The sequence below is a fragment of the Eupeodes corollae genome, chromosome 2, assembly GCF_945859685.1.
Source record: "Eupeodes corollae chromosome 2, idEupCoro1.1, whole genome shotgun sequence".
Classification (NCBI taxonomy): domain Eukaryota; kingdom Metazoa; phylum Arthropoda; class Insecta; order Diptera; family Syrphidae; genus Eupeodes; species Eupeodes corollae.
In genome coordinates, this window is record NC_079148.1 from 54,057,761 (window position 1) to 54,129,849 (window position 72,089).

Here is a 72,089-nt window from a genome sequence, read left to right on the forward strand (position 1 = left end):
GAAGTTTAAAAAAAGTTTGACATTTTGGTTAACACTAAATTTCTCACGAAAAAACGCTAGAGACTTGAATTAAATTGTATATTATATATTTTAAAGCGATACCAAACCAATATATTTTTGGAAAAAAAAAAAAAAATATTTGTCACCTCGAAAACACGATTTTCTCCAAAGTAAAATTTTGAAAAAAATCGAATTGACAGTTTTTTTTTATAATAATGAAAACCCAAAAAAAAATTACTAAACGTTGGTAAAAATTTAATTTCGACTCAAATATCTCTTCAAAAATTTGAGATTATGGCTTCTAACTAATTTTATATAACACGATTTTCTCCAAAGTAAAATTTTGAAAAAAATCGAATTGACAGTTTTTTTTTATAATAATGAAAACCCAAAAAAATGACTAAACGTTGGTAAAAATTTAATTTCGACTCAAATATCTCTTCAAAAATTTGAGATTATGGCTTCTAACTAATTTTATCTCATAGGAAATATTGTTTTCAACATTCTCAAATATTTTAAGAAAAATCAAATAGCAAGTTGTTTTACAACAAAAAAAACCTAAACAAAAATTAACAAAAGTTCGTAAAAATTGATTTTCGACTTAAATATCTTTTCATAAATTTGAAATATTGGCTTTAAGCTTATTTCTCACAAAAAATATTGTTTTCGACATTCAGTTCATTTTTATATAAATCCAACAGTATTTTTTTTCATAAAAAATTAAAATATACACAAAATAGTACGTAAATGATACTAAAATTGGTACAAATCTCGTTAGCAAAAATAGATGTTGAAGTCAAACTATTTCATCATATGCAAAATGTTGTTGGTTATTTTTAAATTTTATAGAATTATTTAACTGATAACTTTTTTAACAAAACACAAAAACCTACAAACCTTTTAAGCAAAACAAATCGACAGGCAGGGTGGGAAGTAATCATTGTTGGTCGCATCCCAACCTCTTTTATCTCTAAGATTTTGAATGACCTTGACTTTATATAGAATCAAAGCATGTTCCGTTGAATTTCCTTAAGAATCATTAAAATAATACTAATTTCTATAAAAGTTCATCTTCAGCGATAAGATAAATTTCGGTTTTTCTTGAGGCTAGACAAATCCAAGAATGATTATTGCAAGGACGCTTTATCCCTAATCCACTATTTCGTTGGCTTTATGGTTTTATCATCGCTGTGTGATTAGACCTTACTGATTTAAAAATGAGTCCGGTGCAAATATTACGGTGAAACGGTAAATTAATTGAAGATATTGATATGGACGATGTGTCCTGCTATTTCTCGAAGAAGGGTTTATGGTATTGTTGTTCAATAGATGTATATAATTTTTCTTTGAAGCCAGATAAGGTTAATTCTAACACGCCACAAAAAATTCAAAGCGTATAAAATTTAATTCCGCAAGTTATTGAGGACATACAATGACAGACGTGCGACTTGGTCATGGGATATTTCATAAAAACCCTATGGTGGTCGTTTCCCACTGATAATGGCACATCTTTCGTATTTATAATAGATTGATTTTTTTGTCTTCTTTGAAAACTCTGATATTTAAGTTAATTAAATGTTGATTATAGATTCACATAAGTAAGGCAGGCAATGCATTTCTAAATTTTGTATAATACCAATACGAATCCCTTTTTTCTGGGGGATAATTTTTGTTTTTGATACATTTGTTTTTATTTTTTGTCAAACAAAAGCCTTGGACCCGGTGTGGTTGGGTCAACGTTTTATTATCCATCCACCTTCAAGACTGACTACCATCTCAGCATCCTCATCAATATCACGAATGAAAAGCAACAGCAGCATCAGAAGCACCTCTCATGTGCAGCACCAGCAAAGTGCATGATGCCCCCATATCCAAAGAGGAGTAGTATAGTTACTTAATATGCAAGTAATGCAACCGCCATATAGGCCCTGACTAGATGTCTATCTGATGGGTCTTCGAGTTGGTTATAAAAGAAAAATTAAATTCAAAATCGTCTTAGCCCGGCCTTCCGATGCGATGGAATGATGGACCTACTATGGACCCGATGAATGGATGGACTGCAGGGGAACATGAAGGGAAAGACGATGGTCTGAGTCTTCTCTCAAATTGCTAAGATGTCTCTGTGATGATGCTCAGAATGAATAGTTGTGATGATGCCTTTTCATTGAGTATATAAAAATGTGTTGTTGGTTGAATGGTTGGACGGTTGTCGTCGTCCTGGTGTTCTAATTCAGTGAAGTGGCTTCATTTATTTAATCATACACCAGCGCGGCGACCATCAGCTCTCCGTCATGAATTTGGGATGATGAAGTGATGTGTGTGGTTTTTTCACTGGACTCTGCGGCTGTGATGCGCGTTGATCTTTCACCCAGTTAGAGTTGGTGATAAAGCGATAACGATGCGGACGTGCATTTCACCCCGGTCGTACTAAATTAAAGTTGAAGGCGGTTTTTATTCGGCCAGGTATACTATATCTCTGTAGTACCTATAAGAGAAGTTCATAAATTTCGAATGTGATGTTATGTGCGCGTTGGAATTTTATGAGAGCGGACATTTAAAAATTTGGTGAAATGATGATCTTTATCAGGAGACAAAGGGTCGTATAATTCGTAAACCCCCACAGCGTGAATCTAAGAAGAAATTATGAAGTTGATTGTAGCAATTCATATAATTGATTTATTATTTCCTTTAAATTAAGATTAACAGTAAGTAACAAATATTTACATAAATGTAGATGGTGTCACGTACGAAATAAATACAATTTGGAAACATATAGTTTAAGTTTCTATCAATTGTTTTGAAGTTAAAAATTTGTCAACATTAAAGGTACGTATGTTTAATGAGTGGTTCAATCCCACTTTCAATTTTTTTAAATTTTGTTGGTTTAAGAAAGTCTTCGAGACTTTGGGGTTGTCGACTAAATTGTTAAGGTCGAATCGTTGCAAATTTTGTGCACCAAATTCTGAACACAAAAAATACACTATAGATTTCCTTATCATTGATTTTGTTTTTTTATTTGAAACTTTAAACTTGGTGTTCTCTGCTTGTCTTTAAGCTTGGGAAAGTTTGAGCGGGAAAGTATTTGCAAGCTCAGTCAAGATTAGAGTACTTATTTATAAAAAAAACGTTGGTTTCTACATGAATAATTTTCACATTAAGATTGTAGTTTTTTACCCTTAAGAGACATACATTTTTTCCATTTTTTTAAAATTATTTCGAGTGATATTCGGTAAAAATCTTTCAAAAAATTGTATTTCTGTATGTTTCATGCTTTTTTGATAATTTCTCCAACTTATAAAGAAATATTTTCAATTTGTATGTGGACTGTCATGCATGGGGTCTTGGGTTCAATCCCTGCCTGTGCCACCTTAATTAAAAAAAAATAATTTTCGCGGGTACTGCCTCTTGCGAGGAATTGACAAATCCTTCAAGAGTAATTCTTGTCATGAAAAAGTGCTTTCTTAAACTAGCCGTTCGGATTCGGCCCAAAATTGTAGGTCCCTTCCATTCCTGACAACAGTACTCGCACACAGGAATGGTTGAAAGTTGTAAGTCACTAGGCCCTGGTTCACAACGGACTGTTGCGCCACCCCATTTGATTTTTGATTTTTTGAGACATACATTTCTTCCATTTTTTTAAAATTATTTCGAGTGATATTCGGTAAAAATCTTTCAAAAAATTGTATTTCTGTATGTTTCATGCTTTTTTGATAATTTCTCCAACTTATAAAGAAATATTTTCAATTTGTATGTATTATAAAGGGTGATTTTTTTTAGGTTAGGATTTTCATGCATTAGTATTTGACAGATCACGCGGGATTTCAGACATGGTGTCAAAGAGAAAGATGCTCAGTATGCTTTGACATTTCATCATGAATAGACTTACTAACGAGCAACGCTTGCAAATCATTGAATTTTATTACCAAAATCAGTGTTCGGTTCGAAATGTGTTTCGCGCTTTACGTCCGATTTATGGTCTACATAATCGACCAAGTGAGCAAACAATTAATGCGATTGTGACCAAGTTTCGCACTCAGTTTACTTTATTGGACATTAAACCAACCACACGAATGCGTACAGTGCGTACAGAAGAGAATATTGCTTCTGTTTCTGAGAGTGTTGCTGAAGACCGTGAAATGTCGATTCGTCGCCGTTCGCAGCAATTGGGTTTGTGTTATTCGACCACATGGAAGATTTTACGCAAAGATCTTGGTGTAAAACCGTATAAAATACAGCTCGTGCAAGAACTGAAGCCGAACGATCTGCCACAACGTCGAATTTTCAGTGAATGGGCCCTAGAAAAGTTGGCAAAAAATCCGCTTTTTTATCGACAAATTTTGTTCAGCGATGAGGCTCATTTCTGATTGAATGGCTACGTAAATAAGCAAAATTGCCGCATTTGGAGTGAAGAGCAACCAGAAGCCGTTCAAGAACTGCCCATGCATCCCGAAAAATGCACTGTTTGGTGTGGTTTGTAAGCTGGTGGAATCATTAGACCGTATTTTTTCAAAGATGCTGTTGGACGCAACGTTACGGTGAATGGCGATCGCTATCGTTCAATGCTAACAAACTTTTTGTTGCCAAAAATGGAAGAACTGAACTTGGTTGACATGTGGTTTCAACAAGATGGCGCTACATGCCACACAGCTCGCGATTCTATGGCCATTTTGAGGGAAAACTTCGGAGAACAATTCATCTCAAGGAATGGACCGGTAAGTTGGCCAACAAGATCATGCGATTTGACGCCTTTAGACTATTTTTTGTCGGGCTACGTCAAGTCTAAAGTCTACACAAATAAGCCAGCAACTATTCCAGCTTTGTAAAACAACATTTCCGAAGAAATCCGGGCTATTCCGGCCGAAATACTCGAAAAAGTTACTCAAAATTGGACTTTCCGAATGGACCACCTAAGACGCAGCCGCGGTCAACATTTAAATGAAATTATCTTCAAAAAGTAAATGTCATGGACCAATCTAACGTTTCAAATAAAGAATCGATGAGATTTTGCAAATTGTATGCGTTTTTTTTAAAGTTTTCAAGCTCTTAAAAAATCACCGTTTATAAACCAATAAATATACATTTGTTTATTTTATAAGTTTTAAAATGCAAGCTTGAACATCAAAGTACCAAAAATGTATTATATAGAAACGATTTGATGGTCTTAAAAAATTATACTCACTTAAGTTTTCTCCATTAGTAAATAAAATCTGTAGGTATTTAAACTTCCGGATGGTCTTTTTAAATCAATTGTATTCCTTTGAAAGAAAAAAATCATCTCAATTAACAATTTTTTCTATTATAAAGTGGTGCGTTTCCCACAAGGATTGTCACACACAGCAAGGTGTCCTATAACGGCTTTCAAGTCATTATTATAATTCATCCTGAAATCTCACAATGTTGTACCTATAATCAAGACCTCACAACTTCAGACATTTATAACTCTGTTTGACTATTTTTGTGTTGCCAAAATTCCAACAATCAATATTTTACAAACAAACCCTGTGTTTGTGCCGCCTTGATTTTTCCTTTTTTACCCATACACTTCGACATCAGCATCTGATGAACTTTCTTTTACATCGTTTTATCCTGTCAAAAAAGTCTATAACTATATAAAGAAGGATACAGAGCCGAGAGAAATTGCCGCACTGTCAATGAGAAAATTTATTGAGGGCGGACAATTTTCAAAGGCTTCGGATATTACCCGATAGTGGACTATTGCTCCGACTCCGACCACTGTGTGAAGCATTAGATTTTTAACTAAACAAAACAAACCCTCCGAGGCCCGCAAAAAAAGGTCTCAAAAGTGAGAGAAAAAAAATTATCTACAAATAATTTTATACACAAAAGCAGAGCCTGACAAAAGGGAAACACACAATAAAGGACATTCAGTTAGATATATATCTACATAATATAGAGACAGGACACGTTGCTATGTACCTTAGCTATACATTTTATAGGATACAGCAATTGCTGTGCGCTGATGATGGTAGGTAATTCGTAACGGCGGGTGTTCCCCAGATACCGAAAACCATTGTTTGGCATTTGAGGTGAGACCTCTTCACTTCACATTTATACAACATCATAGAGAAGGAAGGACGATTCTTCAATCTCTATAGGTGCTGTAAGTAAAATGTCAAAAACCCTAACTGAGTTTGAGAACATCTCTATCAGGATGCCGCCACAGCCGCCACCGAAGTCGTCAATGTACCCAACTCGATGCTTTAGCCCACGTGTACAATGCTTCCAAATTACATACCTGCTAACAACATAATCAGCACCCATAGTCAAAAAGTGACCAATTTTTTGCCATCTAACTTACAATCGATTTCTCCTGGGTATGTGTATGGGTATGCTCTGCTGACATTGCAAACATTTGAGTTTTTAAAAACCAAGCAAATGTACCACCAGCACACCACCGCTATGTTTTGAATTATTATTGTTTTCACTCTGAAAACACACAAACCCATCTCGCTTTGTTTTGCCATCGCCCTCGGACTTTGGGCTTGCTTTTGGGTTTGGTTTTCGGTTTTTGGTTTGGGTTTGGGTCCTGGATGTGGCCGTATCGAATTGGATGATTTCACGGACATCCTATGTTATTGAGCATGCAAAATCGGGCCTATCGTTCTACATGGGCATAACAAACCAGCAGCATGAAAATAGACAACAAAAACAAACAGAGATTAATATAAACATGTATACATAGGCAGAGGTCCTTTGGGAAAATCCTTGATCAGTTGGATGGGCGAGAAGTGTTAGTTTCATGGTTGTTATTCGCTCGTTACAACCGTAAACATAAAATAATTAATTAGGACTGTTCGAAGATGTAAATGATCCATAGAAGTGTGGAAATGGAAAGACCCTGACTTATATCTTGCGTATTTTAAAATGTATAAGCAATGTTGATTCAACATATAAGAGGCGTGAAAATCAATTTTCATATTATGTGTTTGAATGAGTTTTTCTTTTTATTGTAGGTGTGATTATATTTTAATTGTAAAACGTTATGGCTTATGAAATTCTTTTTCACGTAGCCTTGTTAAGTTTTTTTTTAAGCAAGACACAAATAATATTAAGATATTAAGGGAAGAACTGACCTTGACGTCAGCAGTGGCAAAAAATAGACATTAATTTGATTATATGTATATACATTTTATTTTTGGACTATGCCTTAAAGAATGTTTTCTATAAAAAAAATACGTTTCAGAGTATTACCAAAAATGAAATCCCAACATTTCGAGAACGATTTTCACAAAATAACTAAAGAGAAAATTGAAGGAACAAACTAATCTATCACCTTTCCATTAATAATAAAATAACAGACTGTTTGAAACCATTTCTTATGTTCAAATTTAATTTTGGATTATGCGTAATAATTCCTGTTTTCAAAAATGGAATCTTATGTAAGTAATGCATATCGGACAAAGTATCGCTTACTTTTTAAAAAATACTTAACCTCGAAAAAGTTTGGTGAAAGTAAGGAAATCTAGAACTTGTTTATATATTGTAAAACTACGTTCAAGGAACGCAAGATCGGCCAAGAACATTGCTGCTATCACTAAAAGTGTACAGCAGAATCCAAGGCAATCTATACCTCCCCGTGCACAAGAATTCGGTCTTTCATAGACTTTAACTTGGCGAATTTTGCGTCGGGACTTGGGCCTACACCCATACAAGATCCAACTGACCAAGGAGCTCAATTTCATGGCCATAGACAACGCCGTGCCGTTTGTTTGCTGACTGAGCTTCGTATCGTTTGGAAGAGGACAACAATTTTGGCCGAAAAATCATCTTTAGTTAAAAGAATCATTTTTTGTTTAATGGCTGTGTTAACAAGCGAAATTGACGTAAATGGGACGAAACCAACCCACACGTGGTTCACCAGGTGATAATTCATCCGTTTGGTGTTGATTTGGGCCGGTATAGCGTAATTGGTCCGTACTTTTTGGAAAACGACCAAGTTTTCGCAGTTAAAAACATTAAAAACTACAAGTTTGAATGGCAAAACTTATACATTTACGAATTACAAATTAGAATGTAACAACCTCGATTTTTTGAGATTCAACTTTTTAAATTCAGCAAAAAGTGTCTGGACGTTTTGAATTTCCTTTGTCATCATGGTCAGAACTAAGAATATTATTCTGACTTAAGACTCTAAAAATCGCATACAAATTTCAATATTTTAAAATATCGTTGAACATCTTTCAAAATGTACGCCCTAACTAAAAGTTAAACAATACACGCTTCAAAAATGCATTGAAATTGTTAAAACTCACTACAAAAATTATGAACATTTTACACTTACAGTGCACAGTTTATGGTTTTGTAGAAAAAGTATACTGGCCTTTTTTATTCTTGAAGGCGTGACACGATTGGTCACTAAAATATTGTTCTGTTATTGTTGATGTAATTCTTAAAGTTATAGAGGATATATAGGCGTAGAATAAGTCGGAGGTCTGAATTAGTCCGGTCACCTATCCAAACACCTAACAAAATTTGCAGAAAATCAAATCTTTTAAACTTCCTTGGAGAATTTGTCAATTCCTCGCAAGAGACAGTACCCGTGAAAAATATTTTGGATGGCATAAGCAGGATCAAACCCAAGACCTCTGGAATGACAGTCAAGCAAAATTGGAAAACGCTTTTCAACATTATCTACCTAAAATCTTTGGCTGATTCCATACGAAGTACATATTACAAAAATTAACGTTTATAATACGTTGAAAAAAAGTTCGAACCTATAAAAATTAAATTACTTTTCAGTTAAAGGAAACTTTGATTTGCAAACTTTAATCCCATCGGCAACGGTCAAAATATTCAAAGAACGTTCCCTACTTGCCTTAAATCCCTTGCCTAAGAATTTTGTGGAACAAAAATTAAACAACTTTCTGTACAAAAGATATAAAAATAATAACCGTTCACAAGGTCAATGTCGTTTGGTATAATAGTTTACACATTTTAAGATCCGCATTGTGTGTTCCAATCCGCATCTCAAGTTTGGAGCCTCACATCTTACAATAGCCGTGTACGATTTTTCTTGGTGATGAGGTGCAATGCGATATGTTTTTAACCACAAGCCTCTTATGGTTGACAAAAATGTATAAGAAACTTGCCGACTACATAAGACCTACCATACTTCATCAAGTCCTGCGAAAAGGTCCACAATTATAATTAGTTTCGCTTTGTTCCGCTTAACTGAACCGTGCGTTCGCATATCAATTATTACTCAAAAATCATTTCACACCTATGCTATACCTATGTATATCACATTTACTTCACAAATTTAAGTTTGCTTAAGTGCGCTCAAAAGATTGAAATACCAAAGCATCATACAGTTTAAAATTAAAAAACAAAATATTAAAAAAAAAAATCAACAACAAGTAAAGTAAATAAGTCAAATATAATTATTAACAACTTGTTGGACTTGAAGAACTGATTGTTGATGATGGTGCGATAACTGTCGGGGCTGATGGCACTGATATATTCTTGTTGTTTATCGACATCACAAGCCTCTACTCAAGCCTTACAAATCATAATAAATAAATAAATAACTTCTATAATAATAATAATTAGTTTGTTATGATAGTTCTTATGGGACAACAAGTGCAAATTAAAAGTAGGCAAGGAGGCTCGTACTCGTATTACCCTCGTTATGGGTTATAAATCGACAGTACGTGCCTCTCCGATGCAAGGCATTGTAAATCAAGTGGGCGCTTCGCTTCGTTGTTTTTTTTTTTTAATTTTTACTTAGTTCGTACACACTTACAGATGTGGAGGGTTAAAAATCTTTGCAGCTCGAATTACCCGGAGTGCTGCTCCAATTATTTATTTTTAATTGCACTTAGAAGAGCAATTGAACTCTATGCTTCGGTTCGGATCGGTAGTGTTTGTGATTGAAAAATTGTATATTTTTTTTATTTCAATAATGAATTGGCTCCTATATGATTAAAATCTTTATGGATGGCGTAGGCATCATGTTTTTTCCACATCACACAATTTTATTAACTCTTTTCACGGCATTAATAGCACCATTCAATTCGATATAGCTTTGACTTTAAATATTAAGTCAAAATAAAAAAAATACTAGGTAGTAACATAAAAATGGCGCACAGCTCTGCAGGATATATGGATTGGATCACCCACTGATTCAAAATGTTTGTTTAGCTCAAATACCACATGAGATACTATCCAAGTGATACCTTTCATCAGTTTAATAAAATAAAACATAAAACAAAAATAAACTCTCTTTCTCTATCGCTCTTCCTTTGATACCGCGACAGGAATGTATAAGAAAGGGAATCCATGTTCAAAAGCCCAATCCAAGATCCAACTTTTTTATTTTGTCAAACTCACAGGGAGAATCATGGTGCAAGAGAAATAATGACAAAATCACAAATCAGCATCTGAAAGCAAAAACTAAAGAGACACACAGTCAAAAGCGTGAAGAATTCTTTAGTGGGATGGAACCTCTACCTCTTCCAGATGATGATGATGACGATGATGATGGTGTTGCTGTTGGACCAACATTCAGATCTGGAAGATCCTCTAGCCGTGTCTGGTTGTATTCTGTAGGCAAATATATTTAATAACAGTGATGTGCAATTTTGTCGGTAAATCTATTTTTTTAAAGTTGACGTTTCAGGAAAACGGACCTGAAAATTTAACAAAAATTTTTGCTTAATTTCTTTTAAAAGTAGCCTTTTTTAAAGAATTCTCGAAGGACATTTTTATTCAACCATTGAATAAAGTTTTGTGATCTTGGAAGAACTTTTAAAATAAATATCTGTTAAACTTTAGCCATTTAAAAACGCTACATTTTTTGAATTTCTTGCACCCCTCTTTGCTTGTAAGTATTTCCCTTTTATTTTTATTTTATATATATTTTTTTTATTATTATTCAAATCAAGATTTGGAAATTCTTATGATGTGCGCACGTTGGCAAACTTCGAATACCCGCAGACATTTGGTGAGAGATGCATCTTCAAATAAAAAGACAAAAATATTCGATCTTTTGGCATTTTGAATTGTTTATTTTTATTTTATTTTTTTTTCGTTATGTTGTTTGTATATATGTGTATATACATAATCGCATGTCAATAGGTTTCAAAAAATATTTGTGTTTTCAAATTATTGTGATATAACAATAAGAGGATATGTAGAAACATTTGTAACTTTTATATGACATTTTTGAAATCCTTTATTATTGCATCTTATCCTTAACTTAACAATGTATGTATGTTTTGAAATTCAAAACACGATAGAAAGTAGCAGTAATTCTTCATTTTATTTACGAAAATATGAAAATATTATTTTTGGAATATAAAATATAAAACTGATGTAACTTGCCTTTTTTGAATGAGTTAATTTAAAAAATAGAAAAGACAAGAATACGCCCCAGAATCCTCCATTATTATTGTGCAGATTATCTAGATATATGTTCTGTCTCGTAGACTCTTTTTCATTTTACGAAACTTTTTCTTCATTACTTACTCATTTCGCTGACGAGAATAACATCTGCTGTCACATTTGTTTTTGAATTCAAAACCCTGCTTTTTGGATCTCGACCTAGAACCTAGATTAAATTCTAGACTTGACAGCATTTTTGATAATGGAATAAGAAATCTTGAAGATTTTAAGGAGCTACCCGATGTGATACTTTTAAAAAATTAATAATTTGTTGCGTTCATTCTACAGTTAATACTTTTAAAAGTGTATGTAGGGAATGAATCTTGAATTGTTTTCGAATGGCAGTGTTTTAAAACGCTTTAATAGAGGAAACAATTAAGCACTAAAAACATTTATTGATGTTTTTCTATAGAATTTTACGAATTATGAAAATAATGGTTGTGGGGAATGGGTAATAACCAAATCAAGCAAGTAGAGATATATCACGTTGCGTCCTGAAAAAAAGGATGACCAGCCCGAAGACAAGCATTAGTATTTCAGCAAGCCTTTTTTAGGGAAGAAGAAACAGTATATTTAATTGAAACTAAATATTTTTGAATATGTTTAGTAAACAATTATCCGCAATCTCTTTGGTTATTTCGAAATTGTCATTTTGGCATAAAAAAAAACGATCATTTTGTAATCCAAACACTACACTTTTTTTCATTGTAAATCAATCAATAATTGAATTGCTTGTTATGATTTATTTCTATAGAACTCTTTGCAAGGCATCAGCTAACAGTTTTAATTAAAATCAACTTGATTTTGAATAAATACACGAGGAACCAAAGTATTGGCATGTATTTATTTTAATCAATAAATCTCATAAATAAAATCAAAATCCAAAAATTAGGTGGCACAACAGTCCGTTGAGAACTACGGCCTAGTCACTTACAACTCTCAACCATTCCTATGTGCGAGTAATGTTGTCAGGGATGGAGGGGACCTACTGATTTAAGCCAAACCCAAACGGCTTATTTGAGAAAGCACTTTTTAACTTCCCATAGGAAGTTATTGTAATGGGTCCGATTTGTCAAATTGAAAATTTTGATATTTCTCGACGTTTCAAGGTCCCTAGAGTCGAAATAAAAGATTTTTAGAAAGATGTCTGTGCGTGCGTGTGTACGTAAGTTTGTACGTCCGTACGTCCGTACGTTCGCTACGTTTTTTCGTCCTCCATAGCTCAAGAACCAGAAGAGGTATCGACTTCAAATAAATTTTGTTATACAGATAATAAGGCAGAAAAATGCAGAAAGGGCTCTCAAGAAAATTGCGTGAGTGGTTTTTTTACAATAGCAGTTTGAAAAAAAGGTGAACATTTTGGTTAACCCTAAATATCTTACGAACCAAAAACGCTAGAGACTTGAATTAAATTTTATATAATATAATGTAACGTGATACCAAACAGGTACAGTTTTTGAAAAAAATCAATATAACGGTTTTTTTTATAAATGAATAAAACTGAGAAAAAAATTTGGCACCTCTAAAATTTTACGACTGAAATATGATTTCATCTCTAAAACAATTTTGTGCAACGAAGAATAATGTTTTTGACATCTGATAAAATTTTGAGAAAAATCTAATTGACAGTTTTTTTATAAAAAATAAAAATCTAAAAAAAACATTACTTAAAGTTCGTAAAAATTGAATATCGATTCAAATATCTTTTCAAAAACATGAAATGTGGGCTTCAATCTTATTTTATCTTATAAGAAATATTGTTTTCAACATTTTGAAAAATGTTGAGAAAAATCGAATTGATAGTTTTTTTACAAAAAATAAAAAACCTAAAAAAAATTAACAAAAGTTGCTAAAAATTGATTTTCGACTCAAATATCTTTTCAAAAATTTGAGATATTATCTTTAATTTACTTTTATCTTTCAAAAAATTTTGTTGTTAACAGACAGTTTTTTTATAAAAAATAAAAATCTAAAAAAAACATTGCTTAAAGTTCGTAAAAATTGAATATCGATTCAAATATCTTTTCAAAAACATGAAATGTGGGCTTCAATCTTATTTTATCTTATAAGAAATATTGTTTTCAACATTTTGAAAAATGTTGAAAAAAATCGAACTGACAGTTTTTTTTACAAAAAAAATAATAACCGAAAAAAAATTAACAAAAGTTGGTAAAAAATGATTTTCGACTCAAATATCTTTTAAAAACTTAGAGATAATAGCTTGTAATTAATTTTTTCTTATAAGAAATATTGTTTTCAACATAAGGACAAATTTTGAGAAACATCGAATTGACAGTTTTTTTTACAAAAAATAAAAACCTAAAAAAAAATTGGTAAAAATTGATTTTCGACTCAAATATCTCTTCAAAAATTTTAAATATTGGCTTCAAACTAATTTTATCTTATAAGAAATATTGTTTTCAACATTTGATAAAATTTTTAAAAAATTCGAATTGACAATTTTTTTACAAAAAATAAAACTCTAAAACAAAAGGGAATAAAACTTGGTAAAAATTTATTTTCGGCTCAAATAGCTTTTCAAAAATTAAAAATATTGTCTTCAAACTTTTTTTATTTCACAGAAAATATTGTTTCCGATATTCAGTAATTTTTATATAAAAATCCAACAGTCCGTTTTTTATAAAAAATAAAATCTACAAAAATAGTACGCAAATTTGGTAAAAATTGATAAGAGTACATATAGACAAACTTTTAAGCAAGACAAATCAACAGACGGGATGGGAAATTATCAGTGTGGGTCGCATCCCAGCCTCTTTTTATAATGAGAATTACCCTTGGAAAATTTGTCAATTCCTCGCAAGAGTTGGTACCCAAAGTGAACCCAAGACTTCTGGCATGACAGCCCGACGCAATTACCATCATGCTACGTGTCCTTCTTCTATTTTTCGCTTACTAATGAATACAATTCTTTAAAATATCTCCAAACAAACAGGTGTGAGAGACGCAACAAAAGAGCTTTTATTTCATTGTCCAAGTGGGAACATCCTGTTGGAATCCTCAATTTCTTTGCAAATAAAGTCTGTTATCATCTAGCGAACATTATTCAAGGTAACTTCTTGACTAAACTCATTTTTGAAAAAAAAAAATAAGGTTCAAAGACAACGCCAGCTATTAAACCGCACCAAAAAGGAATTCTGCAACTATGCTTTTTTACAAATCCTTCAAAATTTCCCATTTGCCTAAATGCAGTATTTCTGTTTGTTAACATATAAATATTAATAAATTGCACTTTATCGTTTAAAAAAATTTACTTTTTTAAATTTTAAATACCTTTTATAAAAAAATACTTAACTATAATGACTCTCTACTCAATTGTATAACTCTCCTTTGTTAAATTTGTCAAAGACTGTAACAAATAAATGTCAGAGAGGGTCCAAAAAACTTGACTTTAAGGTGTGCCGCTCACAGTTAACAAATAATAATTTGACTATTTCAAAGTAATTCAAAATATTGTATCTGCAAAATTCAATTCATAAAACAAATTATTATCAGTTCGTTGACTTTTATTATTAAAGAATTATTATATAAGATATAAATTGCAGTGTTCTTATTTAAATTTTTTTAGTTTTATTAAGTTCTTTTTAGGTTGAATAAATTCAATTTTATAGAATCTGGTACAGTTTAACCAAATGTTTATTTTCATTACTTAATGTCAAGATTCCTTTTAAATTGAGCTTGTCTTCTCTTTGTCAATTATTTTTATATCAAAATATTACACCTAAAATAACATGTTTGACAGCAAACGACTTCTTAAATGGCGTGCAAAACTCTAAGCATGTTTATTGTAAACAATTTCACGGCTAATGATGCATAAACTATATTTAGGGCGTGTTCCGATTTATTATCAAACAAAACACTAGAGACATGTTTATTGTTTAAAATAAATCATAACATCAATAAACACATGCGGGAGTGAAATCGAGAAATTGGTTGACTACGATCTTTTAATTTTATGTGAAGTTCTCAATCAAATGTCAGCACTTGCCATTCAAATTTCTGATAATCTAAGGCATTAACATCTCATTTATTTAATTACTGTTTTTTTTTTTTTCATTGAAACTTTAATAAGAAATTTATATTCCTAATGATCAGACCACACTTATCAATCATATTTTAAAAACAAATTTAAAAAACCATAAATAGCTTAGAATAAATTATCTTAAATAAAATTAAACTCAAAATTAAATCAAATTTAAATCGGATGGCAATGTTTCTTTTTTGTTTAGCTTTGGCGATCTCTGTTTGAGAAATATAAAACTTTATTTCGGCAAGTTTTTGAAACAAAGTGATGGCAAACCGCAAAATGAATAATCTAATTTATTCCATTCATAGTCATTCAATTGTGTGTTGGTGGCAACGACGCGACGTCCATCGGCGGCAGCGGTGGCGGCGCATATATTTTATTATTTATAGGTAGTCTCGCGATTAAAATCGATAATATTATTTAAGCTATCTCATGTCTTGTAGAATGTTTGTGGTCAAACCTGAGCAGAATTCTTTTGTTTCGAAGGCGTTTAGCCGACAATGTTTAGCGGGCAGAAGCAACACTCAGTGACAAGGCAGGAGCAGGAGCAGGAACAAGGAGAAATAATGAATAAACCAAAATATTCAACAAGAATCATAAATTTGTTTGCAAATCTAAATGACCGTGTTTCTGTTTCGCTTGATCGTAAAAAAATGTTAAGCGGTGCTACGCCAAAGATTATGAGATCTAATTTTTGGGTCGGTATTTTGTTTGGGTCGTAAAAAATATAATGAATGGCGATGTTGTTGGTGGTATAAGCTCCAATCGGATTATTGTTTGAGTTATAATATCTGATCTGATTAAGAAGACAAATTATATGATGCCCAAGAATGTCTAAAAGAGTTCGTGGAGATTCTTTAAGGCTATAAACTATCATATGAGAAAATGTAAAATATTTTTAGAAGGAACTGCACTATACTTTGATGTGTGAGTTGGATAAGTTCACGAAAATGTTCAATTACAGCTACTTTAAATAAGAATTTCAGAAATGTCTTTAAAAACAAAGTTAACAAAATTTCTTAAAAACTAAATGACTAAGAGTAAAACCCTGAGGTATTTTATTCGTATTGTTTTTTTTTTATTGATCAATTAAAAACTGTTTTGTTAACGATTGGCACTCCAAATCTTATAAAAACAAAAACTTAATTTTCAACTGGAGTACTAAAGAAAATGTTAATGTATTAAATATGATTATTAAAGTCAACACTAAGAACATGATTTTAAAACTTTTACAAACTTTATTGATTTCCAAATTTTGTTAATATGGTTTTCTAAATGTGCTATCGTCACTTTTGAATAATTACAAAAATTGCTCTACTTAGTGAAGAAAGATACAGGTCTTCAATTAAAAAAAAGTTTGTATCATATCTCTCTAAAAAAAGCAATTATCAATTTTTGTATAATGAGTTAACGTACTCGTGTCTTCAGATAGAATTCATTCAACTTCAAGCTTTCATTTGTTTAGTAATATTTATAAGCAATTTCATGTAATAATGCTAAATAGCCTTACATCTCGTTGAGTTTCATCTTAAATGTGTAAATGATAACTTACAATTTAAAAATAAGATAATTGTAGGAAATTTTAATGATAGTTTCGCTGCACGCCAGCCTCATCAATACATCATTAAAATTTAAAAATAAAAAGGTAAACAACTCTTGATTCAGTTAATTGCAATCAATATAAACTTTGGAAATTCCTACAACGGTATTCAATACAAATCAAATCAAGGTACATTGACGTTTTCATTATGAATAGGAATTTTATTGACATTTTTCACTGCATTACCTGTAGAACCCGTGGCGTGATGGTTAATGTGTAGGACTGTCATGCTAGAGGTCTTGGGTTCAATCGCTGCCGGTGCACCTAAAGTTTTTTTGGGTACTGTCTCTTGAGAGGAATTGACAAATTCTCCAAGAGTAATTCTTGTTATGAAAAGTGCTTTCTCAAATTAGCCGTTAGGATTTGGCTTAAAACAGTAGGTCCCCTCCATCAATGACAACATTACTCGCACACAGGAATGGTTGAGAGTTGTAAGCTACTGTTGCGACACCTAATTTATTTTTCTTAAGTGAAGAACAATTCAAGAATTTAGAAGGATGAGATAGTATGACATATTAACAAACCTAAACTTTCTGACCTAAATGTCAGCGCCATTGAAAAAATTTACATATATCGAAAAAAGGAATAATTTTAATTTACTTCTTGCCACCTTATACAAAAAACAGTTTTCAAAACAATTTACATCACGGCAGTAAAATCTTAAACCAGTACCCTCTTAGAGGATAGTTACTTAAAAATGTAGGTACTAACATTTTCAATCAGTCGTTTGTCGAATTAAAAATACCAATGTTTTAATGAAACGTAATCACCTCCATGTGTCTTAATTTTGCGATAACAAGCAAATGAGTTGAAATCAAACAAATTGTTTTTAAGAATGTGTGGCTCATTAATCATACAAAATGTATGTATATTTGATGATGCTAGCTAATAAAAATAATCAACAACTGAAAGTAATACCAACCGAATTGGTTAAACTTCTCAATTACCAATAAATTGTTTATAGATTGCATTTTGGCACGATCTACTTTTAGATGTAACATGTACATGTACATACATGTTAAATGAACATAAATATCAAAAATGAACCCTTCCTAATCATTCAAAACAAGCAGGATTGAAACTGTCAAAATTTATGAAAATTGTGTAGCGTAATTTAAAAAAAAAAACTAAAATGTAAACTTCAACCCGAATATCTGACAAACTTTAAATGGATATACTTCTTAGGAAATCGATTCATTATATGAGATCGATTCGACAAACTGTTCTCTTGGACAGAAACCAAAGTTCCGAAGACGTCAAAATAAAACAATTTCGCAGAATTCTAAAAACATTCTCCTCACTTAACCATTGAGTAAAACCCAAGAAAAAACCAAGCAATTTCTTGATCGGGTTTTTGCCTCATCACTCGTTACCAAATAAATTTCTTTTTGTTTACAAACACAATTCTTAAAAAGCCGAAAGCCCCAAAGTAAACAAACATTACCTACGCTTCTTTAAATTTAAAGACAAAAAACTAAATATTATTATGAAATAACCCAAGTCTAATAAAATCTAACATCTCGACTCATTCATCACTACTCGTATCAAACTAATTACAAACGACAATTTATTACATTATACACAATTATGACACATCCCATTTTGGCACCTCCAATAAAATGTTTACACACAAATCTATTGGCTTGTGGGCATTATTAATTAATAATAATTTATTATTAAAAAATCGTTATGATAATAATGTGAAATTGTTTGCTTATATACGATACGATACTCGAAGTGATGTGCCACTTTATTAATAGAAGTTTGTTAGCCAAACAAAAATTCTATACCCCCATCGCTGAAGCCCTGAATATTATGATGGCTGGTCGAAAAAAACCATTCAACTATTTTTCGATTCTGGGAAAAATAATTCCTAGCTATCAACGCTTGCGCGCTCTGAAAACCCATTGCGCCAAACTGACCAGTTTAATATCTAACTAAATGATTTGATTACCGATAAGCTCCATAAGTAGAGTAAGAAGGGTGTAGGGACTGCCCCAACGAGACGATGACGCTTATTAACGACGACGACGGCACGATATGATTTCTGGGAACTATTTGTCGTGTGCCGCCACACTAAGCTTATCAAACTGTGACGTGCTGTATGAGCGATGATTTTTTTGACAGCTCACTCGAGTCATGAGCTAAGCAGGCCTGCCACTTTTTTTTGTGTATTTCCCATATGTGAGCAAGCCTCCGGTTTGCAGAGGAAGTTCGCCCTAAAATTTTCGGAATACTGAATGAGTTGTTCAATTATGTTTGCCCCACGAGTATTAATTTCGAGGAAAAAGTCAAAATTTCTGACGTAGGTTAGATATGAGGTGTACCAAACTTTACTGGGTGTACTTGCTCTATTTTGAATCACACTTTATTGCTTTAATGGGGGGAATACATAAGTCAAGGAAGAAGAAGAACTGTGACGTGATCAGACTTTTTATGAATCAAATTTAACATTAATACGTCAGAGCACGTTTGAAAATAATTGATATAATTTGTATGAGCTGTGTGAGTAACGGCCTTTACACAAGAGTGTAAATAAGTTCACGCCATCAAAAATTGAAGAATCAACAAAAAAAGGCCTCCCGGCAAAATTATGAAAAACAAAAATAATTCTATTTTAGGAAATTAAATCAAAAAGTACGATCAATTTTTAAAGGTTTTTTAGCAGCACGAGACCCCGCTTTTTTCTGTCTCTCGGCTGTGGGAATTATTAAGCTGATAAGTTCAGCTGATCGGCTGGCTGGCTGGCTGGCAGGCAGCGTAATTGTTTATTCATATCATATAAATGAAATGCAAACGCGATCGTGTTTCACAGCCGATCGTCACGCTTATATCGTTTAATTAGCGAGTCTAATAAATTTATTGTAAGCATTAAATTACTGCGAGATAATTTCAAGTATGCGCTGTGCTGCGCGCGATATATTGAGATATGGAAGACGGTAAAGGGGAGCGAGTGTGTGCGGTGAAGAGGGCAATTGTGTGATTCCCGGCACTACTGGCGGCCAACATGTTTATCAGGGAATGTTATAGTAAAGTCATAAAAAATAAATATCAAACTTATTCTTGAAGTGAATTTTAATCTAAGCTGTGGTTATTTTTATTTTATCAGGTACTTTTAGGAGCGTACACTTTGCCGGTGGTTTATCAAGAAAATGTGAGGTGGGAAAATTTTATTAATAAGTATTTACATGTATATTTTTATTTTTGTTTTTATATCATTATTGTTTTTGAGTGACAGGCAGGGAAGACAGCCAAAGAAAGCTTTTCTTTGTTTTATCTTTTTTATTTATTAGTTGTAAGTACGTACTTATGTTACGTATGTATGAAGTAATTGCTCATTTAAATGGGGTTTTGTTTTTTTCGGAATACTTATAATTTGTATTTTAGTTGGACAAATTCTGATTGATGCTTCCTCAAACTCTGTTTTGATAGATTGTTGGGGAAATCCGGAATTAAAGTTCAAATTTTATTTGTACATCAAATTTGCTAAGAAATTTTATTTGAACACTCCGCTGCCATCAGCGCTGCCCTAGCTGGATGAATTTACATCAAGATATTGCTCATTTTTGTGTACAATTGAAAGCAATTAGTACGAGTAGAATTGAATTTAGTTAAAAATGTTGTGGTGATGTGCGGAATGTGTGCGTCATTTAACGTGTGCTTGCATCATTTTTTCAACAGATCCAATCGGATGTAGTTTATAATTTTTGAATTTAGTAAGTACTCAATTCTGGACTTTATATTGCGCGATGTAGACATGTGTGTCATCGTGTTTATAAATGATGATGAATTATGAGTTTAGTTAGGAATGAGTTTTTAAATAGTTGAGGTAGGAACGATGCATTGATTTTTAAGAATCTAAACAATTTGAAAAACCATAAATTCCATCGTGACTCGTAAATTCATAAGACAGCCGCAATAAGTGAGTATTTTGAAATTGTAGAAAATTCTTTAAATCTTTATCAAGTGTGGTCAGAATAATTTGGTGATGTTTTCTATTTTGGTTGGGTTTTACGGGTTTTAAAGTGTAAATGATATTCCTATGTTAAATTGTATTTGACACATGACTGTACATAAGTCATTTCTGTGCTTGATTGATTAATTACTGTTTTTTACCTGTACAAATTAATTATATATAGAAACATCTTAAGCAAGATCTTGTTTTGATTCGAAGTCTATCTGCAGTTGTCTGGAAATGTGTCTGTCTGGCTGATGTTAAGTGACGCAAATATAAATATTTACAATTGAATTTGTATATTTAAGATAATTCAGGTCAAATTAGTCTTTTTCGTGTAGGTACCAAAATGTAATTATTTTCTATAAAAATGATTTTGATACCACAAGAAAATATTAAAAATTTGACATAATCGGAAATGATTTTTCCACAAAATATGTCTTGCAAGTTTTTATTAAATTTTATTACGCAAATTGAATTTTTGACTTGTAAATAGAATTACTTACGTACTTACTTAGGTCCTCAGATCTGTTAAGTCCGGGCCTCTACTACTGCCACGCGCCATCGTGTATGGTTTCCGGAGATGTGTTTCAGCTTCCTCCAACTCTTGCCAAGTGACGCTGATTCCGCCTCGACGTCCTGTGCCATGCGCTTTTCGGTCGTCCAGCTCTTCTTCCTTCTTGTGTGAGCGGTATCCACTGCATTGCTTGGCATGCAATGCAGTCGCTACCTTTTTGAAGCAAAAGTCCAATCCATTGATATTAACGCCTTCGTATTATAGTTTCTATAGGTTCGTGACCTGCCCTTCTATGTAGAACCTCATTTGATATAAGGTTTGGCCAGAAAATCCTTAGGATGTTTCGAAGACATCTATTCACGAAGGCTTGCAGCTTTCTTGTTATGGCTGAAGTAACCTTCCAAGAGCTGCACCCATATAAAGAAGCACAGATTCTACATTTGTGCGAAACAGTCGTAGCTTTGTTCTTAAGCTGATAGAGTTATTCCTCCAAATTTTGACAGCATACCGAACGCTGCTTTTGATTTGCGGATGCAGATGACGACTTGTTCGATGGAAACGATACTTCCAAGGTATTGAAAGCTCTCCACTTATTCCACCATTTGCGAGAAAATATTTATTTGAGAGGATGTTCGGGTTCCAACGTTGATCATTTTTGTTTTGCCGGAATTAATTGTCAGCCCCACAACTTCTGCTTCTCAATCTACCCTTGTTGTCTTTTGATGGAGATCCATGATCATATGGAAGCGTAAGCAAACATCGGCCGCGTAGATCAAGTGCTTTAAATAGGATGTCAAAGTCCATTGAAGCGCTGCGCTACTTGACAGAGCTGAGTGCATTGCATCGCTTATCACCAACAAAAACAATATTGGTGACAAAATACAACCCTGTTTGACTCCGGTTAGGTTTTTAAAATCATCTGAAAACCTACCATCGTGCATAACGTGACACTTGGATCCTTCATATGTTGCTTTAATAATAGCAATTAGTTTTTCTGGGATGCCTCTCTTCCGCAAAGCTAACCAGATATTTTCCTTGTTAACGCTATCAAATACCTTCACCAAGTCGATGAACAGCAGGTGTATTTGTCATCGATATTCAACGCGCTGTTCAATAATGATCCGCAGGGTGGTGATATGATAAAAATAAAAATTTGCGGAATAATGTTGCCTTCATAACCCTTCATATTTAAGTTCTTAAATGCAATACAGTTTTAATTTCTTTCGAAACCAAGTATCTTAAGGTCTTAGGCTTTTCTCGTTTTAAAATTATATCATATGAGTTTTGATTCTGCTTTTTGTTCTGATTTTGGCTGTTACTTCCGATTGGAGTTACTTACGATTAATCACACAAATTATTGAAAAATTATTCGAAAGGGCCCAAATTTGGTTATGTTAATGTGTTCTTAAAGTATCGAAAAAGACATCTTTCAACTTACAACAGTGAACTTATGATCTTATGATGTATGAATCACCCACAACCTTAACGTCTCGGTATAATCATTTCGCGTGCTCTCAAAATACAATTTGAAGATCTCAAGTTTTGCTGAAGTTCCACTTTCATTCCATTCATCAAAGTAAACCGAAATCTCTACCAGCCAGCATATTTATCCGACTTAATAGCCTTCACAGCAGAAACATTCTCTCACAGCAAAAACTTCAAGACACAAAAAATAATAATAACAATAATAACAACAACAACAAAAAAATCTCTTCCCATTCCGTCACATGACCATCCAGTCCAATGAGAACTTGTCTCAAATTAAAGACTCAAAACATGAAATCCAAGTCAGACTAGCAAGCAGTAAGTAAGTAAGCAAGCAAACAAACAACAAAACACCTCGCAAAACCAAGAGTGCAACACCACACCACCGACACCGTCACCGTCACCGTCAACCATCACAAGAACCAGCACCAGAAACAGAAACAGCACCACCACCTTCTTGCCATCCCACTGGGAGGTAAGAATTACATTTCATAAACACCATGAACCCGCAACCTGAAGCCTCTTTGCCTCCATTCTGGCCCCTTCTCCAATTGCCCTCAGAGAAATATCAGAGCACAGAGCAATTGGACAGCAACGACATCGACAACGACAACGACCACGACATAGCAGCACAAGTGCAGGTGTTTATGGTGGCAATTATTAAATTATTGCCACATATGGCAGCAAGATCATGCATATGGACAAAGTGTCAATCATGCAGAAATTGCCATCGTCTCGTCCTGGATCTTGGGCGCTTTGAGATTGCGAGTGCTACAGTGCGACCAGAAGCCAGCAGCCAGTGGCCAGAGGCGTCGGCGGCGGCAGGGTAGTTCCCTTGCTAAACATAAGATTTCGTTGCTTTGTGCTTGTTTGCTATTTGCTAATGACACGAGGAGACTAATTATTATTATTGCTGCCTGGGTAGCAGATCTACCACACTCATGACGGATCGACCGACCAAACGACCATTCGACTGAGCGGTCCAGTTGCTAGCAATGGGAAACCTACAGGGTTGCAAGTCGTAAATAGTGCTTCGGTTCGTTGCTTCGCCTAGAATCCAACGGCAAATGGCGATTAATACAATAAATTCGCTGACCATTGCAACTTTAACCAGCCCAGCATCACCAGAAACGATGCAACGAGGCAACATCAATCTTGTATATAGTTGTGAAATAGTTCAATTTGCAAATTGTCATCAGTAAGTAGGTACCTACATTTTTATACCTTCTCCTCATGACGGGCTTAATGCTTTCTGCCGCCGCTGGAGAATCACCCACCCAGGAGCCACAAGAGTGTAGGTAGTTGGTAACAAGTAAAATCCTCGCCAAGTCGAAGAAAAACTTACAGATTGTCCAAACAGAGAAGGTATACTATTAAGTTTCATCTTCTTTTACAGTTGTGGACTAGGTGCGAAAAAAGTATGTAAGGCCCAGTTTTTGAGTGATGTAGGTACTATATATGTGCCGCAACTCAGGGTGATAAAAACTGCGCTTGGCCTTGAAATTGACATTTCTATTTCTTCTCATTAATTATAGAGGTAGAGTTAGTTTATAGCAACATTTATTCAAATTAGAATTAAAAGTAAGCTTAACCTAAGATAACTCATGGAATTTCCTCGAGAAGAATGAACATAGCGTCGAAATTTGATGTAACTCTAATTAAGATTATCTTTGTTTACATCTTATGTGGCTTTATATCTACATAACATCACTAAACAACTTGAAGGCTTTCAATCGATTGTGACAAAGACCTCATCTATTATTTTTAACGTAGCCTCCTTGGTAAAATTGGGCCTCATGAATGAAAATGATTTTGAAGAAAACCCACATGATTTTGATAAACCAAGGACCCAATCTTCAAACACAAACATTAGTAAGGTTAAAAAATTTAAGCGATTTTTTACGGTTTTAAATAAAACAATAATATTGAATATAAAAACACAACAATATGTCATTGATGGAAACCCCAGCCTCTAGTTGCAAAGATCAACAATCCAAGGCTTTCGTCAACATTTTAAGGGACTTTTTTATTGTCAAGTTGAGTTTGAAAGACCCAAATTCTCCAAATCACTAACTTGTCCAAATAGCTTCAATATTTCCACCTGTCTTACTATTTCCGGGCGTGAAGGTGCTTCACTTCAAAATTTTTACCATATTTGTAGTTAATTTTAACAATTTCAGTAAGTTGTTGAATAATCAATCATAACAATATCAGTTATATTGTAGTTTTAGCTCGTCAAAATAGCAAAAGGTTATATCTTCAAAAATGACAACTGACCAAAGCAGCCTTCTCAAATGTGAAGAAAATAGTGAATTTGTGAATAAGAACTCAAATTAGCTCATCCTTTTTGATAAATTTGAATCTATTTCTACAGAAAATATGTTTCAGAAAAAATGGAGTAGAAATAAAATAGAATTGATTTCCAAAAAAGCAACATCTCGTGGCGTTAGTTTTTTTTCGCCCAAAACCATAATGCCCAAATCATAAAATATCATAAGACTCAAAATTGGTCACAAAGTCCCAAAAATTAAAAAAAAAAGAGGCTGGGTATCAATTTTTACCAAATTTGCACACTAATTTTGTAGATTTTATTTTATTGAATATCGAAAATAATATTTTCTGTGAAATAAATAAGTTTAAAGCCAATATTTTTAAAAAGCTATTTGAGTCCAAAGTATTTTTTTAGGTTTTTCTCAAAGTTTTAACGAATGTTGACAACAATATTTCTTTAGCTTGAAACCAATGTCTCAAATTTTTGGAAAAATATTTGAGTCGAAAATCAATTTTTAATTACTTTTTTCAAATTTTTTTTAAGGTTTTTAATTTTTTGTAAGAAAATATATCAAAGTATTAAAAAGACAACTTTTACTCAACTTTTACCAAGTTTTATTAATATTTTGTTTAGGTTTTTATTTTTGTAAAAAACCTGTCTATTGAATTTTTCTCAAAATTGTTCAGAATGTTGAAAATACTATTTCTTATAAGATAAAATAAGTTTGAAGCCATAATCTAAAGTTTTTGAAAAGATATTTGAGTCGAAATTCAATTTTTACTAGCTTTGAGTAAGATTTTTTTAAGTTTTTATTTTTATAAGAAAACTATCAATTAGATTTTTCTCAAAATTTAATCAGATGGAAAAAGCATCATTCGTTGCACAAAATTTTAATGGAGATGAAATCATATTTTAGTTGTAAAATTTTCAAGGTGACACATTTTTTTCAGTGCTTTTGATTTAAAAAAAAAACGTTTTTGGATTTTTTTTTCCAAAAACGTACTTATTTTGTATCACGTTACAATATATAATATAAAATTTAATTCGGGTCTCTAGCGTCCTTGGTTCATAAGATATTCAGGGTTAACCAAAATATTCAGCTTTTTTTTTAAACTGCCATGTTAAATAAAACCACCCACGCAATTTTCTTGAGAGCCCTATCTGCATCTTTCTGCCTTATTTCTGTATAACAAAATGTATCTGAAGTCGATATCTTTACTGGTTCTTGAGCTATGGAATACGAAAAAAACGTCTCGAACGTACGGACGTATAGACATATGGACGTTCTTTCTATCTTTCTAAAATTCTTTTATTTCTACTCTAAGGACCTTGAAACGTCGAGAAATGTCAAAATTTTCAATTCGACAAGTCGGACCCATTACAATAACTTCCCATGGGAATTTAAAAATCGTCAGAAAACCCAAAGCCAAGGTCGTTCTTACTGTTTTAATCAGGAAAATTTTTAATTTTAAAAGATTGTTTCAGGACATAGAGGCTGGGCTTTGTCACAATTATTATAGGTATTACGACGATTATAATTTCTATAGCCTTATCATATCACCCAACGACATATAACCCAAATTATAAAATGGAATTAAACACAAAAATGATAAACGTCGTCAAAAATATGATTTAGAAAATGTCACAAAGCCCAAATTAAATGTCTTATCACTCAAACCAACTTTAAATGTCTTAACGCATGAATTTAAAATTGTCATAAAGCCCAAAAGATTTTGGGTAAACATGGCTCTGCGACGCGAATTGGTAGTGAGGTGCAGATGGAAGCACGCCCCCAGCTTGGACTCAGTAAAAGATTTTAAGAAATCTAGATTAAAGGAATCTTTGCAAACACACAACCTCGCACCTAACCCAAATGGACTTAAAATGGGGGGGGGGGGTTTCATACATTTTTCAAAGTTTATACGCTATAATGCTAGATTCTAACTCTGTGAGCAAGCGGAAATTTTGTTTAATTTCAATTTCAATAAAAATTTGCCTTATTTCGCTTTTTGAAAGTGAAATAAATCCATACGTATTTGTTGCGCTTATTTAACGTTCCAAGTTTTTGGGCGATCTCACTTTTTTTTTCGTTTAAGGTTTGAGTTTGGGCGATAAAATTTTAAAAGCAAAATGTTGTAGTGCCCATAATAAAAAAAAAACATTATGACAGAAGGCCCAGATGTTAAAACACATGACATCTTTTGGGTGATAAGTCAATGGGAAGTTTAGGCTTTATGATACTTTAAAAAGTATTTTTTCTTGTGGCATTTTCTTCTTCTTCATTTTTGGGAGACATTTCTTCTCGTTTTTTTGTGGGCAATAAGACCAAGTACTTTTTTTATTTGGAATTTCATAAAACCCATAAAAGTTTTAACGCTCAAAGGTTTGGTAACATTGCCCAAATTGTACAACAACGAAATTCTAGTAAAATGGTTTTAGGCGCTATGATATTTTAAATTTGTGCGATATGGTTTCAGGCGATAAGGCTTATTGCAACATCGCAAACTCAAAATTGAAAAGAAAGTTAATTTTTGACATCTTGAAGAAAAAGTTGATCAATATTAACAAAGAATTTTGTCTGAATGAATAATACATTAATGCTGATACTATTGTTTATTTACAGATCTGATCCAGCCCTGATAAATGAGATGCTGTGGGATTTAATTCAGGGTTCAGTGGCAGCACTGACCGCTGACGACGTCGACGTCGACGAAGACGAAAACGACGACGACGGACGATGCATGTTAGCTGGAGATTTAAGCTGCTGCTTTGAAAGCATCTTAATTCATTTCAAAATAACAACAACAACAAAAAGAAAAGAAGGAAGCATTCGCACGATGCACGATTGGATATTTGGTGTCAACGACTTGCATCTGCATGATTTATGTTCCGCTCAGGCATTAGCGGATTTTTTAACAAACCAAACCAAAAAAAAAACAACAACAAAAAATAAATGTATCCATATCCGCGGTGGGAATGGGAACCGTTTTATATATTTAACTGCTCTCGGCATTCTTTGTCTTTGGGTCAAATTACTCATTTTATGTGTCAATCAGAGCTTTTTGCCACCAACGACGCCCACCTTCATCAATATAAATTTATACTACATTTATATTATGTAATATGTAGGTAGTTATATGTCTCTTAGTTTTAATATTTTTAGTTATTTTGTTCTTTTTTTTATTATTCTTAAGGTGAGTGGAGTATATCTAAAAATAAAACATCTCTGGGGTATTTTTTTTTTGAGTGGGATTAATATTCATACTCGCTTATAACTTATAATGAGACACAAAAATACACCTGCTTTTATCTATAGATACTTTATTTGGTAACGCAATACAAATTTAGCATTGAATTTAATTGTGAAATAAATAATATACCTATAAAAATACCTGAAAGAGATAAGTTTGATAAAAGTGATATACATATTGCGATAGAAATAGGTAATTCACCTTGTTTCTTAGTAAGAAGATAGCACTTCAATTTCGATTAAATATTTAAATGTTCTCAATTGAAATAATGCTTTGGTTTGCATAATCGGAAATGCAAATGCAAATCTTTTAAGTTGAATTAATATTAATTTCTGTCAATGTTACAAGTTTATACCAACGATTCCCAAAAACCTTTACTTTTTCTTATACAATACTACTACTACTTTCTTTCTCCTTCTTAATCTTATTTTATAATATTTATTTGAGTTGGGGTCAAAATCATAATAACTGAGATCCGTAAAACCGCATATCCTAGACTTCCATAAAACCCAAAATCCCCCAAAAAAATTATAAAGAACGAAAAATTCCTCTCAGAAGGCTACATATATGTAAAAGAATTCAATCGTGTTTTGAGATAATCGAAACTCCAAAATAAAATTATTCATAAAAAAACAACAACAAATTGATATTGACTTATATTTTAAAAGTTATCAAGGTTTTCATGCAGATTGATAAGGAAATACAAATTGAATTATAAACGCACTCCAAAATATTCTCTAATAGTAAAATAATCTTCCGCCTTAATTAACTTCTTCTATTGGGTACTAAAAACTGTATCTACAATAAGTAAGTCTTCTAAAAATAAATAAATCAGGTGGCTCAACAGTCCGTTGAGAACAAGGGCCTAGTGACTTACAACTCTCAACCATTCGTGTTTGCGAGTAATGTTGTCAGGGATGGAGGGAGCCCTCATTTTTAAACTAAAGGATAGTCTAATTTGAGAAAGCACTTTTTATGACAAGAATTGCTCTTGGAGGATTTTTCAATTCTTCAAAAAGGAAATACCCGTGAGAATGGCACTGCAGCATTTTAACCTATGACAGTCCTACTCACTAACCATCACCCCACGAAGACTACGTGCTAGATTTCTATGTTGTAATATATTGAGTCGATAGTTCGGATGTAGATCGGGATAAATTAAGTTTTTCCGGATTTTGTATTTTCGGTGTAGAGGTTTTCCAGATTTTGGATTTTCGGGTTTTCTGAATGCCGAATTTTGAGATTCTCCTGAATTTTTTTACAACAAAATAATAACTGAGTCACTTCAAAACTAGTCTAACAGCAAAATAGCAGAAATAATGTTTAAATAATAATGACATTATTGCGGCATCCAAATGAATATGTTTAAAAACTTAAAAATCAAAACCGTTTAAGAAAAAATAGTTTTAATAGTGTAATTTGAAAGTTTTTTAAAAAATGGTTTTGAAATATATTTGTATTAGATTTAATACGTTATTTTGTGTATTTGTTAACTTCCCAAAGCAAGTTATTGTAATGGGTCCGATTTGTGCAATTGAAAATGTATACATTTCTCAACGTTTCAAAGTCCCTATAGTCGAAATAAAAGATTCTAACGTCCGTACGTTTGTACCTTCGCGACGTTTTTTCGTCGTCCATAGCTCAAGAACCAATAGAGATATCGACTTCAAATAAATTTTGTTACACAGATAATAGTGCAAAAAGATGCAGAAAGGGCTCTGAGGAAAATTGCGTAGTTAATTTTTTTTTTTACCGTAGTAGCTTTAAAAAAGGTGAACATTTTGATTAACCTTAAATATCTCATGAACTAATAATATTAGAGATTTGAATTACCAAACAAGTATATTTTTAGAAACAAAATCCAATTAACAGTTTTTATAAATCAAAAAATTTGTCACCTCAAAAATATTAAGAATAAAAAAGGGTTTTATCTTTAAAACAATTTTGTGCAACGAAGAATAACGTTGTTGGTAAAATTTTGAGAAAAATCGAATTGACAGTTTTTTTTTACAAAAAATTAAAAACATAAAAAAAATTACAAAAAATTTTAAAATTTATTTCGACTTAAGTATCTTTTCAAAAATTTGAGATATAAGCTTCAAATAAATATTATTTGACCATCGATTTTTTTTTGTTTATATTGGAAATAAAAACTTTTAAGAAATGCTACTGAAATTGGTAAATTTTGATTCTGAAATCAAATTCTTTCATCACATGCAAAATATTGTTGGTAATTTTTAAATTTTTTAGAATACTTTAACTCATAACTTTTTTAACAATAGACAAAAACCTACAAACTTTTAAAGCAAGACAAATCGACAGACGGGATGGGAAGTTATCAGTGTGGGTCGCATCCCAGCCTCTTTTTTATTTGAACTTAACTTTAACAAGAATCCGGCCAAATTATGGTTATGGAAAATTTTTGATGAGAAATTTCAGCAAGAAAATGCAGCCAAATAATAAGAATTCAGAAGCATAAATGAAGATTAAAAGTTCTATGATCAGGTGAAACAAAATTTAGAAGTGCATTAACCTCTAACCGTTATGGATGCAAAGACGAAAGTGCAAAATCGATAGTAAAACAACAGTCAATGCTTAGGGCATTAAAGAACCACTTCTGCAGATTGTAGTAACGTCGACGACAAACCGAATTTCCAAAACGGGTTTCAGGAAGTAAATATTGGTCTACGTAAGCTAAACTCTAAAAATTCGGCTTGAGCAGATGGTTTAAATCCTTTTTTAACAGCTGGATATAATTTTCTTTGTATTATGCTCCAACTTATCTGTAACATTGGTGAGAAGAAATCATGCTTACTGTTTGTTCGATACTATAAAAAAGAAGACCCTCTAAACTGCACCAACTCTAAAAATATGTGAACATCTAAAGCCCAGTCAACAACCTGATAGTTCCTTATCAGTGTAGATTCAGACCAGAAAAGTCCACAGACGATTAAATATTCACTTTACGGCAGATTCTGCAAAAAACCCAAGGACATCAAATTGACACCCACCATCTCTCCATCGACTTCAAAATCGCATATGACGGCTCTGCAGAAACGAACTGTATAAAGCTATGTCTAGTTTCGGCACCCTTGCCAAACATGTCAGTTTGTTCAGGGTGACCATACAAAATTTACACTGTTTTATAAAGGCTGGAAACAACTTAACTGAATCTTTCAATGTCAAAAAAGGCTTTAGACAATTGGATTAAATGTCATGTGATTTTAGAGCTCCCATGTCATAACGGCTCTATCTTTTAAAATTTTGTTCAATTACTGGCATATGCTGATGATATTTGACAAAACCGGAAGAACTCACAGTGATGCCAATGGGGCTTTTATGAGCTTTGAGGCATAGGTGGAAAAAAATGGTTAAACGGTTGATGAGGCCAAAACAAAGTATGTACATGCATAGAAAATGACCTACAATCGACGAACGTCTCAGTCAAAACGTCACCATCGACAGACGTAAATTTGAAGTAGTTATGGACTTTGGCTTCCTAGGATCCGCTATTAATGCAGACAATAATACCAGCACTGAGATGAAACCAAGAATTTCGCTCCCAATTCATTAGTATGGCCCTCTCTCGAACAACCAAAGTGTCGCTTTATGAGAACCACATTATTATCATTGATTATGACAAAGTGGATGAAATCACCTTTGGACATTTCTTCGCTTGGTCTATCGTATGGTATGCATATAAGTTGAGTGGAGGAGAAGATGGAATGACAAGCTGTACAGGTTAAACATTGACGCAGACTTAGCCATAAGGATAAAAGTTTAACGCCTGTGATGATTGGGTCACATAAAGCGCATGGAAACTTATGCTCCTATCAAAAATCTTCCAATCTACTCTCACATGACAGCGCATTAAAGGAAGGCCTCAGACCAGCTGGTGTATGCACAAGTGAAAAGTGACCTCTTCCAACATGAAGTGCGCAACTGGAGACATCTAGCAAGGAACAGAGCTGTTAAAGTTTGTTGGGTGATTCTAGTTCACAGGACTGTAGTACCACTTTAAGTAAGTAAAGTGATGTGTGTCATAACTTCAGACCATCTTTTTAGAAGACAGTATAACTTAACATATGTATAGGTAGAAGAAGCGAAAGTTTTTAATGAGACACCGTACAAATATTGACATTTTTAATTGTATATTATAGAAAATAAGAAAAACATACATATAATTATTGTCAACATATACTGATATAAAAAAAAGTCCAGGAGTTTTCTATGATTTAACAACGCGTCTCAAGACTTATTGCCCCGCAATTAGAGTTGGCGCGCGTGCGTGCCATGTGTATTTTAATATTGGGAATAATACCTACTTCTTATTCGATTGTGTATTTCTATATTATACGAGTATGACGGACTGTTGGTAGTTCGGTCGGTCTGTTGGCGGCGATATTGCTTTGGATTGCATCAATTATTTCATACTTGGCACTCTGATGGTAATTTTCGAGAGTCAATTGGCTCATGTAAACCATCAGTTGTTGGATTTTATACAACTTTGCTGCAACAGAACCACTCACTTAGTGCAACCAGTTCGTTGAGTTTTTGAGCGATTGAAATGGAAATGAATAATGAAAAATGAAAAAATTCCAGGCGCGTTGTAAATAATGAAGCTGTAATTACAGGCGGACAACATCGTCCAAGAAAATTGGATGATTAAGAGCTTCAATATTGTATATACATATACAAAATAGAGTTTATATATTTGAATAGTATATATTCAATTGTGGAACTGTAGTATTTATTATTTGAATTGTATCTGCAGTACTTCTGTTTTGGCTTATAATATGTGATACGACAGCGCAGCGATAGTAAGGCGCGAGGCTCTGAAATAGACTTATTTTGTACTTGTATTACAGCCGCACTAATAATTACCTATCTGTGTGGCACCCTGAGCTAGACTCAATTAGATAATGTTGTATTTTTTTTAATTTTGATTTTGTTTGAAGTGGAATAACCTCTCTGCCTGAAGTGTCTATAGAAATGTTGGTAATTATTTTATTTCTTACTGATTTGATTTGAGATACTTATAAAAACGCAAGATGTTTGTAAGTACGACCTATACTATACACCTCCAAGCTTACCTGATTGTTATCTACATATGTAACGAGTTACGATAGAAGATCGATAAACCTATTTTGCATTTTTTTTTTTCATTTTGGTAATTAACAATTTATTAATACCAATGATTTATTATCTTCACTTTTTTTTTAATTAGGAAAAGCTTTAGAATATTAAAAAATATTCGCCTTCTCGAAAAAGGATGAACATACAAAAGGTACACTCAGGCGTATAGCTACAGAATATTTTAGTTACTTAGTTACTTTTTAATATTTTTGTTATTTATATTGATACAAAATTAATGGAATGTGTTCCTTCTTATATCGCACTTATTGAAATTTTGATAAAGTTTTTTTTTTTAAACCACAAACCGCTTTTTTCAAGTTATTAGTTATTCGTGTGAGGTTTGTGTGCTTTTCCTTAAATAAAACAAAAACAAATTCTATTTACAGAAACAAAATTCACCGCACAAGATTTGTTTTTTCAAATGTGGTCAATTAGAACAAATCAAAGAATAAATCAATAAAATGATTTAATTTCCTGAAATAAAATTAGCTAATCAATTAATTGCGATCAAGATTTAAATATAAGTCTAATTTATTCCAAACAAATTTTATCAATATCAAAATTTATCAAAGTTTGTAATGAAGTCATTGTTTCTAAATGTGACGTGATTCACACAAGTAGGTTAAAATAAAATATAGTACTTTGATAAAGATAGATTATATTTAGACCACAAAATTGTTTAAAAAAAAATACAATCCATTGATAAAGTTACTATAATCCATCTTTCATTGGAATATCTTCAAAAAGTATAATTTGGACTTTGAAGCTTTTGAACAAATATTTAAAGAGGTCCTTACCCTTTGAATGAATTTATAAAATAATTTTAAAAATTAATTACATTATTTAGTTTAGGTATGTATGAAAACAAAACTCAACTCAATAATTTTGCAGCCCAAATACTTGATTATTAGACATCTGTCAATATGAAAGCGAAAACGGCCTTGAAGAATATGTTTACTATTTTTTCACATGGGGGCTAATCAGTAAATCAATGACACTAGAGACTTGAATTTAATTTTATACAATAAATTGTAGCGTGATACCAAACAAGTATATTTTTTGAAAAAAAAATCCAATTAACGGTTTTTTTTATAAACCAAAAAAGTGAAAACAAAAATTGTCACCTCGAAAATTTTACGAGTACAAAATGATTTTATCTCCAAAGCAAGTTTTTGCAATGAAATATAAAGTTTTTAACACCTAACAAATTTTGAGAAAAATCGAATTGACAGTTTTTCTTAAAAAATATAAAAACCTAAACAAAAAAATTAATAAAAGGTGGTAAAATTAATTTTCGACTCAAATATCTCTTCAAAACTTGAATATGGCTTTAAACTACTTTTATCCTTTAAAAAATATTGCTTTCAACATTTAGTGAAATTTTGAGGAAAATCTTTTTTTTCACAAAAAATAAAAACTTTTGTTAAGTTTTTATTTTTTGTGAAACAATAATAAATTAGGTGAAAATTTACTTAAAAATTAAAAATATTGTCTTCAAACATTTTTTATTTCGAAGAAAATATTGTTTTCGATATTTAGCAGTTTTTTTTCATAAAAATCCAACAGTCCGTTTTTTCATAAAAAAAATAAAATCTACAAAAATGGTACGCTAATTTGGTAAAAATGTATATTCTGTTTTTGATATCTCTCAACAACACTGCAACACTGTGATAGTTGGTGATAGTTGGCAAAGTTTGTGAGTGGTGGAAAAATAAAGAAATTAAAATACAAATAAAGTACGGAAATTCTTGAGAAGTGAATATTTTGAAGCATAAGAACTCTCTCCAATAGTGAGAATAAAAATATAAGAACTTCAGGTATTTATAAACCTAAAAAACCAAGTTTTTAGTGTGGAAAATTGCAAATGCAATAGAATTCTCAAAGTGAAACGTCAATAGAATAAAGAATAAAGCTTTCACTATACAAAATAAACATAAATATTGATAGATTACAAAACTTATAATATTATCCCCAGAAATATATAACGATATTTATTCAACCAATAAAACCACTAGCGACACCTCCATTTCAGTTTGGCCATAAATAAGCAAAGACACGAACCGCTAACACAAATAAAAATAAATATAAGGAAATATTAACGTTCATTAATAGTTCACATAATTTTCTTTTGAACTTGAACTGTATTAGATACAAAAATGTCTGCGCCGGAAAACAACACTCCAAAAGACGAAGTAAGCAATTCTGAGCTTAAGGACATGATAGCTCTCATCTATAGAAGTGTCGAAGATTCAAAGAAAGATATAAGATCTGAAATTAAAGAAGTGGGAACTAACGTCGCTGAAGTTGGATCAAAGATTGATAAAATTAATGAAAAAGTTTACGAAATAGAAGAAAAAGTTAGTAAACACGAAGAAAAAATTAGTATTTTAGAATGCCAACTACGAAGAAAGAACGTTATTCTTCTCAATTTTGAAGAAATTGAAAAATCAACAACTGAACTCGAGCAAATAGTGTTACAAATTTTAAGTGAAGTCTTCAAAATTGAAGTTTCATTGAAAGATCTTGACTTTGTCTATCGTCTTGGAGTTCAAAACAAAAATAAAACTCGACCTATCAAAATTGGATTCTTGGCATATAGAACAAAATGCCTGATCATGGATGATAAAATAAAACTAAAAGCATATAACACAAAAAATAATACAAACTTAATTCTTTATGATGACTTACCGAAAGATGTATTAGAAAAGCGGAAAAATTTACTTGAAAAAGCGAATACCTTAAGAAACATGAATGGCAACGCAGAAGTAAAAGTCAAAAACAACAGGCTGATTGTCGATGGTAAAACATTAACAGCAGAAGAAATTATCAATATAAAGACTCATCCTAAGCAAAACAAAAGAAAGCTTTCTGATGATGACTTTGAAAAAGATTCAGATATAGCGAGGAGCTCGTCCAAAAAGAACAGTAGACCACAAACAAAAAATAAAACTTTCTCATCGTCATCACCATCGTCGTCATCATCCCCCCTGATGAAATATGTCCTCAAGAAAACCGTCGCTATGGGTCAAAGTGCCGACGCTAAAAATGGCAACCAATTTGCTGTAGATAACTTCGAAAAAACAACAAATCAATAACAACTAACGAACAATCCACCACAACAAATGCTAAAAGTCAACCCCAGCGAGTCAATTATTAATAACGAAGACAATTTTATAATGGATAAACTGAAGAATAAACCTCCAACCCGGTCGGCCACCGTGGAGGATTTCGGCCAACACCCCCCCTTTTATAAATTTGCGGAAAGCATCTCACTAAACAAAAAACATACAAACAAAAACTACTATACTAATAAAAGCAATACAGGTACGAAACCCTTATACGTAGCAACTCTAAACACACTAACTCTCCAATCAAAAGAAAAATTTGTTGAACTAGAAAACGCGCTTAATAAGATACACTGGGATATAATCGGTTTAGCAGAAGTAAGACGACAAGGCGAAAGCATACAAGAACTCAACAACGGAAATATATTTGCTTACTTCGGAACTAAACAAGGCCTTTATGGCGTCGGTTTCCTTATAAACAAAGAGTTAAAAAAGAATATTCAAGAAATTAAAGGATTTAACGATAGGATAATAGGAATGAAAGTCAAAGTAGAGAATTGTAACATATCCATCATACAAGTCTATGCACCAACTGAGAAAGCAACTGATGACGAGATGAATCGCTTTTACAAGACACTGGAAATAGCAACAGCACACTTTAAAACAGAGATTTCACTGATAATCGGTGATTTCAATGCTAAATTAGGTTTCAGGAAAAATGGCGAAGAAACCATTATGGGAGAATATGGCTACGGTAATCGAAATGAAAGAGGTAGTCGTCTTATCCAATATATTTGGCAACAAAAACTTATAGTTGGAAACTCGTTATTTAAAAAGAAACCGCAAAATCAATGGACCTGGAATTCACCAGGCCAAAAGTACAAAAACCAAATAGATTTTATTCTTTGCAATAAAAGATCAATCCTTAAAGATGTGTCCGTACTTAATAACTTTCAATTCGAATCAGATCATCGGATAGTACGCGCGGAGTTGTTAATCAACCATAAAACTAGGCAACTACATAAAACTACAAGAAAAGTATTAACAAAATCGATAAATACAGATATAATCAAAAGTTATAATGCTGATCTTCAACAACGATATAACATCATATCAAGGTTAAATGAACCTACTCAAATAGCATATAACAAAATGGAAAAAACTATAAAAGAATCTGCAGACAGGTATATTCTCACTGCTGTATCTCAAAAACAGCAAAAACTATCGAGTGAAACTTTAAATATGATAACACTTCGTGATAGTATTAGAAAAAAGACTAATCTAAATGCCCAAGAAAAACAAGATTTGAAAAATATAAGGAAGCACATCAAAAAACGTTGTCAAGAAGACATCCAAAAATTCAATGACAACCTCTTAAAGACAGTAATCGAAGAAACGAGATCAATAAAAAAGGCAAAGTGTGCAATCCAAGATTATAAAGAGTGGATAACAGCAATGGCGGATAATAATAAAAGAATTCACGAAAGGAAGAATATTAACCAAATAGCTACAAACTTCTACATTGATCTATACAAAACACGCATAGCAGACACTGATGATATATTTCTAGAGCGACAAAACCAGGAAGAAGATTTTCCACTATTTCTTAAAAGTGAAATAGAGCGAGCAATAAATAGTTTAAAGAATGAAAAAAGCAAAGGAAACGATGGGATATTAGCTGAATACCTAAAGTTCGGCAACTTTTCACTGGCCAACTGGTTGACTACTATTTTCAATCAGGTTTTGGTCACCGAGGAAGTCCCAGAACAATGGACGAAATCGGAAATAATTCTCATACATAAAAAAGGGAACAGGGACGATATCAACAATTATCGCCCGATAAGCATAATATCATCGATATACAAGGTTTTTGCGAAGTGTTTATTTGAGAGAATGAAAACCACTCTTAATTTAAATCAACCTTTTGAACAAGCCGGTTTTAGATCAGGTTTTTCAACAATAGACCATCTACAAACCGTTAATCAAATAATAGAAAAATGCAAAGAGTATAACATCACAATATACTTTGCCTTCATCGATTTTGCAAAAGCGTTTGACACAGTAGAGCAAAGATTTATTTGGAAGGCGCTTCTCAATCAAGGTGTAGACGAAAAAATAGTTCGAATCCTAAAGAAAATGTATGACAGGAGCACATCCCACATAAAAACGGAATGCATCGGATCAGATTTTAAAATATCGCGAGGTGTTAGGCAAGGAGATCCAATTTCACCAGCACTGTTTTCCGCAGCCTTAGAAGGAGTATTTAGAAAGCTAGACTGGGAAAACAAAGGATTGAAGATAAATGGCAAATGTCTCTCAAACCTCCGATTTGCCGATGACATTATAATTATCGCAAACAGCAGTGAAGAACTTCAAACGATGCTAAACGAACTATGCTCGGAATGCGAAAATATTGGGTTGTTAACAAATCAACAGAAAACTAAAATTATGACAAATGGTGCTTATGATCCAGTTAGTTGTAATAACAATATACTAGAATACGTTGAAGACTACACATACCTTGGTCAGATTATCTCATTCAAAGATAAAGAAAAAAAGGATATAGAGCAGCGAATGACGAACGCTTGGAGGCAGTTCTGGAACGTTAAGCATCTTCTTACATTGAATATTTCTAATAAAACAAGGAAATATGTGTTTGACTCAACAGTTCTTCCAGTCCTCACCTATGGGTGCCAAACTTGGCAAGTCACGAAAAACACTGAAATGAAACTCCAATCATGTCAGAGAGCAATGGAGAGAGCTATTTTGAGCGTTCATATTGTCCAGCAAATTAACCATCAGAATATAAGAAGTCAAACTAATTTTGAAGACGTTAGACACAGGCTTAAGAAACTCAAATGGGAATGGGCAGGACATGTAATACGTACACCTGATAATCGATGGACAAAGTTAGTAACCGAATGGATACCCTTAGAAAGCAAAAGAAGCGTAGGTGGACAACATAAACGCTGGAAGGATGACATCCGAAAAATATGCCCACTTTATTGGAGAGAAGCACTAGATAGAAGAAGATGGAGAAGTCTGGGGGAGGCTTATGCTCAGATAACCTAAAATTATACCTCTCTTTTCAAATTATGTATATATTTAAATTAGTTTTAAACCTTCATTGAATTATTTCTTTCTTGTAATTTAATTAATTTTACGTACACATACTTGTTTAAATGTAATGTAAATATATTCAATCAAATGGTAATTATAAAATTATTGTAAATTTTAAAGTATTAATGAGTGAATAAAGCTTGGAATAATAATAATAATCTCTCAAATTAATTTCGTTCGTCCAATTTGTAAAAATCTAAGAAATTCTACTAAAATTGTTAAAAATTTGTTTTCGACCTATTTCTTTATATGGAACATATTGCTGGTAATTTTTAAAATTTGTAACAATAATTTAACTAACAACTTTCTTAGCCCAACACGGAAGCCTACAAACTTTTCAGCGAGACAAATAGACAGACGGGATGGGAAGTTATCAGTGTGGGTCGCATCTCAGCCTCTCTTCTTTTCACGAAATTTTCCATGACCAACTTGACCCTTTGCGATTTTATTTCGACCATAACTTCGCGAATTTAATCTTTAAGGTTTTTGAATGTAAACCATACACCTAATCACGACATCACGTCGAATATTTATGCAACAAAAAATCATTTAATATTCAGAATATTTTTATTCAAAGGCAAAAGTGGTTACATTTTTTAAAAATTTCAATTGGCATTATTTTTTTCAAAACTTAAGTTCATAACAAAAAAAATACAGTGTTCGAAGAATACCATGACAGAAAATAACTTAATCTTCAGTTTTCTTTGCATGGCGATTTGGCTTATTACAGAAAGAAACTTAACAGAAGAATAAAATTCACCTAAGCCATTGTACTTTATTAACAGTACATTGTATTTGTTAATTTAAAATTCATAACTCAGCTCTATCATAGTTGTCTGATATCATTAAAATCTTTAACCAAATCAACTGATCTCTTAATTGTTTCCATAAATTAACACTTTTTGCCACAAAAAATTATAATAGAATTTCACAAACCTTCAAAATAACTATATAAACATTATAATTCCTCATAGGTGTCTAAAGCTCAATTATTATTATGTTATCAGTCAATGAGTATCAACGTATTGCTATTTAAATGTTTAACAACCTATCAATGACTTAAGTGGTGTGTGGCACACTTGCTATAAATTCTACGTCATTGTCAACACATTGGGTCGTTCGGTCAATAAACAAAAAAATATAAAATGATTAAGCACAACAATTTGTTGCCTGAACGCGCTAACAGTGCTTTATATGTACATATTTGCTTTAATACAAGCTCGAGAGAAATTGAAAACGGAAGTGGTTGAATATAGCGGCAAGGCATGGAAGTGCCAGAAGGTATCTGTTGTGCAGGTCTTTACAGCTGAATCATCATCGCATTTGTCGGATACGGATGGTTGCTTGCGCTGTTCACAATTCCCACCTACCTACAACTACAAGTTACACCGCCAGCGACAGCGTTCCATCTGGTTGTGTCACCACGGATATTTCACCTTTCGATGACTTTAACTTTGATTAACAACACAAGTTGAGTCTCAAGTTTACAAATCAAAGTATTTTGAATTAAAATTTTAGATGATGTTTTACTAGACAAATATTACGTATGCCAATTTGGATTGAAATCGCCACCGACTTATGAGAAGGTCAATGTTTTAGATGAAGATGAGTACCACACGATCTTCCAGCAATGGCCAAGCTGCCGGCACCAAAATTATGAGTATGATTAGTCAACACCAACGAAGAAACATCTGACGTCAGACAACAATTTCAATTTCCGGCCTCGAAATTCAGATCATTTTTTAATTGTTTGTGGTTTTTGGTGATTTTGTGATTCATACAAAAAAAAAGTTTTTTTTTGGTAAATAGGGGGGCCCATTGATTTTTGGATAAAATTTAAATCTCTCTTTCGAAAAAATGCAAGATTCAATATCAAGATATTTAAGCCAACAAAGCAACTATCATATGATGGTGAATCCCATGCAAGACAACTATTTTAACAAGGCTTAATAAGAGGAGTAAAATATGAGGCAATATGCATTTTTGGATTTACGGAACTGGCACAATCATTCTAATATGTGAAATTGAGTTGTGAGAGGAATGTACTTAGGTAAATTTAACAAGCTTCTTAGCACCTTTTCAACACACAAAATTGCGACTTTTCTAGTAAATGGTCAAGATATCATTGGTTTTTTTATAGAACGCACGCCATAATAACATACGGATTTAAATACAAGACAGTTGCGTCATAAAAATGAATGTCTCACAGTTTGTCAACTTAATATAGAATATTCAATTGGCAGATGTTTATAAATAGAAACAAATATGTGAGATGCAATTTAAATAAACCTAAAATAACACAATTTTTAAATATAAATGTGATCTTAACATTTTATAAATTCAAGGGTAACCTTAGGAAGGTTTAAAAAAGACTTAAGTAGATGTATCTAGAACTATCTTTGGTAGTCTACACAATTAGTACAGATCTATACAAATAATATTTTGTTTGACGATCTGGAGATAAACATCAAGATCTGTGCAAATAATTTCATTAGTGTCGTATTAAAAGAATATAAATTTTAGTATTTAGTTGGAGTTAATAAAAATAGATTCAAACTTAAAACATAGTCAGACTTAATATTTCTATAACATATAGGGTTTTCCAATAAGAGTTTTCATTTTTATATTAAACAGTTGGTGTGTATTTAAATAAAAATGTACATATGTCATGAACAATGAAAAACAATTAAGAAAAATGGGCGCAAATATCTTTTCAGCCTCGATAACTTGACGATTTTATTTTCTTTAAAGTATTTAATTGATTGTAGAACTTGAACATAACTCATATCTTTCACGTGGATCTAAGAAAAAAGTCTAAAACTCTTAAATTACAAACTTAAAATGGCACGGTGCGAGCAATTAGTAAAGGGGGATAGGATAAGAATGGAGAAACCGATGTCCCTTGATTTCAAATGTCAAAACATTGTAAGGAGCGGGAAATATTGAGCCTGGTTAATCATTCCACATTCATGTAGTGCGGCTAAAGAAAGAATCCCTGAAATTAACAATACATCCGAAATAGGGCTCAAGGGTAAACTGATGGACATTCCTACAAGTATTACGGTATTACGGTAAATGCTGAGCATTTTTTTTAAAGATAACGATACAAAATTAAAGACATTTGTCCATGCTGCGGTATTCAAGATTAGCAATTGTCTCGGTAAGAGAACGGTCTCCTATCATTTTAAGAGCTCCGTATTCAATTTCATTCAGAAGACTTAAGTATGTTATTAAGGCACCAGACCAATTGAACGAATGTATAAAGATCAGAATTAAATGAGCTTATCATATCGTCTGCTTGGTGGTAAAAGACACTTATTGAAATTGTTTCCAAATTCGAGAAAAAGTCATTGTTTGGTGATATACCTAATCATTTCCCATAAGCATGAAAAGTCACTAGGTGAATATAACTGCTAAAAAGCAAATCAGAGAATGAGAAAATTCACTATTTAATTATTAACTATTGAGCGTATCCCCGTTTTTTTTGCTCTCCTGAAAAATTTTTGATTTTGTTCCTTAATGACTTTTACCTCTGAGCAGACGACTGCGTTGGTAGTCCACATCTGAAAAAGAATGATGGGAATCTACACACGAATTTGAAATGCTGAGAGGGTACTCTTATCCGCCGCGAAACAATTTATTGGGTTAGAAATTTCAGACAAAAGATCATTTATAATAAGGAAGAGCATCGGAGACAAAACGGAACTCTGGGGCACAACGTTTATTTTCTGGATATCAGATTTGAACCCGTCCAATACTACTTAAATTTAACGTTCCGAAAGGTAATTTCTAACCCAACAAAAAAGAGATTAATCAATACCAAATGCACGCATTTTTTAGAGCTGATTCCAAACTCTATCAAATTCCTTTGAAATATAAAGCGCAATAATCTTACTTTCTCCAAAACGATGTTGAGATTTGTTCTACATTGCAGTTGGTTTTTGATAAATAAAAATTAAATAAATCTAAACACATTCAGCTTTAAAAAGCAATAGAGTGCTTTCCATTCAAAATTGTTTAACACTTATAATGTTTCTTGCAGCGTCAGAGATTTTTTTCCCAAGGTTGCATTTCTGTAGGCACAAAAAACGGAACATATATTCACGAAGTGGAAGCAATCTTCTTTTGCTTTCAAATCACATAACGTAGTACCCGTGGCATGATGGTTAGTGCATTGGACTGTCATGCTAGAGGTCTGGGGTTCGATCCCTGCCTATGCCATCTCACGGGTACTGCCTCTTGCGAGGAATTGACAAATTCTCCAATAGTAACTCTTGTCATGAAAAAGTGCTTTCTCAAAAATTAGCCGTTCGGAGTCGGCATATAAACTGGAGGTCCCCTCCATTCCTGACAACATTACTCGCACACAGGAATGGTTGGTAGGCCTTGGTTCTCAACGGACTGTCGCGCCACCCAATTTATTTATTTTTTTAGCGTGCAAAACTGATTAAAACTATCGTTGGACTTTACATCTTGTTTGAATTATCAAGGATATTTTACTGTAATTCAGTGAATAATTCAAGTAGTTTGATTCCATAAGATTCAGTTTGGTCCTGCTTTGCGAATGTCAAGCTTCCTCCATAAGAGCATCGCGTTTCAAATTTACATAGCTTTGCATGATTCTGTAGGAAATCTCTTGAGCATGATTTATGTTGTTTTCATGTTAAAAATGTTACCGATTGACCCTACCTGTCTCCATAAAGACTAAAAAATTATTATTTAATTGGAACTCTTAAAACTGAAAATAATTGACAAGAAACAAAACATATAAGACAACATACAAATTAAAAACAAAATTCTCTGAATTGTTTATTCTACAACACTGAAGTAAAGAGGTTCGTTTTTAAGCCGTACTACGTGAATATGGGATATCTTACAACGCTCTGTCTTTCCCTTTCATTGCAATGTTTTAAGAATTTATTACCAATGTAAACCGATCCCTTCTTTCTAACTCCTCCTTTTCCAAAAGCTCTTACACTGTGTCTCCGTTATATTAAAGGTATTTAAACCCCCTCTGAGCGTGTTCTAGATAGAAAACTTCTCCGTTTTGAATATTTGGCATATAAATATTTTATTAGAAAAAAAACACTGTTTTACTAAAATGTACTGTAATTTTTAAATGATTGCAATGAGATAAAAAATGTTAAGAATTATTTTCTTCGCTTCATATATTCGTGAAGATTTTTAAAACGGGAATAATTGTAGATACTCCTTCTCGTAAAAAGAGTCTTATGAAATATTAGACAAAAAATTGGCAAATCAATCAAAAAGTAACCCTTTAGATCTTTTTCCTATTTAAAGGATTCTATATTTTTAAGTTTTTGTTTGTCATAAGTTTTTGAGTTGAAAAAAAGTTGTATTTCCAGATAATAATTTTTTAAATAAATGAAATATTTGTTGTACCTTACTATGTCAGAATTGGATTTATCGTAATATTATGACTATTAAATTTGAATTGTTAAAACTACTTTCCTTTATGACTATAATCGTTTATTGGTCTAATTCATATTCCTTCCACTGAAGAGCCCTTAATACCTAATTATGTTTGAGAAATTAACCTTATCAACTTATCAAACACTACCAATAAGATTAATTAATAAGTATGACAAAATACATTTTCATGAATTGTCATATAGGTTCTTATTAAAATCTTATCAATGACATATGACTAATGAATCTTTTGTGAACAATAAAAAGATACATTTGAAGTAAACGCAAAATTCAAGTAACACGGTCCATAAATGCATGCTTTAAGGAGCTGAGTTTTGAGAAGTAGATAAAAGTGCGAAATTATTTTTACCAAAAATTAATATGGAATTACAGAATTGTAAGAAGCCGCTAAGTTAATTATAATAGTTCTTAAAAATAAAATATCGCATAATGTACTTACATTATGTAAACAATTCTTAGGAATCAATTTCTTAATAAATAATTTGTTTAATACTAAAATAAATTAGTTTTCAATTGATGCATTGAATGTTCCATATTTATTTGCCATATTTTCTTTTGATTTGAGTATAATTTTTTGTTATTTTGTTTGGGAATGACTGACAAAATTGCAATAAGTTGTTTTAATTTTAAATTGGTTTGAGTATGAAGTCTCTTTTGGTTGGAAGAGTTTAAAAACTTAAAAAGTAAATTTCCAAGAGTCATCATTTTTAATTAAAATTTGGATTGATTATTTCTATCTTGATAAAATGATACTTTAAAAAGTTAATCTCAAAAAAAGTAATACAAAATAAAATTAAAACAGCCTCTTTTTAGTGACTCGTCAAATAAATTTAAAAAAAACTAGCTTTTCATGAATATGCGTATTTTTGCATTTACCATAAATGCAAAGAAATGCAAAATTCACTTAGCATAGTTTTGAGTTTTGCTTTGCATTTTTTTTCTTTCAAAATCTCTATTCTAGACACGAGATTAGTTAAAAAGTTAATTTGATAAAACTGAAGGAATTATTTTTAATCAAATAAGGTTTTATAATTGACACTTTCAGTTTTAACAAGTGAAAACTATAAACAATTGTTTTTTTCCAAATCATATCATATCGATTCCTAAATTTTATCATGTATGACATTACCGAATTACACTGGTTATAAAGTTTATAATTTCAAAATGGCAGGAAAAACATATTTGGGTACACTATTTCACATTCTTTATGTGCGGTTAAATAAAGAATCTTCAAACCTGACAATACATCCAAAAGTGAGCTCAAAGGCATTCTTAGAAGTTCCATTTCCGGTTGCAGTTCTATAAACTATGATTTTCAAAGCTGTTCTGTGGATTCTGTTCAAAAGACTTTAGTTTGTTATAGAAGCACCTTCGCACCTATAACAACCTTAAGTTGTACTCAATTTTAGGAATAATTCAAACCTTGTAGACAAATATTGTTCAGCATTTTTGACCAAATCAAATATGTTGTTATTCCCTTTGATACACATACGGAGTACTTCAAGCTTATGTGAAGCGCCATCGAGATTTAACATCAGAAAACAAAAATAAGTTCTTGAAGCTCCAAATCAAAAGCACTTAATATTTCCCCATACTATCAATCAGAATTTAATGACTTAATGAAGATTTGATTCTGAGAACAAATATGAAAATTTGAGCAAAACTTAATCAGCGAAACAATTCAATGGGTTAGAAGTTCCAGACAAGAAATCTTTTATAAGAATGAAGAAGATGGTCAGCATTTATTCTGTGAGTTTCAAACGTAAAACCATCCAATACGAATTGTTTTGCATATTTAAAAAGGTAAATTTTAGTCCAGCATTGTTGAAACCAAAAGTAAGCATTTTCGATAGTAAATTATAATGTCTAATTTTATCACAATTTTTAAACATCACACTTTATTGGTTTATTAATTTTTCTTTTTTATTTTACACTTTTTGTTTTATTCAAATAAAACCTTTGTTTAAGCAAAAAAAAATATCATTTTTGTTTCACGCCTTCTTGAATTTTTGTCTTAAGAAAATTGTATCGAGCCTTAAATTTCAGATACAGAACCTACCAAATTTTTATTTTAAAATACTGCATCAACCAATTGGAATAAATGTTGTACATCTGACATAATCAGTGGAGAAATAAATACTTTTGATCGATTTTCGACTCTGTAAAATTTATTGATTACTTTTAGAATCTTAAAAATAAAGTCAAATGAAAACAAAATACAATATTCCAAAGCAAAAGGTATAGGTAAAATATTTAAATTGAAGTTCAGCTTATACAAAAATTTCTTATTCTCACTTTGGTTACTTCCTTTAAATAAACCAAAGTCATACTTTTTTATTCAGAATTGTGAATTGTTCCTGAATACTATTGTCTTAACAACTTGATCCTATAATTAGAAAATATAGATACTCAATGATACGAAAATACACCCCATCTCCAAAAAAAAAAAAAAAAAAGAATTGTATTGATGTGATGTAACTAGGTATGAGCACAAATTTAACTTTATATAAATTTAGCCTTCAAATAAAGTTTAGGTTTATTTATTTTCCTGCAAAACAAATGAAAACTTCCGATTTTCATAGAAATTACTAAAAGTGTTAGTATCCCTCTGTTTCATAAATAAATAAATAAATAAGAAAAAAAAAAGACAATACTCTATTTTCAACCTACGTTAAATCCTATTTCGGGCACGCAAAAGAAAAAATTGACCTTCTACAAAAAGGTACACATATGATATGTTCGTACTTACGTACCTATACTTATAATTCGTTTATGTGCTTATATATACTATATTAATTAAACAAAATATCTAGCACGTGAATGACCACCATGCTCCCACTCTCTTTCCCATATTGATGCTTCTTGATGCTCCTGATACGGTTCCTAGCTCTTATAGCTCCTTAGAAAATAATGTTTATTGTTTTTCGCAGACTCCCACGCATTCCTCATTATTATCTGCCCACTATCCCAAGTGTAACTAGTACAAGGAGCAATTCAATCTTTTTGGTATGTAGGTTTCTATATCTACCTGTAATTATATTATTGACCTCATCATACAGTCCTTTTAGCCTATACCTTTACCTACCTTTGTCTTAAGATTCTACCTACGCGCGTTATTTACAAAATGATCTCCTTTCCTATATACAACGTTCATTGGGTGAAGACTCACAGTCCAGAAAAGGTATTATTGCCATATTTGGCAACAGCAAAAGAAAGAATATAGATATCAGGACATACGAGTATCTATACCTTTCCTGCTCAGAACACTATAGTTTCAAACACACCCGCCCTATTCTGCAATAGCCATCACACCATATCATCTCGATCGGCCTACGCAAATATTTAAATATTTTCAATATACAGTTAGGTATGGGTCTATAGGTATTTATTTATTAACAATAAACAGTGTGTATCTGTATCTTATGCTATGACACAATCATTTTTTCCCCTTTCAACCCATATCTAAGGTATGAGTACATATCCAAGTGAGTTCTTTATAATAAGGTATCCGTCATCGGCATTCACTGACTACGTCACTAATTGGGAAAAGTAAAATTTCTTATCTGTATATTTCGATAAAAAAAAACAAGTAACACAAAAAAGATACACGCTGAAAGTGTGAAAAAATCGGCCAAGAAAAAATATATAAAATTCTGCAATCATTAAGCACCGTATACAGTCTGAATCGATCCGCGGATCAAATAACACTTAAACCGTGTGAACTACATCAGATCACATAACGTCACATCAATATTCAATATTATCTGTCTGGTGTATTTTTAATTATTAGATGCAACTCAAAAGATACAGAAAAAAAAGTGAATTCAACATATTTTTCTATATTTTGTCTAAGTGAATTCCTCGATTCGGAATTAGTGAAAAATTCAAACAGAGTTGCACAATTTATAAAAGTGAAAAAGTGAGAATAGAAAAATTCTTGGTTAGCCCAAAAGAAGCTGTAATAAAAATCCTCATCAAAATGTCTCAAAGATTTGAAATAAGTGAAAAATGTAAGTGTAGCCCATAGCATCCAAAAAAAATATTCATTTCAAAATTTTATAAAATCAAAAAATTGTGAAATTAATAAAAATATGTACATCTCTACTTTTGTTCATAAATTAACTTTATATCGCCAATGATTCTTAACCTACCTCAAATAAAACCTCGATAAGATTTCACACGCTTAAATACCGATCTTGATAATTGTTTATTTATAATTGAAAAATCGTCTATTGACCCGCATATAGAGTGTGCCATAAGTCTGACAACGGCAAAGTGTTTATAAATTATTGCGAAATACCTCTTCTTCGCAGCTCGTTCTACTTTGTCTATAAAATGTCCAAATGATATTTATGAATCGATAATCAATTCAAATTTATTTTTGTTAATGAATTTATATTGTGAAAACAAAAACAAGAAAAAATAGTAAAAACAGTGCCAGGTTTGAAGAAACCTTATCGTGTTTTATAAGTGTGTTAATTTGTTAAGATATCACTGCATCGTCGTCGGTCGTTATCTTTACATCAAAAGTGTAAAGTTTTAGTTTTTTTTGTTTTAAAGTTTAGCAAATTTTAAAATATAAAGACAAAGTTTATCTTGTACCTTTAATTGTTAGTTAAATAAAACTATATGGATAATTGAATATGGCTGCATGGATTTAAATTGGACTTTAGATTTTGATATAGTATTTATTTCATCAGATAGGTATAAGCTTAATTTTAGAAAAACCCAGTCTGTTCTAAATATACATTTTGAACGTGTACATAGGTCAGTTACTCCAATCTTTTCACATTTATCATCATTTCACGTCGCTTGATATTTGATGATACTTATAATCAAATCTTGATAGATAGATAGTATTAATAGACCTTATTATTAAAGTCGACTTTTAGTAATAAACCATTTATTTGAAATCAAAAAAATTGGACTCAACATTTATGGTTTATTATTTCTGATCATTACAATATATGGTAATTTTTACCAAATTTTAAAGTCCATTCTATGTTTGATTATTGGTAAGGTCTAAAAAGTATATATTAAATCAAGAAAATACTAAAAGAACGGCTCAAAAGATAGTTACATTTTAAAATCATTTAAAATGGTCCCTACATAATTCTCTTATTCTGCGGTAAAGGATTACATACATACATAAGACTTTTGGTACTCTTGTCAAATGGCAAAGATGCTAGCAAAAAATAAATCTGTACTAATAACGAAATATGAACATCTTATGGGAGACATAACGTCGATTTTTGAAAAAAATTAGTCAAGCTTAGAAACTGATGTTTCCAATAATTTCAGAGAATTTCTTAGACCATAGACAAATAATTTGGTGCACAAAACTGCAGTCGTAGGAATATTCCATCACAAATTTGGACTTGTCAGCTACCTCAGAAAATGTCTCCGTCGGGAACTGCGAAAAAGCCGAGTTTTTGTCACCTAAAACCTAAAGTGTATTAAAAAATACTACCTACTGTCTATTGTCTTAAGTGTTTTGAGAGTAATGCTTCATTGAAATATTAACAAGAGTTTTGTAAATACGTTAATTTAAAGCCATTTGACGGCCTAAGAGGTTTGTTAAAAATAGTGTGTTTTTGTTTATATAAACTATGAAAGGATATTCCTTGAATACAGACACATTATCCTTGTCATAATTTTTTACACAAAAGCAAGATTGTATATGTATTGCTTAGTTTATTGTTTAACTTTAAGCTTAAACAATAACTTTTCATGACTTTGGTTTTTTCATCAATACTTTTTCCCAATTTTGGAAGTACTCTCAACTATAGAGATTATTTTTTTAATCGTACATCAAGAATGCCAAAAACCAGGAATGCTCTTTCTAATTCCGTTTCTATTCCCACTTTAATATTCATAACATTAATTTAAATAAGCATTTGTATCTTCTCGTAAATCCTTCACCTAAGACATTTTAAGGGTTGTAAAAACCCGTATTGAGTGTGCAAATTAAAATCAAACAAATATTGAAGATGATGTTGCAATATACATTCGAAAAACCTGCCGTTTTAATTCTTCCAATGAAAATTACTACCGACGGACTGTTTCAAAAACTCATAACTAACCTACGACAAAATATTCAAAACAATTTCGAATGATTCCTCTCTCATTTCCATATATGGATCTAATCGACAACCTAATCAACAAAAAAGTAGATAATTTTTATTCTCATTCATGCACACATTAAAAGATTTAGATACAAATAAAACAAACTAAACAACATCATCATCATTACCATCAATAAATTTCAGTTATATTACGATATTTGATATGACAATAATGCGTCATCTTATCAAATTGTATAATTCACCAATACTTCCTCCATATACATTTCCCAACCTATACTCTCTGTCTGTGTGTCTAAAAGTAATCTACGTCATAAAATGAAGACGAAAGGCATATCAAGACTTTACCCTCAAAACCAACAACTGCTTCAAAAACATGAATGAATCGCAACCGCAGCAATATTCACGATTACTCATATCTCTTTTTCCATAGAAATTCATGCGAAAAAATTGTTCCTCTATACAACAGACTTTGACTAATATCATTCCGTTTTGGTCGGTATTCAGTCCGTTCGATGTGAACGAGTTTAACTCTCTCTCTAAAGTCTACAACGCTAATGTTTAGAGAACAGCGCTTCACACCACACACAGTGTATTCATGAAAAACGTGCGTCGACATAATGAAAAAAAGCAAGCTTTTCTTTACAAAGCCAAAGCCCATTCATCGAACAAAAAAAAAAACGAAAAACAGACCAGACCTTCCAAGTCCAAGTCTCCAGACATACCATAACCATTAAAGCACCTCTCTTGAAGGCGATTATAGGGTACCTTGCTTACTATACCTACGACTTGTATACCTATATAAGAAACCACAGACAGACTATACGTACCTATATATTTCTCAATGAACTTGACATTCTTCTATCCGCACTCAGCTCACACTCCAAAAATCTCTCGCTCTCTAGATATGCGATTTGGTTTAACACCAAGCTGTGAGATACAAGTATATAAAACATATATGCGTGACCCTAAAATTCCTCTAAGCTATCTCTCTTTAAAACTCTATGTAGACCAAAAATCCATCCAATCCCATCATGAAGGATTCCTCATGAAAATTTCAAATGAGTCAATCTTCAAAAAAAGGGGTTCGGGTTCTATCTAACTTCAATTCTTAGCCTCCTCGCGCTCGCAATGAATTAAAAGCCCATAAAGAAGGGCAGGGCTATCATCAATGAACATCAAGTATAAAAATAAACGTAGCTACCTATGCCCAATCTATAGGAAGCCGGCATTTAGTCCACCGAATAGATAGATAGATATACAACAACAACACAAATATAAGTTTCGAAATTCCCATGCCGCATTGCCACCATCATCATTTCATATGTCTGGTCTGGTTGAGTCTTCAGTCTGCTGATGAAAAATTGTATAAGTTGAAAATATTAGTCATGGAGTTTCATACTCAGTCAGAGATTTTTAGAAACCTCTCTGAGAGGATTTTAAGGTTGTTCCTCTTCGGAATTTTCATTTGTAGTGGTATCTTAGTCCGTCGGTTTTTATTGGACAGACTTACAACTACCATTGTGTTTTTAATACGTCATAACCTATGAACATTCACACAGATACATTATTCAATCTCACAGATACACAATGGTTGATTTGCTCAGATACTTTACCTACCTACAACTCGCAATTCCAGTTTTAATCATCTACAAAACATAAAGATAAAACCATGAACGTATTAAATGGTTAGTTCAGTTCAGAACGTCGAATTGTTAACACGTCTTCCATAAAGCGAACAAGAAAAAAAATAATTTTTTAAGAAAGTATCTCAAAGATCGAAGACAGTTTTTGTAACGCATTTTCAATTAACACTAAGTGAAGAAAAAAATATTTCATCCTTTTTAATACAATTATCGCCTTGAAGTTTTAATAAGTGATAAGATATAATTCAAAAAATAAAGGATAAGACTTTTAACGAATAAAGTGTAATATTTAAATAAAATTTCATGACCACCGATCGTGCTTCAAACGAATATCTCTTCAACGAACAGCGACGGCAAATAGTGATCGATTTTGATCCTTTCGGAAGTTTTTATGACCGGCCTGCAGATTTGTTAAGAATTTTCTTAACCTTATTATGTGGTGTGTGTAACTATTTGATTTATTCCTAGAAAATAATTATATATAAAATAGTTATGATTGAACAAGTGTTTTTGGATGGAATTAAGCAGAATTGACTAAAAAGGATATTTGAATTTCGGATAAATTTTCTGCTTATCCGAGCCAGCCGGATATTGACTTTGATGTTGAAAAATATTTTAAGGATTGTATATTGTTACAAAATTAATTTAATTCTTCTCATTTAAGTCCTGGAGTATGATTTTTTCAATCTTACAACTGTTTAACCGCAAATTGATTTCAATTTAGTTATTAAGCGGATTATTCCATTGATTATTTGTAAGGACGAGCAATTTGTATACCTGAGACAATTTAAGGATTCAATTCAGTTTGTCACTTAGTGACCATATAGCACAACAACAATTTGCGTCAAGTGATATATTTTTTTTAAATTAAAGTTTGCCTTTTTGTAAGCCCATCGTCAAACCCGCGTTGGTTTTATTATACATTTCTCAATTACTTACTTTTTTGTTGCTGTTGTAATCCTGGTTAAACATTTTAGTCGTTTTTATTGTTTTATGACTAGTCCTGGTGTGCACGCAAAATATATGCATAAAATGTACTGGTTTATTATACTCAAACTCAAAAACAAGGTTCACAAGAATCAAAGAACAAAATAAAAACTGCAACACTAACAAGAGGTGTAAAAGTTATAAAATGTATCCCATCCGAGAGGATTACAACAATGATGGGTATCATTAAAATAAAATTTAAATTACTTTACCTGTCCTTAAGTTTATAGTGTGATTTATGAGCATTTAAATAAAATTTATTTATCCGTGCCTTTTGGGGTAAATAATTTTTAAAGTTCACTCAAAGATTGTAAATTTGTTCTAATTTTGTTGTTACTTTTTTGTTGTTGTTTAAACTTAGTATGGTATTTCCGCAACGTAAAGAATATCTATTATTATCAAATTTTAAATTGATAAGAAAATTATTTAAACTTTTACGTGCAATCAAATCGGTTTTGATATGATTTTTATTTTTTATTCAGACAGATTGTACTTAAAAGTGTATTTTTAAAGTTTAATATTTTAGATAATTATAAGATTGCATTCTAATTAAGATTTTTGTTTTTTTATTTCAGGTGGTTGCAATAACACAGCAACCAAACCAATTAGCAAAACGGCATCCACAACAAAAATTACCAAATTCCAAAGACCCACTCCGTTTAACGTGCGGTCCAAAATTAACCTAATAGCTATAGTATTAATAATGACACAATTATTATTGTCAATTGGTCAAGTCGATGCTATGAGCATGCGACCTAGACAATTAAGAAAACGACATAGTAATATGAATGCAAATTTAGACTGGGAAAATCCATGCGGTGGTGTACATATGGGAACACATTCGGGCGAGCTTAAACAACGACAAGCTGTAAGTTTAAAAATATTTACATTTATTAAGAAAATCTAAACATAAAACATATTTAGTTTTATCCGAAAGAATTGTAAATCGGATAGAATTGAATTTGACCACCAACAGATACAATTGTTAATAATTGAAATCTAATTTGAATTTGTTTTCTTTATGTTTTTATTTATAGTCACTTGAATTGGTGAAAACGCTTACTACAGATATTTACAACACAATAAAAGCAAATAACAAGCAATTGATTCAAACTGATGATATTGGTCAGTGGTCAGCATACAATAAATCCTATAAATTCTTGCCAAAGTTACGCAGAAATTCCAGCGTAAGTAATTTTGATTTCTTAATATTTAACTTATTATTTTCTGCAAAGTTTCTTCATTTAGCGAGTTATACTAGTTTTCGACAATACGGACAGAATTTCTTTTAACTAAAATTTTGAAAGCTTAACAATTTTTGTGATTAATAGTTTTTATTTAGCCTTTTTTCATCGTCTTTAAAGTTCTGATAAACTATACCTCGTTGTAATTTCATATTTTTTGAGGATTTAAATGCTGTATAATTCATTTGGATAAAAGTTATTGATACATGGATGAAAATTTACAAACAAATGTATAACAATAAATAAGTAGATATAATTTAAATACATTGAATATCTTAAATTTATAGATGTCGGATAATAGATTTTCGTGCTTAAAGCGAAAGTTGTATGTTTAAAAATAGTTTTCAATAACTGCTTTCAATTATAAATACCTGGATAAACACTTCAAGACAAAATAAACATTTGTTTAAGTATTTTCTTAGGTCTTCCTTTTGATTAAATACTTAAATACTATTGATTAAAATTCTACAAATTCTAGCAACAGTTTTAATAAAAAGGTTAAATTTTCGACAAAAAACTGTTTTTCAACAACTATGTCTCCAAAAATTGATGATTTTATAAATTTCGGTAAACTATATTTCATGTGTTACACAAGTGGATAATAGATTTTAAAGGTCAAACATTATTTTTTTCATTCTAAATTACTTTCTTTCTTCGGATAAATATCATTGCAATTAGTGTTTACTTAAAATTTGACCAGTTGAAAATGCAGTGTACACTTTCCGCAATCGAAACAAATCTATAAAATCCTTCGAAGTAGCGACTGAAATAAGATATTTCGAGTACAATTGAACTTATTACCCTCACATATACCGTTCCTTTTCCCTCATTATAGCAAAAAAAAAAAAAATATAAAATTGTAGGTACCTAAAAAATGCCCCCATAAACGTCCATCATACTTGATGGCTCGTCTTTTCAGGTCTTTCTTGAACTATAATTCCGGTCACAACATTTAAAAAATAAAAGATGAGATGTTAATTTTGTGTGTGCTGTTAACTTGTTGTGATGTTGTGAAGCTATAAACGCATATTATGGCACAAATTATCGCATCGTTAAAACAAGTGGACAAAAAGGGAAACCTCTCTTCTGACTGAATTTTTTTTCCTTTCTGTTATGAATCACACAAAAACTGAAAGATTTTAATGGCTCATCGAATATGAATGTCAAAATATGTTGACTTAAAATTGTCTCAAGTTGTTGATGTAGCCTTACTTTTAAGTTTGTTAAAAAAAAAATTGAATCCTTTTGCCGGTTCAAAATCCCGAAACAAATCGAAGAAGGGAAAGAAGCCGAGGCACAAAAATAATTTTCTAACGCTTGTTTTAACACTATAAACACCACCATCAGAAGCAGTGAATGGTTTGTGCGTATCATATCGTAATCGTGCAATCTCTTTAGCAAAAACAAAACAAAAAAATCAGTGCTTTCCCTTAGGTGCAGACAGACATCCTACCACCTCTATAATATTCCTTGTGTGCTCCCGTGTGTCTCTCTGTGGCCTAAGAGTAGGAATGGTATAGGCTATAGGTATACACATTCGATGATGGTGATGATGATCATTAAAAATGCACATTCGCCTTGTGTCTGATGATGCTTGCTTGCACCATCACACGCTGCTGCATCCATGAAAGAGTGGGCTGCTAAGTTGTATCGCCCATAAAATCATCATCCGATTGGCGGCGTTAAGAGGCTGTGAAAAAATAAAAACAAAAAAATCAAAAAAACAAAAAAAAAAGAATATAAAATCGCGCTCCTGGGGCTCTTCTTTACTTTGGCCCTGGTTGCATGTTGTGCTGTGCATACATAAAACAATGGCCATGATAATCGTTGATGATCCATCAGCGGCAAAGGAGCCCCCATATATACTATACCTATCTGCCTACCTACATTCAAGCATCCAAGAGGAGTGATGGCGAAGAGAAATTCTCATTGTGGCGGGCAAGCAGTCATAATGACAGGAATCTCTCAACTCAGACGCCTGAGGGCGGTGATTGAGAAGTCAGGTAAAACGGAATCAAAAAAAACTTCAAAAGTTCTTGTTTTCTTTTGGCATTTTCTTTCTCCAGCCGCATTCGTAAAAAATGCTTAAAAAAACAAAAACTAAACTAAAACTGTCTTCCTACGTCATAATATATGATCTCTATTTATCTGCACTCTCATCGATCAGTCATCATATAGCCATCAGAAAACAGTGTGAAACTATGACCTAACTTTCAAACCATCAAACGGTATATGAATCACCCAGCCAGCCAAATGCCAACACTCGGTGAATTCCCCCAACGAAGCGCCTTGATCTATAGATATTTACAAACCATTACACTGTTTCTCGTACGCTGCCCCCACTCGATCTTGTCACGTTCCACCTAATTATACGATCAACTTAATATAAAAAAAAAAGCTCAGCTCAGTTCATTCAAAAAGCTTTCGCTTTCAAGATAAATAGATAGGTAGGTAAGGCACAGACGGTATAGAGTTTTGTAGATATACCTTCTTATGGCACTTTCGTTCAAGTTTTATTGACTCGAGTGACAAGTTGTTAACGATTGTTATGAAATTCATTGAGAGGAGGAATGTAGGTCATTGACATGACAAAACGGTTAATATACTATAGTATAACTCCCAGCTGATGAAGTAGCTTTTTTTTGCTGAAAAGCTTCCCACTCGATAAAAACAATAACAATATACGATCGGTTTCAGTGAATTAATTTTGCTCTTTTTTCTTTTGATTACAGGTCGCTCTTAAACGCTGGCACAGAAATATGCAAACTTTTGTTGCGTCATTCTCATATCTGCACAACAAGAGCCGAAAATTCGATGAGGCTAGACGCAACAACCAAGAAAGTCCCTTCTCAAAGGAACTCAAAGAACTGCTCCTAGATGCTCGCCATGTCCTCTGCGAAATCGAATCATCCATCAACCGTACAACTCCATACAATTCCGGCATGAACCTCACCTCACACATTTCTCCAGATGCAATGAACAAGCGCTTGAAATTCCGCACCAAGACACTCGACAGTGAGAACCGCTTCCAAGTCGATACGATCGACTTGAAGTTCGTTAAATTCTACTTCACCCAGTTCCTCAAGAAGATGATGTACATCCTGAACCACAACAAAAACCGTCTACACAACAGCAGCAGCAGCAAAAGTGTCAGTGCCAGTGAGTACGGCAGTGTAAGTGGGATAAGTTCGCCGGAAAACAGCAACGAAATCAATGCCTCCATATCTGGTCGAAGGCAAAACCGACGTGGCAGGAAACGTAACCAGCCAAAAAAGCTCCGTCATGCCCTTCAAAAGAGCAATTCAACCCCCTCAATTGCCCTGGCGTAAATCAACCACCATCAAAAGCACAGACACCATTTCCAATGGAGAAACCTAAATGCATACCCAAAACATTTCTCGTTAAAAAACATTAAACAAAACAAAAACAGTATTACCTCTAAGTTCATCCTCAGAGCATGTCCTTAAATTATACCAGTAAGAGAGGTTTAAGCACACTCAAAACATCCATTCATTCTACATAAAATGACTGATGCATTCCATTTTTGTACTTATTTAATTTAATTTTAATTTTTTTCTTACCGCATCCTCGTATTTATTTAATTTATAAAAACAAAAACAAACATAATCTGCATCTTGTTCCTATTAGTATTATTAGGCTTAAAGAATAATAAGAAATAAAACTTTGTAATATCGGGCTTAAAAACAAAAATATTTCTAGACGGGATTTCTGATCGAAAAGAAATCTCCATCTTTAGAAAAACCGTATCCAGATATACAAAAAAACACAAACATACATTATAAATAATTATTATTGTTGAATTAATTAATATTTATATTTATTAATCTCAGAACAAAAACAAAAAACAAAAGACATGTTTTAAAATTATAAAAAAGAACAAAAAAATCTTAATAACATTATGTACGTACTTAAAATATTTAAATTAGTTATTAATATATTTCTGTGATGTAATTTAAGAATTAAAAAACAAAAAATTACAATGTGTATGTGTGTAATTATAATGAAATATAAATTTGTATATAAAATCATAATCTCTCTTCATTTTATTGTAAATTAAAATTTAAACAAACAAAAAAAAAAAAACAAAAAACTCCGATCCCATATTTCAAAAGTATTTAAAAACACATCTTAAAAAAACAAAAACCAATTGTATTGTACAATAAAACCGATATATTATACATACATAATAACAATTTACGAATAAATCAAAATAACATTATTGTAAATTAAAATTATAAGATTTAAATTATTTGCTTAGTTTGTAAGAAGAAGAACAACAACAACTCTACCAAGTGTGTATATTATATACATTCCAAGATAAAACAAAATGTTTTTGATGGTAATAAACTTTTAAGAAAAACCGATAAATTTGTTCGTTTTCATTTTTTAACTTTTGGTCCATCAATTAAAAAGGTCCCGAAAGGATCGATTTATTTGTCCTAATGGTTGAACTTTCCACTATTTTTTAGCTTTTTCGAATTCTATCGGAAGTTTAAGTTTGACTTACAACTGACAAAGTTTGATATTTAGACGGGAAAACAATGAGGACGATTCTGAACATTTTTGACGTTGACAAAATTTCACTTTAACATGAAGAAGATTTCAGTTATTACACATTATAGAGTGTCTTTCTATTTCGAGTAATAGGATCCTAATAGCAAGTTTTGCATTCGTCAAATATTCCGAACTCAAGATTTTAATCAAGCAGAATTCGTAAAAAATGGCTCCTACAGCTTAAACTATTTGTTCGATTGAGTTCAAACTTGAAAACTGAGGTTTTAAGCAGATTCAAGTTAGGAGGTTTTAAACTTCTTTTTTTTTCAGACAAAAAATAACAGTAGGCCTCAAACATATTGTATTAGTTAATATTCTGTAAATTTTGTTGTCTTAACTTGTCTTCTCAATATAAAAAAGAAGCTAGGATGTAATCTACACTGATAACTTCCCATTCGTGCTTGTCTCCCTGATATTTATTAAAGTTTAACAACATTTTGTGTACGATACAAAAAAGTTTCTTTTTCTTCTTCATAACACTTGAGTTAAAAACCAAACCATTAATCTTTTTGTAGGTCCTAGCGATTAGTAAGAAAAATTTGTCGATGGATTTTCCTAAAAACTGAACCAAAAGCTTACAGCATTATTTTGTATTTGAGAAAACAAGTTTTATTTTAATATATTTTCTTATTAACTAAATTTTTAGTTAAAAAAATGTTGTTTACCAATTTTAGTACCATTTTTTGAAAGCTTTTATTTCTTTAAAATACTGGATATATTTTTAAAAGAAAATTAGTTTGTGCTAACAACAATATTTTACATAAAATAAAATAATTTTGAAGTCAATACCTTAATTTTTTCTCTAGATAATCGAGTCGAACATTTTGATACAAATAAATGAAATTATACCCGACAAATCTACAATAAGAAAAAACTATGTTTATAAATTGGTTATTCGTGTTTTCGATGGGATTAAAATACGAGTATATTTAAAAGATGATTTGTTGTGGGTTCTTCCATTGCTGGATCCATTGATATACATCAAGAGGATATAAGCAAACAAAATATTTAGCCAATGTTATTGAGGTACAGAAAACAAACCCCGCACGAATCTGTTAACCTTTTTGGAGAACATATCGACAAAAATAAAATCCTTCTGTTTTTAAGAGATGCAGCTCCTTATAAGGTGACAACAGCTCACACACTGAAAATATTTTATATACAAATCATTCATGACACCTGCCTGGTTCATGGGCCTTGTTAATAGCTCGACCTATGGGTTCGTCTCTGAGACTTTAGTTGGAACTTACTAAAAAAAAAAAACAAATAAATTTAATGGACGACACGATTTCAAAAATACATGCTGTAGAATCGTCAATGGTTCAATCAATTTGCAAACAAAATCTAAACAATGATGAATGATATACACAAGTAAAAAAAATCACATCCTTTAATTGGGATGCAGAACAGTGTTTCAATCGTCAATTTTCAGTCAATGAGATTGTTTCCTTTAAAAATGCTCCACTAACGTCTGTTCACTTGGAAAGGTCGTTTTTTAAACTAAAAAGATTTTTGAGACCAAATCGCAGAGCTTTAATTTTTGCAAGTTTTAGAAAAAAAACTTCATGATCCATGCTAACAAAACATTCTTACAAAAATAATGTACCGACATATATATTATTTAAAACACAATTTATTTTAATATTAGAAATACTATTTATTTTTTTGTTAAACCTAAACTAATTTTATGTTTTATGTTAAGACTGTATTTTTTTTATCATTATTATTATTTCAAGGTATTTTCATTTCCTTTTTGAAAAGTTCAGCAGAGCATTTTGCATTTCTATTAAATATTTTTATTTTCTTATGGGATACTTAGTAATGTTAAAGACATATTTTAGGCGCATATTTCTTGCATGAGAATCCGGGCCCTAGTTATTACAAATTTTGTGTAGATTTGTATTTCTTTTTTTAAAGAAAATGGTAATTAGATTTCATTTTTAATTTTACTTATTGTTGAAGCCTATATTTGTTCAGAGACAAATTAAATTTTAAGTCCACATATTTTGTTGTCAGGAGTCGAAAATTGATTTTTACCAATTTTAAGTAACATTTTTGTAAAGATTTTTGTAAAAAAAAGCAATCAATTCTATTTTTCTTATAATTTTACCAGATGTCAAAAACGTTATCCAAATCCAAATTATGAAAAAATAATACCCGATTTATTTAAAGCAATTTCAGGATATATTGTTTCTAAATATTAAAGTGGGTTCAACAAACAAATCAGAAATATGTAATTATGTACTTTCATTTCCAATTATATTCAACACCAAAAGCTAAAAATAACCATAGTGAAATAGTTAAAAACTGTGCCTTGTTTCATAGGGTAAAAATATTTAGATATCTATGTCCAATCTATTCTTCCCTTTTAAACAGATTGTGTATTTTAATTATTAATTAATTTAAAAGATCGCTTTAACGCCCAAGTTACCACTATTTTCTCATCCTTTTTAAAAGGCAGAATAAAACAAGTGCATAGTTTTTGGCTTGAATTTAAAATTGTTTTTTTCGAAAACATCATTTAAAAAATTTGATTTCTTAATAAAGACTACAAATTGTGAAGATGGGGTTTGCACCAGTTTCAAATTTAAAACTTACCTACTCCTTTGTAGGTAATACTATCAACTTCCTTGTATAGTATTTCCAAATGCAAAGCTCTTTGAATTCTTTTTATCCAATGGCTCCAATAAACGTGGCTTCAATGGTAACAATTATGTGAAAATCATTTAAAACTTAAGATTTAAAATTTAAAAAAAAAGCCGTTAGAAATGAATTCAAAGAAACAAAATGTTTGTCTAAACCTTTGTATATGAAAACATATACAAAGTCTAAACACAAAAATAAATATAATAAAATTTCAAAACACAAAAATAAATATAATAAACTTTCAAAATAAGTTCATCGAACTGAGCTACAGAAAGCTTTTCGAAAATCTGTGCCAAAAGTAAAAAAGGTGTTCACATCAGCTAAGCAAATTTCAAAAGAGCTTCCATTAAATAACCGACATCAAATGGTTTGTGTATGTACTTAACTTAAATAACTGTAAATTTTAAAGAGATCATCTAAATGGGTTCGGAGATTAACTTAACTTTTTGTATAACAGTTATGTAAATGAATTCCTTAAATTTCTGCAATTAGTGATTAACATTGGAGTTATTTTTATTTTGAAAAATACAACAATTGGAATTGGTGTTGTTTTTCTAAAAAAAAGTTTGCTGTTACCAATTTTGAAAATAAACTAAAGATTTAAATACGTTATGAGGAGTTTATTTAATAATAAAAACAAAAAACAAAGTAAAAATGCTCAACTAGGGTCCACACTGATCCTAGTCCACTCTAAAATGATATCTTAAATGTAATAAGTCAAATTATCATTTAAAGTGCTTCAAAAACTATAAACAAATTTAATTAGGTGGCGCAACAGTCCTTTGAGAACCAGGGCCTAGTGAATTATAACTCTCAATTGTTCCTGCGTGCCAATTATGTTGTCAAGGAAAGAGGAGACCTACGGTGTTAAGCCGATTCCAAAAGGCTAATTTGAGAAAGCAGTTTTCATGACAAGAATTAGTCTTGGAGAATTTGCAAATTCCTCCCAACAGGCAGTACCCGTAAAAAAAACTTTGTCATCAAGCTAAAGCCGTTTTTTCCTGATGATTTCGGCATAACAATGTGTGCTTCAATGTTGTTGCCCAAAAGGATCTAATCAGGAAACTTACAGAATTGCTCCATGGAAATGAACGAACCTTAACAAATTTTAAAAAAGGATGAGTAAAATCCAAATCCGTCACAATTCAAACAAAATTCAAATACTAAAAATTGAAACAGTTAGTTTCGAAAATGTATTGTTAATTATGCTACCTCATCTTTGCATATATACATGAAAGTCTTTTAATAATGAGTATTTCTTTTAGAGTTAAACTTAAATCTTACACACTTTTGGATATGCATGCATGCTTACTTATTGAAAAATATTTAAATTCTGATCTAGGAAGCCTTTCCATTCTTAGCTCTGTTTCCAAACCCGCCATACTAAAATTTATTCGTAAAACGGGCCTACAAATATACGTATTCTATCAAAACAAACATTTAAATTTTTCATCCAAATGTATCCATTAAATTATATTTTACAGACATTTTCTTGAAGCACTATTAAAACAAATCTACCATCAAGCTGCTCATTGAACTCAATTTCAAAAAATTAACTAATAAAATAGCTTTAAAAAAAAAACATTAAATGAACTCGCAATCGCTTCAAATTAAACCCGGTTAGTGCTGTTTGCTTTGGCAACTAACACTTCCTGCATCCCATTCATCAAGTTTGTTTTTGTGCGTTTCATATAAAACAAAAAACCGCCCGACTAAGGCACATTTAACGCACCGGACTCCAGACAATTGCAATGGTCCAAACCGCAATGCTTGCTTAAAGTAATTTGTTTAAGATACATTTTAGCCGGCACGGTGCGAGCAGCAACGTCGGCGTCTTAAGTTTTATTGCATCTACCGCCCAACCACCCGCCTGCCCGCTCCAAACACATTTTCAAATGAGCGATGGACGCAAGCACAGTCTTCCTGTATAACAAGTGCGGATTTGTTCCGTGAGATAGAGGAAGTGATGCGAAACGAAGCCCCGGTCGGACAACTTTTGCGGTCTTACTTTTTGAGCTGACAACTGACATGTTATGTGTTTTGAACTAGTGTGCCTATATGTATGGCAGGCGCTAAGTAGAAGAGCGTTGCCAGTTTAAGATATCCGTGTCAGTCGTGTGCCGCTAACGCTGCCACAGCTAAGTATTGATATTGCCCTCCGTAATCGGATAATGTCTTCTTTAAAACCCCTCGCTCTTCAAATTGGCAGAGTGAGTTATGCTGGTGGGCCGACTATAGAGCTACTTATTCATACATAACATCGATTGGACGGCGCATATTTATCAAACTTTGGCCACACATTATGGAACTCGTTTAGTGGATCAGCATCAAGTTGCGTAGATTTTTAAGATATCTGTCAAAGATTGGTCTGAATTCATTAGATTAAGTGACTGAATGCACGCATGCCTGCACCTAATCGAATCGTTTGCTAATTAAGTTGTTTTGAGCGTTTTAATAGTGGGATAATAAGCGTCAGTTAGTAATTGCCATCTTCCCGATGTGTCTATTAGTCAGACTTAGTGCCTTTTGAATGAAGACATTTAGTACTTACATATCGATATCGATTAATTATATTAATCATTGATCAAAAGACTTTGTGCCGCTTACAGGTAGCGTATTTTTAAATATGAATTTGTCAAAAAAAAAAAAACACTAAAAAGTGTGTTTTTAATCATGTTTAAGTCTTCGAAAGTTTATGATTATTCAATCAATTTCTACAAACAGTCTACATTTAAATTTTATTTCAATGGAATCCAAATGCTTTGCAAGAGTCGATAGTAATATTGATCATTGTTATGATGGAAACACTGATATATCAACAGTGCTTCGAAAGTTGGCTCCTAAATGATAATTCGTATCTGGTGTATAAGCATAGATTTGATGTACATCAACAAAATATAATTATTTTAAAAGTGTCAAATAAAACGAACGAAGTAGCCAACACACAGATCCATTTATTGAAATGTTTCGGTCATCATACATTTGGCTTGACAATTTTAATCAAACATTACATATCATGATGGTAGAGAAGTCTGTCTGTCCTCGCCTCTACAGCTTGAACTGTTGGGTTGGTGGAGTTGAAACTTGCAAATTGAAGTTGCAAGCTGATTTTCGTTAGGCGTTGTTTTAATTTTTTTTAAAGACCAAAATAGTCCTCAAAAAAGTTGTTTGATCAAAAATCGAAAATTCTAGTTTGCTCAAAAATTACCCTAAAGATTTGTATGAAATTATCTGTAAAATTTGTTTTCATAACTTGGCTTCTTTCAATACACAAAAACATATTTTTGTATTGCTTCAGAAGGTTACCATAGAAAGATTATTTTGTTTCCAAATTTTTTCACGGACTAATGAACTGATTTGATTTTTTTTCTGAATCAGCTCTTATTTAATTTAAACAATATTCAATGAATATCAATTTTATTTTGGATTTTTTAAAAATAATAAATGTTTCTTTTTCAACATTCCTTTTAACCAAATCATAATGTGGGACACACAATTTTACAAGAACTCAATAACTACGTACAAAAAAATACTTCAAATATAATTTAAACATTTTATATGTAAAACATTAATTAAATTTTTTTTTGAGAAATTAAATGGATATAAATTTTTGAAGATACGTTTATTTTGCATGAATGTTTTTAAACCTTAAAATTGAGTCATCATTTTGAAACGGCAAATCTGTTCGAATTATCGAATTGCGGGGAATTAAAACATTATTTCCTTTTGTTATTATATCAGTCATGATTTTAGCTTTTATAAAATTTCGCCCTAGGTGAGTGATCTATAGCCGTGTACCATTACAAAAATTTGGTTTGTCAAGATTTCTCATTCACAGGACTGGAACACCAACCTTTAATCTTAACTTATGAAAAGGCACCCCTAATAATTCCAAAGAAATAAGAAACTCTATGGGGTATGATGTTACTTGCTCCGTGTCCATAACGTTGTTTACTGAGAGGTACAAGACGATATCTCTCTCCACGTCCGACATAATTTGTTCAATTATCTGGCTAACTATCTCATTGGTTGGAGCTAACATTGCCCACTCAAACAACCACTCCCAGTTGCCCATATTTATATGCAGGTTTATATATAAATTACTTTTTAATTCATCTGTGCTACAGACAATTTGACAGAACTCATGATTCAACGAAATCGAGCCATTACCGTCTGTTGGCATAAAATTTTCTCCGATTTTTAGAAGAGCAGCGGCATATTGTCCTGCTTGAGAATCATTGTGTAGCTGTAATCGCATATTTGTAGTCAGACAAAACTTTTTTACATGTACCCATAACATAGATGCTTTCAAACATGCGTTTATTTCATCTGCCGGTGTACCTCCAGTAATTACAGGCAGGGTCTGTCTTAAGTCGCCAGCTAAGAGAACCACCATCTCTCTTATGATAGCCCGGTTGTTCTTGATGTCTTTCAGTGTACGATCTAGTGCTTTAACTGCTTTTTTGTGGGGCATTGAACATTTATCCCCAACCAACAATGAAACATTCTTCCACACTCACTATTTTTGCTGATATCACATACTGGCGTTTCCTCATGAGCTAGGTTCAACTGCAGTTTCAGAACCGTGTGCGCCGTTCGTATTTCTGAGGAAGCTACTCCTAAAGCAAGTCCATTTTTTCCCCGAATTTAAGCTTACAATAGATTCAAAAGAAAAGTTTAATAACAGTATCATAATTTAATCCTAGAACGAAACCACTGCTCACTTCCCCAATTCTCTGTGGTCTGGTCATTCCAAATTCAGACAAATCTTTCCTAGCAATATTTATAACGTGATCTTTTTCAAAAGTAAACGCCTAATTGTAAATTATAACAGTCGGATTTTGTTCTTGAACTGTGTATAAACTATCATCCGCCACATCATTTTTAAACCTATCCCACAATTATTGAGGATTTGACAGTACACATGTTGCTACTAATATAGCAAACAGATCTCACACTTTGGGAGCAGATTTGCATTGAGCGGCTTTCATAAGGGTTGGAAATGCGTTGTTTCCCTGTTATACCAATGTTATCCAAATATTATTCAAATCTTTGGTAATTTAGGAGTCAACGTGATCAGATTCCCTGGAAAGTAATTTTCCCATGGGACTGCGTTGTTTTCCCGTGGTCAAAAGTAACTCATGTCCTTTCCTAAGTCTCAAACTATCTCCTTAAAAAATTTTTTTTAAGTCTGTTCAGTAGTTTAGGCGTATAAGCGATCGGCCCACCTAAATTTTTAAATTTTCCTATGGGAATACGTCTTTTTTCTGAGGTAAAAAGTAGCCTATGTCCTTTCTCCGGTATCAAAATAACTTATTGCAAATTGGTTCAGTAGTTGGGGCGTGATTAAGTAAGAGACGGACGGACGGAGTTAATTACGCATTATATTAGTATGGATTTGTTGTATGCGATGCAAAAACGGAGATTCTGATTTTCAGAAATGTGTCCAATTGATAAAAATAATTTAATGTCAAACAATTTTTTAACTTTGAGGAACGGAGCTTGAATTCCGAAAAAAATATCCACGATCTGTTAATCATTACATGGTAATTTTTTGAAGTATACTAAAATAAAGTACACGACTGGATCGCACTGGATCCTGTATCCAAAAAAACTTTGATTAATACATTTTTTTTTTTTCAAAAATGATTAAAGGTTTTAATTAAATTTATTCATGTAGAACCCGTGGCATGTTTTGGACTGTCCCTTGTTAGTGACGAAGGTTGAGCTTCAGCTCATCTTCAATTCAATAAAAAACAAAAAGTCAGCAGGTGTCGATGGTATATCCAACGTTGTACTAAGACATTTACCGATGGAGGCAATTTACATTTATACCACACTCTTCAATAGTGCACTGAATAATGCATATTATCCGGTGCATTGGAAGTCCTCTGTGGTTCATCCTCTCCCGAAAAAGGGAGAGGACAACTCCAATCCGTCAAATCTCCGGGCGATAAGTCCTCTTCCGAGCATCAGCAAAGTTTTCGAAAAGATCATCAATAGGGCTCTGACTAAGTGGGCTGCGGACAACAAAATAATTCCTGATAAACAGTTCGGGTACAAGGCGGGAGGGTCATAGTTTCTGATATCCAATGGAAGAAATCAAAACAACCATGCTATGGTGCTGTTCTGGTTGTTTTGGAAAAGGCCTTTGATACCGTATGATGGTTAGAGGGTCTTTACCTAAAACTGTTTTATATACTTTGTAATATGCCTAATGATAGAAAGTTTGTTGTCAAAAGTTGCAATGTAACTTCTACCACAACATTCTTAATTAAGAATGGTCTTTAACAGGGAGCTGTAAATTCGCCGATTCTCTTCAGCAATTGCGTATGCCGACGATCTAATTGCGTACAGAACGGCCCGAAAGGTTGAGGTATTGCAACGACTGGAAACTGAAAATAAATATCCAGAAGTTTAGAAATTCTTTTCCGGACTCCGTTAGCACGAGGGATCCGTGCAAGAATTGACTCCCCATTTTCAATGTACTTTCTTATAATAAACCAAGTTATTATCAAAACATTTACATTAATAATTGTAAATATCAAACTTTGTTGATGATATTTTTCTTCACTGTTATTATCTTTCATAACATTGTTAGAACTTCAATGTTGATCTGCTTCATTAAATATTTTTATAATTTTGTTATTTATTTGAAAATATCAAAATACGCATTGTGTCATTACAATTTTCCAAGACTTTATTAATGATCTCAGTGTGTAGCTAAAAGATTGCTATATTGCAAGTACTAAAAACGAATACAGATCCTAGAAAAATCATCCGTCCTTCACAGTTCGCTAAAAAAAAGTACAATGCGTGTACAAAACATCCTCAAGTGGATTTCAGCAGTTCAGAAGAAAATGGCTGAAAGTTTTATCCCGTTAAGATATTGGAGACGTTTAGTCAATTAAGCAGTATAATAAGAAAAAATGGGGCCAGAACTAGGATAACAGGATTTTCCGATTCGAGAATATTTTTGAAAGTTAGATCATCAGCGTAAATAATAGTTTATAAGCCAAGTTTTGGTTCCTGTACATGTGCTTATTCATGTTTAATTAAAATGTAGACTTAAAAAAAATGAAGAGACTTAATTGGGTTTAAAAAAAAATAGGGGGCAATATCTTTTAAAATATACATTTCACGACTCTTAGTTTTTGGAAAAATGGTAAGAACACTTTAACATCTAAACAAATATTAAAAGTAATAGAGGTCCAAGAATTTAGAACAATGTTCAGAACAACCTGGAACAATTTTCAAAAAATCTATTTTTGAAAAGGGGGGCTGGGTTAATAATAGTTTTTTGGGTCTAAAACACCAGTTTTTGGGTGTTTTTCAAAAAAAAACTTTAATAATGCGGAACAAACCGGGAAAAACCTGGAACAATAAATAAAAAAGGGGGCTAACTTCACGCACTCAACACCCTCTCCTTTTTTTAAAAAAATGAAATTTTAACAAATGTTTGAATTTTTTTCTTTCCACAACTAATTTTTAAACAAAGAAGGTTAAATTAATTGCATCTTTACATTTTGGAATATCTTCGTTTTATGCCTGGACTCACGGTGTCAAATGAGCACTACATACCCAATTTTTTTAAAGAAATGAAAGTAAAAACAATATTTGGAATTTTTTGCTTTCCACAACTAATTCTAAACAAAGAAGCTTCAAGAAATTGCAGTGTTACATTTTGGAATATCCTTGTTTTAACGAAATCAAAAAGTGTAATGCTAACTTGATATCAACCTAGCACTACATATCTGTTTTTCTCCACAACTAATTTACAACAAAAAAGCTACAAGCTTTAAATTTCGAAAAATGTAGTGCTAACTTTACAGTCGTATAGACTTAATAATGTTTAAGTTAACATTTAATTGGTATATTTTTTGGCACTTAAATTTTCTTTTGAATTCCTTAAATTTGGAAAAAACCACTGAATTTTGAATTTAAAGACCTTCCTGTACATTTAAAGATTATTATTTTGGGTCGATATCTTTGCAAGTATATGTACCTTAGAAAAAAAGCAAAAACTATGAAAAGTAGCTCTTTAAAAAGTACTTTTTAAGAATAAATATAGAAAACATTGTTAACAAAAACAAAAGGCAGAGAATTTAAAAACTTTCAAACTTACAATATTATTCACCTTACAAGGGACAGACACCTTTTGGAAGTTGGAAAAAGACTATTTGCAAAATTGTATATGAATCTAGTTTAAAAACGTTACAATATTATGTTTAGGTCAAGCTCGAGCTTTTGCTGTATAAGCTTTCATGTTTTATTATTTATTACGCATTTAAATTTTCTGTTTTATATGTAATGTACTCTATTGTGTTTACAACTCAAATCTAGGGTAATACAATCTTAACATTAAATTTTGTTAAATTAAAACTTTATGACCTTTGGGTTATGTGCCAAAGTATTTAACTTAATATGCGTTACGAATAGTTAAGATTTTACAGCTTTCTGATCTATAACTGATTATTGAAATTACGTGGTCTAATAAATAAAACACTATAAATAAAACATAACCTCTTTTAATTCTGATTAATGAGCTTGTTGATTTATTTCGGCCAAAATAACAATCAGCGAAACAAATAATGTTTAAATAATTTGATTTCAATAATTAAGGAATGGTTAGAGCCATATACGCTAGTTGGCTTACCCCACAATACAAGTACCTACAATGCCAAGGAAAATAATAATAAAAAAACATCAGATACTTGTTTTAATTACCATTCAATGTACATTTCACAATAAAGTACAAAGCTATGTGTATAAGAAATTATGTGCTATATGTTGCACAGGTAAACCATTTGAAATTATAAAATTACCATACAATAAATGCTACGATAAACAATCGAGGTCAATGTAAGAGAGACCGAGATAAATCAAAAGCCGCAAAAAAATAGTAATTTTGGGCATCAACATCGATTATAAACACCAACCAACACCAATGCATAGTGTTGTTTGCATTAGATTAAGTTTATAAATATTCTTTTAATGCAAAAAGAAAAAAAAAAACAGAAATCGATTAATTGCTCTATTGTTGTTCACTTATGCTGCATAAAATTTTTCGATTGCAAAAATTTCACGATCTTAACTAAGAAAATCCGATTTTGGGATTAACTCACATTACGCTGCAATGTGTCTGTTAAGCGTACGATCATTGCCCAGATTCAAACTGTAATAATCTGCAACGATTAATCCATTCTCATTTGTCAAGATTTTATCGACCAACTGACGCTAGAAATAATGATTAATGATCTCTCTCTTAAATAGATGTAACTATACTGTTGCATGCATCGGTCTTTTGTGTATCTATACAGTTTTTTTTTGGGGTATCTAAGTGAAATCGTATCACTCCTTAACAACTAGTTAATCGGAGTACGATTACTTGAAAAAGAAAGTTTCGACATGGAATAGTATTTAATCATTACTTTTATACAAATCTACATGCACGTAGAAAATATATCAAGGAGTTTTTAAATAATTACGTCCATGTTGATAATTTTAGCAGACGTTATTTAATTTAAAGCTAACGTCTTAGGAATATAAGAGAATATAAAATATGTGGCTTCTGCACTTGGAAAGAGAATGTTTATTGACAGATCTTG

General features: G+C 31.9%; 1 protein-coding gene across 2 annotated transcripts; it reads left to right on the forward strand.

The window, feature by feature from the left end:
• The first annotated feature begins 48,810 nt into the window (after positions 1-48,810).
• On the forward strand, positions 48,811-59,615 carry LOC129946331 (uncharacterized). 2 transcript variants are annotated; one of them, XM_056056471.1, is made up of 4 exons: positions 48,811-49,310; positions 54,592-54,884; positions 55,054-55,203; positions 57,993-59,615. In XM_056056471.1, exons 1-4 carry the CDS (start codon positions 49,280-49,282, stop codon positions 58,587-58,589), a joined length of 1,071 nt encoding a protein of 356 aa, XP_055912446.1. In that variant the 5' UTR covers positions 48,811-49,279; the 3' UTR covers positions 58,590-59,615. The 2 variants fall into 2 exon arrangements, with proteins under 2 accessions (XP_055912446.1, XP_055912445.1); XM_056056470.1 differs by lacking the exon at positions 48,811-49,310 and adding an exon at positions 53,096-53,468.
• The last annotated feature ends 12,474 nt before the right edge of the window (positions 59,616-72,089 follow it).

Bases quoted from the DNA above. Each gene is read 5' to 3' on its own strand.
- LOC129946331 (XM_056056470.1), top strand. From the start codon at position 53,333: ATGACCACCGATCGTGCTTCAAACGAATATCTCTTCAACGAACAGCGA. The intron at 53,469-54,591 runs GTGTGTGTAACT...TTTTTATTTCAG, and splicing joins TTTCTTAACCTTATTATGTG to GTGGTTGCAATAACACAGCA. The intron at 54,885-55,053 runs GTAAGTTTAAAA...TTTTATTTATAG, and splicing joins AGCTTAAACAACGACAAGCT to TCACTTGAATTGGTGAAAAC.